Source organism: Pituophis catenifer, unplaced genomic scaffold (assembly GCF_029215685.1).
Source record: "Pituophis catenifer annectens isolate HBS135680 unplaced genomic scaffold, rPitCat1.0.hap2 SCAF_2, whole genome shotgun sequence".
Lineage (NCBI taxonomy): Eukaryota > Metazoa > Chordata > Lepidosauria > Squamata > Colubridae > Pituophis > Pituophis catenifer.
This window is the reverse complement of record NW_027256882.1, coordinates 170,701,383-170,773,471: the sequence shown is the minus strand read 5'-3', so window position 1 is coordinate 170,773,471 and position 72,089 is coordinate 170,701,383. Positions and strand designations below refer to the sequence as shown.

The 72,089-nt window shown below is 40.5% G+C and overlaps 2 protein-coding genes across 4 annotated transcripts in view; both read left to right on the top strand.

Annotated features, from left to right (window-relative positions):
• UBL5 (ubiquitin like 5) overlaps positions 1-2,422 on the top strand; it is a 6,332-nt gene extending 3,910 nt beyond the window's left edge. Inside the window, exons 4-5 of the mRNA XM_070938025.1 lie at positions 1,048-1,085; positions 2,194-2,422. Coding sequence (XP_070794126.1) covers positions 1,048-1,085; positions 2,194-2,237 — 82 coding nt within the window. The 3' untranslated portion in view covers positions 2,238-2,422. The remainder of the gene's footprint in view (positions 1-1,047; positions 1,086-2,193) is intronic.
• A 9,934-nt stretch (positions 2,423-12,356) lies between these two features.
• PIN1 (peptidylprolyl cis/trans isomerase, NIMA-interacting 1) lies at positions 12,357-60,331 on the top strand. 3 transcript variants are annotated; one of them, XM_070935023.1, is made up of 5 exons: positions 12,357-12,462; positions 26,703-26,903; positions 50,761-50,871; positions 51,285-51,368; positions 58,868-58,949. In XM_070935023.1, exons 1-4 carry the CDS (start codon positions 12,405-12,407, stop codon positions 51,329-51,331), a joined length of 417 nt encoding a protein of 138 aa, XP_070791124.1. In that variant the 5' UTR covers positions 12,357-12,404; the 3' UTR covers positions 51,332-51,368; positions 58,868-58,949. The 3 variants fall into 3 exon arrangements, with proteins under 3 accessions (XP_070791124.1, XP_070791122.1, XP_070791123.1); XM_070935021.1 differs by lacking the exon at positions 51,285-51,368 and having other exon boundaries at positions 58,868-60,331; XM_070935022.1 differs by lacking the exons at positions 12,357-12,462; positions 51,285-51,368 and adding an exon at positions 15,160-15,238 and having other exon boundaries at positions 58,868-60,331.
• The last annotated feature ends 11,758 nt before the right edge of the window (positions 60,332-72,089 follow it).

Below are 72,089 nucleotides of genomic sequence, written 5' to 3'. Positions count from 1 at the left end.
GGAACAGCTGCACTTAATTGGGGCTGTTCCAAAATGGTGTCCACTTCTGAGATGGAGCCATGTGGCTTCCACTGCGTAGAAAGGCCACACTGAAGCAACAGTTTCTAGAAGATCTACAGTAAAAGGCAAGTGACTGATCAGTGACGGGACGTGGGAAAAAGGATATGGGATCCAGCAGGATGGGAAGCAAGCCAAAGGCCTGTGGGGACTGATGGAGCAAGAAAGCAGGCCAAAGGTTAGGAGACCCAGAGAGACAAGAAACTGAGCATAGGGCACCTTGGGGTGGAGAAAGCCCAGGGCAGGCCACTTGTGAGCTGGGCCTGTTCTAGGTCTCCTGGGGCTTCCATTACCCTGCTCCACTTACTGACCACATCAGGAAAAGCATGGACAGAGTTGTTAAGCAACACAATAATGTGATGCATGGCTTAATGACTCCATTACAATTGAAGGTCAAGGACTATCTGTATCTCATAGTTTAGGAAGAAGCCACTGCAGTCTGTAATTGATGAAAATGGAATAAATTGTAACAAACTGAGATTCATGCTTGAAAGAGAAACCTTGAATTGTGACTAGCAGCAGATTGATAATCTGTATAAGTATTTAAGTTGATACAATTTAATGAATGAGTTCTTTTACTTTGGAATGGAACAAATTTGTGATGGTCCCCACAGTGCCAGCTCTTTAATGCTGATTGGCCCTTCATTTTATTGTTGTGATTGTTTATATGGGCAGTCTTCAATTTATGACCAGTCACTTACTGGTTGCTCAAAGTTATGATGAACTTAACTTATTTACATATGACCAAGATATGATGTTGTGGTGGTTCTCCCCCCTCCCCCATGATCACATGAATGAATTGCCATTATGAAAAAAGTCATAAAATCAGGTCTGTTTTATGATGATCACAACTTATGACCGTAGTAGGCAGGTTCCATTAGGGTCATAAGTCGAGGCCTGATTGTATTGATTGTGATAATTATTGACTTATTTTTACTGAACTGTGTAAAAGCTGCAACTATTATTTTTATATTTTTATATATATTATAGGTATACAATTTTCAAGGACCATGTGATGCTGGCAGACTGTATCCTTTAAAAGTTTGACAGTAAGGAAGAAAATGGTCAGGTGACTAGAGAAAGAAAATGTGACATTTTAAACTTTCTTTAAAAGTATCTCTCTCTTACTTGCGTGGCTTGTTATTTTTGGGGGAGGCATTTAAGTTTTAGTCAAATACTAACTCATTATCCTGCACATATTTAAAAACATGATCTTAATTGATTGTATCCCCTTTTAGATATTTCAGACATTTTAACATGCATATATGTAGTATCTATGTTTTCCAAATAATGTTTTGATGTTGAAATATTCCAACCTCAGAATGTCTTGTTCAATTGTCAAAACATTTCCATTTCAAGTCTATTGAAAGTGTTCTGCAAATTGACAGTTTTATCTTTGTTCTGAGGTTGAACCACTTTTGGGATATACAGAGCAGCCTATTTTAAGATTAGAATGTTTCAGTCTCAAAATTAAAGATACGCTGAACTGTTTTGAGCGCTAAATTTTGCAAATAAGGTTTTTTAAAAAACATGTGGAACAACTCTCTTCCAAACATAAACAACTTCTAAAATGTTCAAAATGATTAATTAAATTAATCAAATTAAATTAAATTAAATTAAGGCTTTCTTAACTTCTATCTTTCCCATTTCCCAAGCTTTTTCCATTCAGTATGTTTCCTTTATGAGCCCAGAATCCTCAGCAATATGAATCTTTCCAGTTCTGCCTTTAAGACAGAAATTGTTTGAAGTATTCCATATATCTTTTTTTGGGGTCATTTTTAGGAATTGTGTTATCTGTTGCTTGATCCCCACACTATTCTGTTTCTCTGTCAATTTGAGCTTTGAAAGAAATGGAAATTGTAGATCTTGATACTAATTGACAAGCGCACTACCATTCTTTGTCTCAAGAAAATAGAATTGGGCTTTAAATCTCTGCATAACTGGAAAAAAAGATATTTGGGGCATTATACAAATATATATGGTCATATTATAAATATATACTTTTGCATATATCTGAACAGCATTATTTCCAAAGGATGGTCACTTTGACGTGATATTTTCAAAGGCTAAGCCTATTTATAATTAGTACTTGTTAATATTTTCTTGTGAAAATTAACCTTAACTCCTTACTTTCAGATGAAATCCATGATGGCATGAACCTGGAATTGTATTATCAGTAGTGTTTTCGTCATGACAAGTGCTATCTTTGCTCTGTTTCCTTGTTCTGAATTTCTCAGTCTATAGATGGATTACTTTGTGGCTTGACATTAAGTCAGGAATATTTTGTCCTTGATGGCAATAAATCAGGAAATCTGTATTCAAACCTTATTTTATGTATTTGTATTAAATAAATGTAATTGACACATGTGCTCTGTGTTTCTTAAAAAAATATTAACCATGGTGTTAGCAAATGTGATTTTAGAAATACAGCTCTCAGGAGATAAGCAAGAAAGGTCGTCCCCCCCCCCATACAGTTTCACCTAGCTGAGAGCTAATCTTGAAAAATATTTGAACTTGCCAGAATTTGCCATCGCTTGCATTAAACATGACCTCCACATTTAGTGTCATTATGTTATTGAATATTGTTCATTCCATTATTATCCAAGGGTACAGAATTCTTGGACAGATTCAGCAAAGATGCAGTTGTTGTTGAGGCAATCTGTCTTCCAAGTATTCAATCATTTCCCCTTCAAATCAGTTAAGGGTATCCTCCTTAATCCTGATATGTGACAGATCGAACAACCTATGTAACTAATTGCCAGGCAAAAGAAGGCTGATTAAAAAATAAAATCAACTTTGTAACATGATTTCCTGGCTCAAGTATTAAGAAAAGTATGTTTCCCCCTTCTCTGGAAGTTAGGTGAATTTCACAAGAGATAATTAAAACCAGTTTTAAGAAAGAAGTGTAAACATGCCTTTTTATCTTTAGTAGTTACGGCAAAAACAGTATTGGAAGAATTATAAAATTCTCCTAATATCACAGCTGAAAACTGAACATAAACTTTTAGGCCAAAAAAAATGTTGGCCTGTCCCTAATTTAGAGGAGTTCTGCTATAGGTACTAAGCTGAATAAATCACACAATTTACTGTGTACAGTTATTATAAATGCCAGAAATAGTAATGAGAAGAAACTAAAAACCAATGCTAAATTTTGGTTATCCCTTTAAAAATAGCCCCCCCTTTTTTTATATATAATCCTCTCAGTCTCTACTCTTTCTTTACTCCTTCCAGGTTTTTGAAGATTCATTGAGTTAATTCTGAGGGTACCCTGTTTCTTTTCCCAGCTTCTATTCCCATTTTTGGGGTTCATTTTCCTAGATTTCTGCTGGTTTTCAAAGGAACAAAGGCTCTTTTAATATGGGGGGAAAGGGGGGGAGTGTTGGAGAGAATTTTTCTTTGCTATCAGTTCCAGGATATAAAACTATCTCTTGTGTAGATATATTTTGGGGAAATCTGAATTCTGGTGGCTGGCAGGAGGAATTGGTGAAAGTAGGCCAGCTGCTCACCAATAGCTTGTTTACATTTAATAGGAAAGAGAGGGCTGGCTGGTTCCTATACCCCCAGGGATAGCTGTGTCAATTTAAAGTCTGGCTTTAGGTCTGATACGGGAGAGAATCTGCTTTGATTTCTACTGTATGTGATGATTTTACTGAGGGAGAATTAGGAATGCAATTCTGTTCTCTTTGACTTTGAGGGCATTGGATTGTATCTTTCTGAGCCAGCTGTTGCATTGCATATATTGTATCCAGTGATTTGGCTGGTTGTTTCTAGAAATAAAGACTAGAGAAACCATAGCCCATTGGGTCATTTCAGTGAGACTTCCTTATCTAATAGAATAGTCATGGGCAGGCCAAAAAGCAATGAAAGTGGAATGAATTCCAACTTCCTGCCAGCTTCCCCATTGACTTTGCTTGTGGGATGTTGGCACGAGCATCAGAAATCGCAATTACACGACTGTGGCTGACTCTGGTAGCACAGTGATGATCCAGTGGCCACAACTTTGCCAATACAAATGATGTGAAGATCCTTGAAATTTCAATCCCACTTGGAACAACAGGTGGATTTTGGATGCATTTTTAAGTTATCCTACTTGATTGAGATACCTTAGTTCAAAAATTGTTGTCCTATGATGCATGGTTTTGCCCAGTTGAAGGTTATAGGAGAGTTTTAGTATAAATAGATGAAGATTTTTTGCTTTTTGGCAGGATTCATGGCTCAGTTGTATCCCATTTAACATTTAATGAAGCTGCTATGAGGTAATGTGAACTGAGTTGTCATCAAGATAGAGATGACAAAACTTTATCTCACTTTTCATCCTGTACATTGTATAGCAGCAGATATGCATACAGAGAAAAGGTAATGCATTAGAGAGGACTCTATAAGTGTAGAATGTCTCCCTGGGAAGATGTATATTGTATCTATATTGCATTTCCAGCATCTGGCTAAGTCATTCATTTCCTAGGCAGTATAAAATTTGATAATCTGAGACTTCAGGTGGAGTCATGACAGAACAGATAAAGACTGAAGAACTGACAAAGATTCTTTGGAGCTTCTCTGGATAAGGATATGATAGGACAGGGCTGTCAAACTGGTGGCCCATGGGCCAGATGTGTCACGTGCAGGCCATGCCCACCACAACTCTGCAAAGGCAAAAAACATTTCGATACGTCATGTGACATGATTGAGTTTGACACCCGTGGGATAGATCACCTACATGTGCTTTGGATGGTTGCTCCTTGTGAGGAGATTGCAGGATAGCAGTCTCCCATGGGACTAAAAGCCAGGAAATGAAGGAATCGGCCATCTTGCTCACAACTGTGGTAGAGCTTTTAAAGGACACTGAGTTCATTATCCTTACCTTCTAATCATTTTCAATTATTACATATTTACTATTTTAAGGCTAGTAGTTATATTCAAAGTGAAAAGTTTGGGAAACCACTGGTGACTTTACTTTCCCCCTTGAATATTTTTTTACTAATTTTTTTTTGTTTTACTATAAAATTAAAGAATTGGAAATAAACAGCAAAAGGTTAAATATGTTTGATCTAAGAAAGGTATAAACAAATTAAGGTCCATACAGCTTTGGAATTGGGCTTTTACTATAAGATTTTGAAAAATTAAATAAAACAGCATCTCATTGGAACCAGAATGTTTTTGCCTTTCTTAATTCAAAATAAGAACTTGAGCTTTATGAATGAAAAAATGGGATATTAGGACTAAAGATTCCAGGCAGAACAAGAAAAAAAGTATAAGCAACTGTGTTCTTCAATTAATCTGGAAATTTCCAAAATGACACCAAATCCTATAACATTTGATGTCATAGAAGATCACTTGACAGCCGTAACCAGGGGGGGCTTTCGCACAGGTACGCCTGGTGCGCCAGTTGCACCCTTTCCTAGACCGGGATGCCCTCGCCATGGTCACTCATGCCCTTGTTACTTCTCGGTTGGATTACTGTAATGCCCTCTACATGGGGCTGCCCTTGGGATGCACCTGAAGGCTTCAGCTAGTCCAGAATGCGGCCGCACAGGTTGTTATGGGAGCCTCTCGTTACTCCCGTGTAACACCTCTCCTGCGCGAGCTGCACTGGCTGCCGGTGGTCCTACGGGTTCGTTTCAAGGTGCTGGTGCTCACCTATAAAGCCCTACATGGCTTAGGCCCGGGGTACTTGCAGGACCATCTTCTGCCATCCTCCCATCGTCCTGTGTGCTCTCACAGAGCAGGCCTCCTCAGGGTGCCGTCAGTCAGGCAATGTCGGCTGGTGGCCCCCAGGGGGAGAGTGTTCTCTGGGAGCGCCGACCCTCTGGAACTGTTTGCCCACCGGGCTTAGGATAGCCCCCGACCTCTCCTTCCGCCGCGAACTGAAGACGTGGCTTTTTCATCAAATAGACTGACCCTTTGAGGGGGGGTTTTACATTGTAATAATTTTAATTAATTTTAATTGGATTTTAATTTATATTTAATTCATATTGTTGAATTTTTATCTTGTAAGCCGCCCTGAGTCCTTCGGGAGAAGGGCGGCATATAAATTGCAATTAAAAAAAATAATCACTTTTTTGAAAAATTGGGCCAGACATTTGTAGCTACAGTTTTCAGAAATGTCAGCAATATTGTCTGCTTCTGTGGCTAGACTTATGTCCAAAAGATGTTAAATCTGATGCCGAAATAATAGAACCAGTAATGGTGTGGATTATAAAATAGGTAAGTTAAAGTGGAATTACAAATGAGAAGCCAGGGAAATGATCCTGATAAGGACTTTATACTGGATATCCAGAAGCTGGTTAAAACTTTGAAAATCAAAGTGGACATACAAATGACAAATCAAGACAATGACTTGGATAATGACTTTTTATCTGATTAATAAAAAATATTTACTAAAGCCTTGAAGAAGACTCTGTGATGGGAACAAGGAAGAAAAATCGAAGAGACCAAATCCTATGACAACTTCTGAATGAATTAAAGAATAAGATTGTTAGAAATGAAAGGAAGGAATACAAAGTTAGTTTGCTAACATCAGGACTGAAAAGTTGATAATTCATGGATTTACATATAGCTAAGAGATGGATTATGGGAACACGAGATACTTGTTTGTAATCTTACAGGGGATAAAGAGTTATCAAAGTTGTTTTTACTTTTGATAAAAGATTGGAAGTCACTTTACAGATTTTTAAAATCTTTCTTTGCATTTTTATACTTTCATTTTTCTGAGTTTAATTTATATTTGCGTTTACTACTGTAACTACAATATTTAATAAATATAACTTAAAAAACATTTGACAACCTGGTTTTAATTTTAAATGCCTTCATTATATTGGGATAGTGATTTCATATATGATTGTATATGTTTTTTATTTCTTGTACTATCTTTTAATAACTTACATTATAACCATAAAACTAACTATTGGATTAAAAATTACCCAGTAATGTAGCACTTGTACAAAAAATAATTAATGAAACTGAAAAAAGTATCTTTACATCTGCCTAAACACAGGTATATTAGTTATTTAGCATATTTCCCATCTTTAAATGGGAGTTGCTTAGAAAAACTAAATTTTGGATTTATCAAAACATTCTAATATGTACTTAAGGAATATTCTTATTGATTACAGGTGAATGATATACTGCATGTATAGGTATGTGGTTATTGCTGGGACTGACAACTGTAATCATATATTATGTACAGTATACATGGGTGGTATATATATCATGGATACATATAATTATGGGTGGTTTAAAGTAACTTTAAAAAAATTGAAACAATGTGACACAATCACATTGGCAGTCAGAAAAATAAATTGTATAGCAGAACATGGTCTTTTCAATAAAATATCCTATAAATTAAAAGCAATTATTTATAAATTAATTATTTGAATCAATTTATATGGCTACTAATTTCAAAATAGTAACCTTGGGTGACTAATATAGGGTTACTGAACAATGGGATCTATACCTAATGACAACTAAAGAAAACGTAAATCAGCAGATGACATCAATCTCACAGATCAAGATAATCTTCCAACACCATAGCGATGTTTTAAAAGCTTTTATGAAATGCCAGCAGTGTTAGGGCCAAACTGGATCTTGGAAGGGCAGGATGTTCCTGAGGGAACACACTGTGGTAGAAAAGCCTTCTAGGCCCTGCTAAATGACATTTTTTTAAAGATGGAATCTATATTTCAAGTATTCAAGCAAGGAAAACATTTTGTGAGCCTCTCCTAGGAACAAACTACTTTAGCAGCCACAGTCCAGATCCATTTTTTTAGCCTATAGAACACTTCTCCCCATCTATCCTTAATAATCAGTACCAGTATACTTCTTATATTTTAGGGACAAAAGACAGAACAGTTTGCCCTTTAAATTCCACAAAAATAAAAAGACATAATTAAGCTTGGCAAGGGCTATGAATATTTTCTTTTCTGCATATTTCTATATTTTAACATGTATTTATTGGTGAGAATTATTGAACAGCAGTAAAGTAATTTAGAACTAGGATTCATCATAGTAATATATGGAGTTGTGCAGAAAAGTGAAATCCATTACATTTCTTAGTAAAGAGCTTGTTCAGAGTACAATGTTCCCTTCCTTAGCCTCCAGTTAAATTTCCAATCCTGTTTACACATTCCCATTAGCGGTTGTCACTTATTACTACCATCCTGAGATCTGCTGTCATTTACAAAATGTTATAATAAAAATATAAGAGAAATGTGTACCTATGGTGGCAAAAAAATCAGGAGTCTGTTGGTACCTTTTTTGACTAACAAATTTTAGATAGTAGGAAAATGTCAGGCCCACGCCAAGAATTGACATAGAACAATCCTGCCAAAGTTCAGGTCTTTATTTGCTTATGCTATATAGAGAGAATCTTGTCTACACTGCTCTAAACTCTAACTGAGAGATTCTAAGACTATCCCAAATCTCTTCCATTTTTTTTTCTGATCCAAGTCCAGGCTGTGTTGTCTCTTGTCTCGCCCCTGTCCTTGAAATGTGCTTCCTCTTCCCTGGGAAACTGCTGTTTCACTGTAGTCCATCATACCACTTCCCCTTTCAAAGCCACAATTGAGCACAGAACAGGTGCTACCAAACTTCTTACATTTTAATAGAATACCGTTCCACAGAATAAGCAAACTAAGCAAGTTTTTGCAAAGCAGTCAAATTTGCAGTCCTCTTGTGGATGCATCCTTTTTATTTTAAGGGCAGCTGTTTTGCAGTGCCCTCATGCTTACTAGTATGAAGATACTGAAATGGTGGATAGTTTCTGCCTTTTAGGATCAACCATCAACAGTAAAGGAACAAACATAAAAAATGCTACAGATGAATACTTGGTAGAGTAGCTGTGAAAGCCTTGGAAAAAAATATTCAAATACTGTGATGTATCTATACCTATAAAAACTAGAATGGTGCAAGCTATGGTATTTCCTGTGACACTGTATGGAAGCAAAATTTAGACTTTAAAGAAGCAGTAGAGGAAGAGCACTGACACCTTTGAACTTTGGTGTTGGAGAAGACTCCTAAGAATATGGGAGACAGACAAGAAAACTAATTACAGGTAGTCCTTGATTTACAACAGTTCATTCAGTGACTATTCAAAGTTACAGCATTGAAAAAAGAGACATGACCATTTTTCAGACTTACCATTGTTGTAGCATCCCCGTGGTTATGTGATTTGCATTCAGATGCTTGACAATTGATTCACATTTATGACAGTTGCAGTGGTCCCTGGCTCATGTGATCACCTTTTGCAACCTTCTGACAAGCAGAGTCAATGGGGAAATCAGATTCCTTAGCAACTGGGTTACTAATTTAACAATTGCAGTGATTCACTTAACAAATGTGGCAAGAAAAACCATAAAATTGGGGCAAAATGTACTTAACACATTTATCACTTAGCAACATAAATTTTGGGCTCAATTGTGCTCATAAGCACAATGTAATGGATCATCAAACAAATCAACTCAGAGATTCATCACTGTGATTACTGTGTTCTCCCTCAAGCACAAATGACTAGGCTCAGATTATCCTATTTTGGACACAATATGTGAAGACACAGCTCTTTAGAAAAGGCTGTAATGGTGGAAGAGGTGGAAGGAAAGAGGATGTCCAGCAACAGGATGAATGGACTCAGTTGTAGTGGCAATGAAAGCACCATTGGAAAATTTGACAGGGATAGATCATCATGAAATGTACTCACGTGATCGCTGGGAGTCAAAAATGACTTGATGGAACATAATAATCTTGTGTGAGATTATTGCCATTTTGTGAGAGCAGCCTTCTTTTGGCATCAAATGTACCTGGAATGCACTTTGGGCTCTAGAGTGGGAGTTACAAAAATGTAGACAGATTTCCAGGTGTATTAAAATTCTCCCTTCTTGCACTTCTGAAATATGATAAAGAAAACTGCTGCTTCTATTTTACCATAATGTGAAGATACAATGAATTAAGCAAAGGATTGAGCAAAGAAACATAACATGATCTTCCAAAGGCTATTGGGCAAGAATAGCTAGTTTGCAACATTTTTAACTTAATAACCTTATCAATTGCATATCATAAAACATGTTTTACTTGAGATTTTTGTATCAAGAATTTTATACTGCAACATTGCAGCCCTTGGGCTAATTACCTCATTCCCCTAGGCACCCAAGATTTTAGTTTGAGACCACTGAACTATGCTATACTGGATTTAGGCAAATGATGTTATTATCCAGCTGCTCAAGCAATTCTTCTAGCATACAGACACCCAGTTGCTGGTCATTCTTTGTGTTTCCCATTTTAGGTCTTTTGCACTCCCCCACTCAAACCAGTGTTTTTTGAGACAACCCTGTCCAAAGTGACCAAGCATCTTAAGCATGTGCAACAATATATTCACTTTTATGTGGTCCAAGCCCATGTGAGGGAGAGGTTGAGAGACTGCATTTGTTACAGTGGGAAACTAAGTCTCCAGGTGCTTTTCACAAGTGAGAATAGGGAGTTTCAGCTTCAAGCACCTCCATGTACAAGTGGTCCTTCATTTACAATCACAATTGAGCCCAAAATTTCTGTTGCTAAAAGACATTTGTTATGTAAGCTTTGCCCCATTTTATGATCTTCCTTGCCAAAGTGAATCACAGCACTTGTTAAATTAGTTACATGGTTATTAAATGAATCTGGATTCCCAACATTGGCTTTGCTTGTCAGAAGATTGAAAAAGGTGATCACATGGACCCAGGACTCTATCATAAGTATGAGTCAGTTGTCAAGCATCTGAATTTTGATGATATGACACTGAGGATGTTGTAATGGTTGTAAGTGTGAAAAATGGTCATAAGTCACTTTTTTTCCAATGATGTTGTAACTTGTCATTAAATGAAGTGTTGTAAATTGAGCACTATCTGTAATTTCATGGTAGAAGGGCTGAAAATGATCTTTGCTAGAGACCCAAACTGTAAATGGGTCGCTAACATTAAAAATTTACCCAAGAAATTTGGGTAATTTACCCAAGAAATTTCTTTCATTGTGGCAGAGCCACAATGAAAGAAAATAGCCTATAAATGTAGTAATAAAAAACCTGGCATGACTATTATGCAGTTTACAGAAGACCCATATGCCAAGACTGGAAATAGTCAGGAGGCTCAAATAAGACTATCCTCTTACAGCACTTAAGTTTAGCACGGTTAGTTTGCAGACTGAATTTCAAAATAGGCCGTCACTAATCTAGGAATTGGAGAAGTGAGCAATTTATCTGTCTGCATCTCTAGCTGCTATTGACTCAGTGGTTACTCGATTTCGTTATAGGCAAATTCTCCTCGAGCTCAGTTTCCAGCTAAAGACCGGAGATTTTTGAGGATGCAATTCAAAATGGGTTGGGAGTCACCAATTTAGAGAATGCTGTCCAATTTGCAGATATTATAAAGATTTTCTATCTTTGCGCCTCAGGCTTCAACAGAGCCTAACTTTTTAAAGCCGATCTGCCTTCGCCCAGATTCATCCTCCTTTTGAGTTCCACTGCAGCCTCCACTACCACCATCTCTCCTCTATGGAGATTCTCAGTCATCCAGGTCAGGGGTCGCCAAACTTTCGGACCTCAGGGACCACTAAATTCATAATTTTAAATTCTGTGGATCACCAATATGAATTTTATTTTAAAAAAACAAATACACTGTTTTCCCCAAAATAAGACATCCCCTGATAATAGGCCCTATCGGGCTTTTGAGCGCATGGCAATAAGGCCAAGCGCTTATTTCAGGGTTCAAAAAAATATAAGACAGGGTCTTATTTTCAGGGAAACACAGTAGCATTTAGTGCAATATAAAAAAATGCAAATAATTTTTCTGTGGACCACCAAAATTTTCTCACGGTCTACCAGTGGTCCGCAGACCACTGTTGGTGACCGCTGATCCAGATCATGGTTATCCCAAAGGTGCTTTTTCAAAAGGCAACTGGACTTTCTGTTTTTTCTTTGAAGACGTTTTTGCTTCTCATCCAAGAAGTTTCCTGAGCTGAAGAAGCTTTTTGAATGAGAAGCGAAACGTCTTCAAAGAAAAACCAGAAAGTCCAGTTGCCTCTTGGAAAAAAAAGCACCTTCGGGTTTCAATGAGGCTTAGATAGTAGCCAGGCTAGATAGGCCTACTCCGAGCGGGATTCCATCGACTTCTTTCTTTTTTTTTTTTCCTTCTAATTCTTTTTCACAAAACCCGCCAATAGGAACGAGGCTTTCCCGCCAGAGCGGCCAATGGCGGGGAGAAGCGCTGGTTGTCGCGAGAAAGGCCGGGCGCGTGGTGCTTTATAGAGCGCGCGCGGTGGTAGTGGCGGCGTTGCCAGGAGAAGTGGGCGTGGCCGGTTCTGCCCTTGCTTGTGCTGTGAGAGGAGGAAAGATGGCGGAGGAGGAGAAGCTCCCCGCGGGCTGGGAGAAGCGCATGAGCCGCAGCTCCGGTACCGCCGCGGAGGGAAGGGTTGAGGGCTGGTTCTGGGGGTGCCCCGCGGGGGCGGGGGAGGAAGCTTGTGTGTCTGAGGCGACGATAGAAGGCCTTGACACACCGGTGGGGGGGGGAGTAGTAGTGGTGGTGGTGGGGCGGATCAATGAGGCCTTTTTTGCCTGAGGGTGTGGCGGCCTTTTCCCCCCCCTTTTGGAAAAGAAGAGTTCCCATGAAAAGACGGGGAGAAAAATCTCCGGTCTCGAACGGAGGCATTTGAATTTGAATGGAAGGGTTTTCTGAGGGGGGTGTTCAATATAAAGGCGTTACGTGTTAGGGCGGGCTGCATGCTGCTACGGCTCCTCCGAAAAGCAGTGCAGGCTTTTGAAAAACGGGCATCATGTATATCGCGTTTTTTCCCCTCCTTTCCCCATTCTTTTTTGTTCAATCCGTTTATCTCCGTATTCTTTTTGCCCTCCCCTTTTGCCCCATCCCCGCCTCCTTCCCCCCCCCCCCTTTCTCCCCATAGCTTTTCCTTTCTTTGACGGTGTCTTGAAACAATAAAACAATAAAACTTCCAATTAATTTTACCATCGTTTTTTTTTCTTATTCGTTTCAATGAAATAAGCTCCCATCCCTACCTGCCCTTAAGGGATTTTTGTCACCGTTTCTATTCGGAATCTTGTGTTTTCAGGACTTAAAACTCCAGAATTATGTAAGTGAATGTAATTTGGCACCCTCCCGGTTACATTTTCGAACCCGATATTGTGAATTCAAAATAGAGTTGTGTGCGTTTTCGGGGGCGGGAGAGGGGAGGAGCTGTTCTGTAAAATCATGGTAGGAACTCTGATGAATCAGAGGAAGGATTCCTCCACTGCAGTAATCAGAATATTAGGATTTTTTTTTGGGGGGGGGAGAGGCCATTCGGAAGCATTTAGGAAACAAATCAACAGAACTTGAAGCTGCTCATTGTACCTCTTTTCCACTACTCCCACTCCAAATACGCAAACAGTATCCAGCATGAATTCTGAACATGGACGCTCTCGTTTATTTAAAAAAAAGAAAAACATAATATCTTCACTGTGAAATTGCTTAATCCCCTCTTAAACTCTTGGATTTAGAACTGTGAATTCCCTAAATTATGCATTTTGTGAAGCATTTGCTTGTGGCAATTTGTTGTGTGACCTCAAATTCTAATTTTCTAAAAAAACAGAAAATGCCCCTGTTAATTTTCTCCATATTCATCATTTTGCAAAAATTTAGAGTTACTCCTATCATCAGTGTTCCTACAGCTGTTGCACAATGATTTAACTTCTTTTGAGCTCTCCATTATCCTATTTTTTGGATATCTAGGTTTAATTTATTTCTCACCAAACTGGTTGTCTTATCTTACTGGAAGATAGGATTTTGTAAATGTGTTGAATCTCATTTGCCATTATCATGCCTGCTCTAAGGTATACAATGGGAAATGATTTCACTAAGTTAAATAATTTGTCTTCTACAAATTATTTTATTGGTTACCTTGTTCTCTAGCATTTTTAAAACAGGCAACTGTCCTTTGGGAGACTAATGATGTATAGTAGCCATTTATTGCTACCCTCAACTTCTTACTTAAACCATTTTTGATTAATAAGATTTATTCTCTTCTCACATACTTTATAGAAGCCTTTGGGTAAATTTTTCATGCATTTGTATGAAAGTATAGTAATTGGCCACTCTATACATGTTTTCTAACACTAATTGAATTTTAAAAGGTTTTTAAGGCAATATGTTCCCTAATAGAAGTTACATTGATTCTTGCTCAGCAAAGTGCTGTTTTGGGGTATTTAATTCAGCCTTTGATTTTAATTTCAATCAATTTATCTTAAACAGTTTCTGGATCTATTATATATTTTTATAAAAGGAAAAAAGTGTAATTATATTTTGAATAATGGCTGATTATAGCAACTACATTGCATTATGACATTCCTTCCCCAATTTTTATCCAAGGTGGAGGCAGGGTTCCTACCCATATTTTATCTTGGTAACCACTCTGCAAGAAGGTAGGTTAGGTTGAGAAGTAATCATCCATTTGAGATTTTATAACGTATAGATTGGAAGCTGGGTTTCCCCCAAAATACTGTAGTTTGATAATGAACTACAGTATGCCATCTAAACTCCGCCCTGAGTCCTATTTGGAGAAGGACGGTATAGAAATTTAATTAATAAATAAATAAATAATAAACTCATCGTTTTTTAAAATTTTTTAGTATGTCTGTTAAACCCAAATGTAATTATGTTATATCTGTTTGATATAATTCTCCTTTTAGAAAATAAGGCTTTGCTGACACTGCATTTTCTGCAGTCATGGCAAATGCACTCAGCTGCTCTGTATTTTTGCTTAGTATTCTTTTTAATCTTGTAATCTAATTGTGTAGCTATTCTGATTCTTCTCCCTCCACTTCTGATGGGTCTAGAGATGTTGAAGTTTGCTTGCTGATTATTAATAAGCCAAACTTGGAAAAATGCATGTTTTGTAACAATTTGCTCAAAATTATTTTAATATTTGCAGAATTAAAAAAAACATTGAGAAAGCAAATAATAAAACCTCTCCCCATACAGCATTAGAAAGGGTTAAATATGTGTAGTCCCAGGAAAGAATAGAAAGAGGAAGGACTACAAATCAAATCAGGAAGTACAGAGGCATTTAGCCAAGCTACTTGCTCTTGACGGGCTATATTCTCAGAGCATTAGACAGACTCATATTGTCCACGGAAGGAAATTGTGCTAAGAAATGGAGGACGAAAAAGAAAAAGGTAGGATGTATTGAAGATTTGTAGAGCAAAAAAAACGAAGGGGTTATCCATCCATCCATCCCCCTCCCCCCCCATGAATAATGACTGATCATGCCAATCAGGCTTGTAGAATGTGTATCAGTTGGAAAGAAAAACAGGAAACTCAGAGGGTTGTTATATTTGATGAGCAAAATTCTGAATATGAACACTCCATTTTGCAGCATTTTGCTGAAGGTCCTACTTATTAGGCTTTCCAAATTGCTTTGCTTTTTCATCTATTTTATTAAAAAATCAAATTTGCTTTTGTTAGCATTGGGTTCTTTTTGCTCCTCTTAATTTTAGACTTCCCTGTTTTAAAGGAAGCCTTTTTTGTCTCATGACTGTTCATTAACCACAGTGACAGCCTCAAATCTATTTGCAACTCTTGTAGCTGACTTTGCATTCATTATATTGTAAGTAACATTTTTTTTCTTTCAGAGAACTGGAAGTATCGTGCAGTAAGTCTACTTTGACTTATGTTTAAACTAACGTACCTATTTTGAGATGGCCGTTTTTGAAGTTAAATATGATCACATTGGGCTTCCCCTGCAGATATCACTTTATTATTAAATTTCTTATGCTGCCCATCTCACTGCTAGAGCGACTCCGAGTGTCATAGTATTTTTAAATTTGATAGTAATATAATTTACAATGAGCATCAGGTCATGACACCACTTTAGCTAGAATTATAAATAGCTGTTCTATAATCAGAATGCAGCATTTAGAAATGTCATTTATTTGGGACCATTTATATCTATAATGTGGGAGGAAGATTGTACCCAGGTTTATAGGATTTTTCTAACTGGTTCATTTCCCCCCAACCTATAATAGGTTATGGGAATATTGTACAGGTCTGGGAACATGGTACATAGGCTGGTATTTTTATTTTAAATTTGCTTTTAAATTTGTGCTCTGTACATCTTTGAAGCATACATATACAGGTGCACTACATTCTGTGTCCTTCCCTGTTTATGTATACATTTGATATCTGAATATAATCATATCCCAGGAACACTTCCTATTTTGCAAGGTTTCTCACATATTCATATATCTACCAAGTTTTCTTCTTTGGGCCAGAATATTTCTGGCACTCTAGTGTGAAAACATACATATCATATAAGTCAGGATTGCAAAATATATGACATCTCTTCTGTGACCTGCAGAATGCATAGACTTTTTTTTTTAAAAGCTTCCCTTTTCCAGTTTTGGAAAGGGGTTAAAGTGGTGACCTTAAAGCTCTTCACACATCCAAAAAGCAATTTGCATCCATCTAGTTTAGAACATAAAACTTGACAAGACCTGCAAACTGCCTGCAGCCTGCAAACCAATAGAAATGCATTTCTGGTTTTGGCCGAACCAAACTTCCTATTTTATTTGATCGTCATATATGCAATTATGCTAGTGTATTTTCCTAAGAAATCAGGTGGAACTGGTTTGAGGCTTTTTTTTTTTTTTTAGTAGCCAGCTGATTCCATAACAACTGAAATACAGTTTAATCTTAACACCTTCATAGCAATAGCACTTGGACTTATGTCTGCCCCACAGTGCTTTTCAGCACAGTGCTTTATGGCACTCCTGAGCTCATTTTACATTTTACAATGTCAGCATATTACACCCAACAATCTGGGTCCTCATTTTACAAACCTTGGAAGGATGGAAGGCTGAGTCAACCTTGAGGCCTGTCAGGATTGAACCCCAATATTGCATTCTAATAACTGTACTACCAGGGCATCCAGATGAGGCTATCTTATTCACACATTGCGGGTTTTTTAGTTTTTCATTGACTCGGGATAGGAAAGACTAAGCTTCAATTATGTAACTTAGATTTTCAGATTGTTACAATATCTCCCTGTTATTAGGGCCCTACAAGATGTTCTACAGTTTGCAATAGTCAGTCTTTGCATTAGATAAAGTAAGCCATACTGTAATCAAACACCACTCGCACACTGGGCAGTGTTTTTGATTATTCAGTTTGATATTGCTGATAAATTTTTGACACTGTTCTTAGAATTTTTTCTAGATCTCAGCTGAAAAATAGCAGATTGCTGACTAATTCCTTAAGGAATTGTGCCTAGACACACTTTCACGCTTTGTCATGACCAGATAATCATAAATAGCCATGGCTCTGAAAAATGTCACATATTCCATTGTTTCTTCAGGTGAACATGATTTCCAAAGAGTCAGGTATTGAGTGTATTGGGTACACTATCTAACCTTTTCTGACTGATGATTAGTGCATACCCTATCTTGTTGAAAACATGGCGTAGTCCTCACACCTTTGGTAGCTTGTTTTTCCTTTTAGCTTTTAAAAATATTTTTAAAAGCTAAATAATGCACACTGAGCCTTCTTAGGTTTGTAGTACTAATGGTTTAGCTTTTGTTTTCTTGAGTTCCATATCTTTGCCAGAACTATGCAGGCACATTTGTATATTTTGATTTCTTGTCTTTGGACTTCCTTCAGCTTTCACAATGAAGTTCTCTTATAAATGTCCTTAAATATGTACGTGTGGTAGCATAAGAACTTGCCCAAAATGTATTAATTTCTTCCTATATTAGATTTTTTAAAAATTATATAGGAAGAAAACAAAGCTAATAAATTCATCAGTACCTGGTTGGAGCTCACTGCAGCTTCTGAAAATCATGGGTATGCTGTGCTGCCTTCAAAAATATTATGATGTATAGGTATTAGGATAAAATTGCATTAGAACAAGGCAAAATAATTGAGAAGTTGTTTTTGATGTTCTTCTCAAGGTTTAAGGAAAAAGAAAATAAGAATGTACTCCCTTATAAAGTATTCAGAATGAGTTCCATATTTAAGTTCATTTTCTTTTTGTTTTTTTTGAATTAACAGTTGGAAAATAGTGATACCTAAAGAAATAATGATGGTGCTAAATTGTGCCAGATCTCTTCCCCATAACTTTTGAGATCTATCAGTATTTATTCACCTTGTGATTTTATGATACAGTCAAGGTTCTTATAACTTAGTTAAAACTAGAGTGATCCTGAGATTTGACTTAGAATCTTTTAGGGAGATAATAAGATAAAAAAAATTTGGAGCAAAATGTGATTCTTCATTCTACATTATATGTGTGCTCCATCATTCCATGATTTTAATTGGAGATTTGGAGAGGGTATTGATCATTAAAATAGTAGTACAGGCTCTTTGCCACCACTGGCCATAGGTAATTGAACAAACAGCCTGTGGCGTTAAGATATGTTGAGTTTTTTTTTTTAATGCAAATTATAAAAGATTGCCTTTGCCTGTAGGTAAGGGTATTGCTTTTTCAAAATTATCTGAAATAAGGAATTTCAAATTTATAAATTGTAAATGTTGTCTTTCTGTAAACTCTGTCTTCTATTTCAGGCAGATTGACAATGGAAAAATGTGCATCCGGCAAATGTATTTGTAACATTACCTTGCTCTTAAATTTTTTACATATCCAAAAATACTTTTACTTTGTTGATCTTTTTAAACATATTTTAGTTTGCATTCTCCATTTACATTAGGAAGAAACTTTGACCAAGTAATCATAATATTGCACTTTACTGTTACTATATTTTTCATGGTAATTGTTGAGGTGAATCCTTGCTGTTACTTGCAGTCAGTTCTGTGTCCCTTCCTGCAGTTAGACTAGGTTCAGGCCTGTAAACCACATTTTTTTTGCTTCCATTGCTTAATTACTTTTGCTTGTGTTAGAGTTAAGAGGGTTGAAGTTGGTCACACGTCTAACTCTGTGTACATCTGCCTCCCATATATTTTTAACAAGTGACTGTTATTACCATAACTTGCTTTGCACATAAGGACACTTGTGCTATTTTTTTAAAAAATAAGGGTTACTTTTTTTCAGTTAAGATTTAATACAGTTTTGCATATAAATTCACAAACATTTACTAGTTCACAAAATTTTAAAGGTGCTTTCCATTAAAATGGACATCAGTTTATGACACACTGTAAATTTGAAGATAAAACTTTATTAGAATTGGGTATGAGTGTGGACTGACTGCAAAAGTGAATGATAATAGAAATATCTACACCAAGAAAGTTTAGTTATATAAAGAAAATGAACAAGTGCGTGAATGGATTGTATGAACAGGGAAGGCTGAAAAAGTCATAGTTGGATGAAGTTGATGAGCGCCTCAAAAACTGGGCAGCGGCCCTTAGATTAAGTAAGAAACACATATAAACTACCACTTTAATCAGTTTCATTGGGGGTGTTTGTAGGAAGCACACACACACATATATAGCATCTATACTGAAGTTTTCAAAGTCAAGTTAGAAAAGAAGGACATGTTATTTGCATGACATTTTAATTTATTTTTTTTTTAAAAAAATGAAATGGAATTTTGCAACCAGGTTCAAATGTCAGGGCACTCACTACTCACTAAATTTTACATTAGACAGTTGATCAGCCTCATTTGGAGTAAGCAGTTTTGCTCTGTAAAGTTCTGTACAAGTAATCCTCAACTTATGACTATTCATTTAACATTGGTTCAAAGTTACATCTGTCTCGGGAACAGTGACTTATGATATGTCTTTGAAATTAAAATGGTCACATACACACCCCACAAGAATTTAATCTCAATTTGAGTGCTTGGCAACTGGCTTCTGTTTATGACAGTGGCGTTGGCTTGCGGTTGCTTGATTTGATTTTTGACCTTCCCAGCAAGCTTCTGACAAAGTCAATTGGGGAAGCCAAATTCACTTTAACAACCATATGACTCACTTAAAGGCTATGTAATTCACTTAACAACATTGCTGATTTGTTTAATGATCGTGGTAAAAATGGTTGTAAAAATGGATCTGGTCATGTGATGAGTCACTTAATGGCTACTGTTTGGGGACTGAAATTCTGGTCCCATTTATAAATTGAGAATTATCTGTAGTTGACTACAGTGTTTTTAAAAAGCAAGTAATGGTTTTTGCAGTGTCATACAATCCAGCCTCATTCCTGTTAACGTTTTTGATTTTGGAATGAATTTAAGGCCAAAAATATAATTCAGATCTAAAATAGTTATTTCCTAACAGTACTTTCTGGAAGATGAGCTATGACCATATAATAATCTGATCTGCCTTCTCACTGCTTAGCAGTCTTTTTCAGCATAATTTATGAGCAAAGTAGTTGAAAAGTACTTTTTTAAAGTTTTTCACATGATAGAAAAATAGTGTAAAATTATAATGGCTGAAAATCAATTGCTTTTCTGGATTTTTCTTTCGGTATTTAAAAGGCTCACCTAGACTTATTTATTTTTGACAGGTAGATTGAAGTGAAGACATTTTAAATATAATATGCTTATTTTTAGATTTTCATTCTAAACCAGACTGTTTTTCAGGTCATTTAATAAAATTGAAAAACAATTTTATCATTTTCTGTAAATGGTGTAAATTATAATGATTAAATGTATGAGAAAAAGAATATTAAGTTATTAAGATTTATCTAGCCTGACGGTTTGGTCCAATTTCTTTAAAGAGTATGTCTTACAGAGAAAAACCATTTTCTTCTTATCCCATTAGTGACTCAGGAGGTGTAATTGCAAAGTTTAACATTGCCTATAATCTTATTGAATCTTTTGGCGCCAAAATTAATCATGTAAAATTGCATATTATGTGTGTGATGTGCATATTGTATGGAAAATTATTCATATAGCATGTGAGCTTACCAAATCTCAATGATAAAAATTTGATTGTTGTTGCTTACATATCATGTCTTTGTGGGGTAATAATTTTCCAGTGAAACAAATCCATAATATTGTGACCCACTCCCTTCTTTGGCGGGGTGGGGGGGTGCGGGAAGATCCCTTGCAGGGTCGAGCTGAGGATTTTGTGCAATTCCTGCATGATAAAGTCGCTCAGATTTGGGAAGGCTTGGACTTCGACTGGGTGAGTCCAGGGGAGGAGGTGAGGTTAGGTCTTAAGAATATTATCTGGGAAGAGTTTGATCCTGTGGCTCCCAAGGACGTGGACAGGATTCTGGGTAGGATTAGTGCTGCCACATGTTTATTGGACCTGTGTCCCTCCTGGTTGGTACTGGCCCTCCCGGGAGGTTACACAAGGCTGGCTCCAGGGGACTATAAATGCTTCTTTGAGTGAGGGTACCTTTCCCGCCACCTTGAAAGAGGCGGCGGTGAGGCCCCTCCTCAAGAACCCATCCCTGGACCTGGCTATATTAGCTAACTACCGTCCGGTCTCCAACCTTTGCTTTGTGGCGAAGGTTGTTGAGAGAATGGTGGCACAACAACTTCCCCGGTACCTGGATGAAGCTATCTATCTGGACCCGTACCAGTCGGGCTTCAGGCAGGGGTACAGCATGGAAACGGCATTGGTCGCATTGGTGGATGATCTCTGGAGGGCTCGGGACAGGGGTTGTTCCTCTGTCCTGGTCCTATTAGATCTCTCAGCGGCTTTTGATACCATCGACCATGGTATCATGCTGCAGCGGTTGAGGGGATTAGGAATAGGAGGCACCGTGCTACGGTTGTTCTCCTTCCTCTCCGACTGTTCGCAGTTTGTGTTGGCAGGGGGGCAGAGGTCGACCTCGAGGTGCCTCGCGTGGGGGGTGCCGCAAGGGTCAGTCCTCTTGCCCCTTCTGTTCAACATTTATGTGAAGCCACTGGGTGAGATCATCGGTGGTTTTGGGGTGAGAATCCATCAGTACACTGATGACACTCAGTTGTACATCTCCACCCCAGACCACCCCAGTGATGCCCTTGATGTGATGTATCGCTGCCTGTAGGCCGTGCGGGTCTGGATGGGGAGAAATAGGCTCAGACTCAACCCTTCCAAGACCAAGTGGCTGTGGCTTCCAGCGTCCCGATATAGTCAGCTGGTGCCATCGTTGACTATTGGGGGTGAATCTTTACCCCCCACAGAGAGGGCTCACAATCTGGGTGTCCTCCTGGATGCACAGCTGTCTTTAGAAGAACATATGACGGCCGTGGCCAGGGGGGCTTTTTATCAGGTTCGCCTGATCCGCCAGTTGCGGCCCTTTTTGGACCGGGATGCCTTACACACGGTCACTCATGCCCTTGTCACCTCCCGTCTGGACTACTGTAATGCTCTCTACATGGGGCTCCCCTTGAAGAGCACTCGGAAGCTCCAACTGGCCCAGAATGCGGCCGTGCGGGTGGTTATGGGCGTGACTCGTCACGCCTACGTGACACACCGCGAGCTGCACTGGCTCCCAGTGGTCTTCCGGGTGTGATTCAAGGTGTTGGTTACCACCTTTAAAGCGCTCCATGGCTTAGGACCCGGGTATCTTCGAGACCGACTTCTGCCACCAGTAGCCTCCCACCGGCCAATTCGCTCTCACAGAGAGGGACTCCTCAGGGTGCCATCGGCCAAGTTATGTCGGCTGGCGACACCCAGGGGAAGGGCCTTCTCTGTGGGAGCTCCTGCCCTGTGGAACGAACTGCCCCCGGAAATACGCAAGATCTCGGACCTCCGTGTGTTTCGCTGTGCCCTTAAGACTCTGCTGTTCCGCCAGGCAGGGCTATCTATGTAAATGATTTTAAATTGGGTGTTTTAAACTTTGGGTTTTAAATTCGGGCCGAAATTGTTTAATACTTTTAACTATTTTAAAACTGTTGTTTGTATCTTGTGTTTTTAATTGGCTGTACACTATCCCGAGTCCTTTGGGAGAAGGGCGGTATATAAATTAAATTATAAATAAATTAAATAAATAAATATTTTTTTTGGGATAAGCAATATTATGCACAGTGAGGAAAGGAGTAAAAAATAGTAAGCCAAAGATGATATTAAGCTATAGAAATAGAATAAATAAGAAAATAAAGATAAATGCAGAAAATATAGCTAAAACAATTTATACCAATACCATTTACTATACTTTTTCATACCATTCTATCCTTGCAAAGCATGGTTGCTTCCACTGTGCCACATAAGTGCTCTATATATTACATTTTGATCTTATCTTATCTCTTATCTTTTCCAGGATTTAATCTACTCCCTCCAATTGCAACTTTTTGGACTTCCTTTTTCTCTTGACTAATTCACTGTTCCAGTATTTTTTTTCTCATTAATTCTTTCAATATGACTCAAGTTATCTGAATGTACTTTTCTTTGCTCACCTTTTTGTATTCAGTTTATAATTGTTCCCATCTCTTCTTGCTTTACTGCTCATGCTTCTTTGGTAGGCCACTCCATCTGCATTTTATGTTTTTCATACTGAATTCTCATTTCCTTGTAAAAATATGCAGAAGCATATTCTTATGTACAGCCACTTATGCTTCTTTCAGCATCGGGGTGGATAAAAATCAATTATTTTTTTAAAAAAATCAAAATCAGATTTTTTTGATTTAAATCGGATTTTTTTTTTATTTTTATCGAATTTATTTTAATAAAAAACTTTTGGGGTAAAAATCTATCGTAAGATAGTTTTCTATTTAAGATACATAAATAATTTAGTTTATTCAGCATGAAATGGAGCTTAGTTATGTAGCATGAGGCTGTATATTCTGCAACACTGGGACTATCGGTGAGTCAACAGTGGGTCAAAGGAGTAGCAGAGATGACAGTTGCTCTTTAAAAATTATGATTTAAATTGAGTTGATTTAAATCAAGCCTTTTTATTAGTGATTTAAATCATGATTTAAATTGTGATTTAAATCAGCTCGATTTAAATCAAATCCACCCTGTTCAGCATTCACTTACATTAGGCAACACACTACTCGGTACTTTTGTACCAGCTTGCTTGTATCTTATATTGTCTTCATTCATTTCCCCATCTTTAGTAAACATTCAAACAAGCTTATATAAATTCATTTATTTAATTTGCTTTTGCCCTTCATGTATAACTTGCCATTGTTGGCTCCATTTTCCCTATCCAACACAACAACCTTGGCCTTGGCCTTCGTTACATTATTTGTCATATTTGTCATATTTGCCATACAGCCTAACGTTTAGTGTAAATCATTTAGGTTCTTAGCCAGAAGTTTAGCATCATCTGCATACAAGATACATGTATATTCATGTTCCTGATCAACATATCTATACTAAGAATTTGTTTTTATTTATTAAATTTGTGTCCTGCTCCTGCCCATCTCTCCACGAAGCGCCTCTGGGCATCTTATAATGTCATAAAAAAAAAAACAATAACAGAATTAAAACATTAAAATAACAGATGTTAAAAGCTAAACCATTACAATTAGGATTGAAATGGATAAAAAGGACCAGTACGTGCACGGGGTTGAATTGGACCAGGAAGAAAGTCAACAACCAGTGCAGTTCATGCAACCGTGGTGTAACATGGGCCACCCTAGGGGCCCCTAAGATTGTTCATGGCGGCTGTAACTTCTAAATGCTCTTCAAGGGTAACCCCATGTAGAGCACACTGGAGTAGTCTAAGTGCAAAATGACCAGGGCGTGAGTTACTAAGCATAAGGCTTCTCAATCTAGGAAAGGGTGCAACTGGTGCACAATCCAAAGTTGTACAAAAGCTCTCTTACTCACAATGTCAATCTGCTCTTTAGAGCAGGAGTTGTGAGTCTAGGAGGATCCCCAAATTGTGCAGAGGATCTGTTTCAGGAAGTGCAATCCCATCCAGAACTAAAGACGTTAAGCTCCTGGATCCTAAGTCTCCATGTACCTAAAGCCATTCGGTTTATCAGGGTTCTGTTGAAGCATGTTGTAATACATCCAGCCCCCCCCCCCCCCCCCCGTCTCCAGGCACCACAAGAGGGCAGCAAAAGCAACACTTTTTTTGTCTCTTCAAGATGTATTCTAAACACATTAAAGCAGTCAAAGGAACATCATACATGTGGTTTATACGTTAGGCATTGAACTGTTTGTTAAACATTCCATTTATTATCGTGCATATTTTCTATCCATTTTTCACTGTCTTTAGCGACCGATGTTTAATTGCATATTCACACAAAACATAGTTTAAGCTTTCTGTCAGGCACTTTCTCTTAATCAACAAACATACAAGAAACTTATTTCTCATTCATTTTTCATGACATGGTAAAAAGAACCACATACACCCTCTGGCTAATATAAAGTTGCTTACTTCACACATTTTGCTCAGTATCGCCTTTCATAACCTTCCTATCAGAATTTGGCTGAACATCTTCCTAAACACATTTAATCTCCCGTTGTTTTTGCATTCACCTTTGCTTCCTTTTTGCTTGCTGTGTTTCCACAGCCACTCTATAAGTAATCCACATTCTTATTTTAATTTTTTTGCTGTCAACATCTGCAGTCTTTATCATTTTAAACATTCCCATAGCATGTATAACTTTTTATTATCAGTTTTCTTAAGAATCTATATTAATAGCATTTGTTTCAATTGGACTTTTCCACATGTCCCATAAGATCCCTACTTCTGTTAAATGTTTTTCTTGCATTTTTAAATATGTATTCCAGTTGCATTATTTGGCTTATTCCTGTCATTCCTCTACAAACCTTCGAAATACTCCTTCCAGCATTGCCTTGTGCCAGTTTAATTCCAATTCATTTTGTCAATTTTAATTACATTAACTCTGCTGGAAGCTCCTTGTTTAGCCCTCTTCTAAAGCCCATTTTTCCTATCAAAATCACACTGCATTTTCCTTTCCTCTTTTCCTCTTAGCTATTCCCTGCTCTTTTTAATTATATTCTGTATAAGGGTTTTTCTCTTGTATAATTTTTTGCAGCAATAATTCCCTTATATGCATTTTTACCACATTTTATGAACCACCTTTTTTCATAACATTAATGTAAATGCATATACATTTATGACATTCTGTAAAGTAAATCTTTACATTATGTTCCAAGCAGCTTCTACATGCTCTTTCCTTATATCCATTTCCCATGCATTCTCCTGGAAAATCAATGTGTCTAATGCTTTTTTAAGTTGAACATTTTTGCTTTCACTCTAATTTTTTTTTACTTTTCCCCAAAAGTTTCATTTTGATATCACCAAAAGCAGTTTATGAAAACTTACCTGGGATATGTTGTTTTTTCATACAGTTTACACATTACACAAAATAGCATAGTACTGGGCAGTGGTGGGATTCAAATTTTTTTATTACCGGTTGTATGGGTGTAGCTTGGTGATTGTGGTGTGGCTTGGTGGGCGTGGGTGTGGCAGGGGAAGGATAGTGTAAAATCTCCATTCCCACCCCACTCTGGGGCCAGGCAGAGGTGGTATTTGCTGGTTCTCTGAACTATTCAAAATTTCCGCTACCGGTTCTCCAGAACCTGCTGAATAGCACCCCTGGTACTGGGGCTGAACATGGTACTAGTTGAGGGTGTGTTTCTTGGATGACTTGGTGGCACAAATTTGAGAAGTAATACATCAACCTGCTGACATGGAAGAGAGTGAGAGTGGAAAATGCTGGAAAAAGAAGTTGAAACCAAAATATGGGAAGGGAAGCTCATGGGAAATTTAAGAAAGAACAAAGCTCTTAATTATCTGCTTTGCCTTAGAACTAACATCATTCTATTTCTTTGCAGGGCGTGTTTATTATTTCAACCATATCACAAATGCCAGCCAGTGGGAACGCCCCACTGGCAACAGCAAGAATGGTCAAGGGGAGCCAACAAAAGTGCGATGCTCACATCTCTTGGTGAAGCACAATCAATCCAGGAGACCCTCATCATGGAGGGAAGATAAAATCACGCGAAGCAAGGAGGAGGCCCTGGAACTAATTAATGGCAAGTAAAAGCAAAAGAAAGTGAGAGCATAACTTCTATAATCCTTTCTGCATCTGGCCATCTAGTACTTCATGCAATTCTGTCCTTTAATATTTTTGTGGAGCCTAATAGGCTATAGGGTGATAGCAGGTGGTAGAAGGGTCTTCCTGTTCGTTCTTCACCCCTATTGTTTTTAGTTTTATATGTTTCTGTGGGAGGCTTCCAGAATTCTACAAATTGTATATGCCCAATACCATACTGATTCTGGTATGAGAGCTGATTCCTGGGTATCTTATATTCCAATATGTTGGTTATGTTACATAGGCCTTAGAATAGTGAAGTACATTTTGAAATGGGGAAGATCGATGAAAGGCTTATGCATCGGAGACAAATTCCTTGTGTGTCCAATCACACTTGGCCTATAAAAAGTGTTCTGTTCTATTCCTATTCCTATTCCAATCCAATATACTATTCTATTCTGTTCTGTTCCAATATTCTGTTCCATTCTTCTATTTCATTCCATTCCAATATTTTGTTCCGTTCCGTTCCATTCCATTCCAATATTCTATATTCTATTCTATTCTATCCCCATCCCATTGCAATGTTCTGTTCCATTCCATTCCAATATTCTATTCCATTCCAATATTTTCTGTTCCGTTCCATTCCATTCCAATCAGAGGTAGGTTTCAGCAGGTTCTGACCAGTTCTGAAGAACCGGTAGCGGAAATTTTGAGTAGTTCGGAGAACTGGTAGTAAAAATTCTGACTGGCCCCGCCCCTATCTATTCTCTGCCTCCCAAGTCCCAGCTGATTGGGAGGAAATGGGGATTTTGCAGTAACCTTCCTCTGGAGTGGGGTGGGAATGAAGATTTTACAGTATCCTTCCCCTGCCATGCCCACCAAGCCACACCCACAGAACCGGTAGTAAAAAAATGTGAAACCCACCACTGATTCCAATATTCTGTTCTGTTCTGTTCCGTTCCGTTCCAATCCAATATTTTCCAATGCCATCCCATCCCATCCCATCCCATCCCATCCCAATCCAATCCAATATTCTGTTCTATTCCGTTCCAATATTTTCTGTTCTGTTCCGTTCCATTCCATTCCAATATTCTGTTCTGTTCCGTTCCAATCCAATATTTTCTGTTATGTTCCCTTCCCTTCCTTTCCCTTCTCTTCCCATATTCTGTTCTGATCCAATCCAGTCCAGTCCAATCCAATCCAATCTTTTCTGTTTCATTCCTGTTCTGTTCCATTCCATTCCATTCCATTCCATTCAGGGTGGATTTGATTTAAATCGAGTTGATTTAAATTACAATTTAAATCATGATTTAAATCACTAGTAAAAAGGCTTGATTTAAATCAACTCGATTTAAATCATAATTTTTAAAGAGCAACTGTCATCTCTGCTACTCCTTTGACTCACTGTTGACTCACCGATAGTCCCAGTGTTGCAGAATATACAGCCTCATGCTACATAACTAAGCTCCATTTCATGCTGAATAAACTAAATTATTTATATATCTTAAATAGAAATCTATCTTACGATAGATTTTTACCCCAAAAGTTTTTTATTAAAATAAATTCGATAAAAATCAAAAAAATCCGAGTTAAATAAAAAAAACCCGATTTAAATCAAAAAAATCTGATTTTCTTGATTTTTTAAAAAAATCATTGATTTTTATCCACCCCGATGCTGAAAGAAGCATAAGTGGCTGTACATAAGAATATGTTTCTGCATATTTTTACAAGGAAATGAGAATTCAGTATGAAAAACATAAAATGCAGATGGAGTGGCCTACCAAAGAAGCATGAGCAGTAAAGCAAGAAGAGATTTTTTTTAAAAATCATTGATTTTTATCCACCCTGATTCCATTCCAATATTCTGTTCTGTTCCAATATTCTATTCTGTTCCGTTCCATTCCAATGTCCCGTTCTGTGCTGGTCTGTTCTGTTCTGTTCTGTTACATTCCATTCCTATATTCTATATTCTATTCCATTCCATTCCACTCCACTCCACTCCACTATTTAGTCCTACTCATAGCCCTGGTCCTTGTCCTGTCCCTATTCTTTCTTTCGCTATCCCTCTTCCTCTCCCTCTCCCTGTTTCTGTTCTGTTCCGTTCCATTCCAGTATTCTGCTCTGTTCTGTTCTATTCTACTTTCTAACAAAATCTAGGTTTTTAAGACCTATTGCACCCATATACAAGATGAGGTAATAAAACTTTCTCCTGAACAGTACCACTTCATACTGGTAATGGAGAAATACATACAGAATACAATTTTGCTTCTGTTGGTGGTTTTTTTCCCATTAGTATGATATATTATTCTTTGCCAAGCTCCAGTGAGCCCCTAAATTGGCAGGATGGGGGGTGGGTGGGTGGAACTCATGGTTTACATGTAGTAGTTAGCCCCTCTCCCATTTGTTAAAGCCTCTGGAATCCTTTCTCTCCCCAATTGCATGTCACGGTTTATTGGAAATACCTGACTTTCAAAAGTATGCCTCGACTATCAAAAGTATGCTTCTAAAGAGATGCTCCAACTGTCTGATAGGATTACAGCACCCATTATATAAAAACAACCCTCGGTTGAAAGAGCTTGATACTTTGGCCCTGTCCTTGTTGGTACTGGCATTGCTAGCACTACTGCAGGAATAAAAATCTTCCATGAGATGCCACTTGTGTTTTCAATTATTATGCTATCTCAGCAATGAGGCAGAATAGAAGTTCTCTGCATAAGAAAAGGGGGAGTCATAAATATCTGGTTATCTTTTGATAGTTTTCCATTTCCTTTAAATGATTCCTGGTGAACAGAATCCAAAGAGTCATCCTCCTTCAGGAGAACCAAATCAAGTCCATAGGATGTCTACAACTATTTTTATTGAGATTATATTTACTTACATATTTATATAACCAATTAATATAGCTGCCCATTTCACAAGTGACTCAGGGCTGCCTACAGATTAACTATAATTACAGAAACTTGCAGTCTGATTGTGTTGTTCCTCTTCCTTCTTCTTATAGTAGTTCAGTGAATTAGGGAGATGTCTACCTGAGCCATCTCTGAATGTTATCCGGATGTCCTGGACTTAAAAAATGTTTTAGCGTATCTCCATCAACTCATCTTCCTAACTATAAGAATGGTGGAGGAAGAAGTTATTTTTTAAATGTTTTTCTGTCACAAAAGGACCTCTTCCCTCTTGTTTTACTACATGGAAATGGTAGCTGAAGAGCCATTTGTCCATTCTTATTTTTGTTTATTATTTATTTATTTATTAATTTAATTTATATACCGCCCTATATACCAGAAGGACTCAGGGCGGTGTACAGCCAAAATAAAACACACAGATATAAAATTTAAAAAACAATTTAAGAAATATTAAATAATTTGGCCCATATCTAATTAAAATAAAACTACCCGTTTTGGACATTTAAAAGTTAAAAGTTAACGATTAAAAATTTAAAAATTAGGCCAGCCCGGCTTGTTGGAATAAAAGCGTCTTGAGGGCCCGGCAGAAGGCGCGTAAGTCCTGAATCCTCTGCATCTCAGGGGGCAATTCGTTCCAGAGGGCAGGAGCCCCCACAGAGAAGGCTCTCCCCCTGGGGGTTGCCAGCCGACATTGTTTGGCCGACGGCACCCGGAGGAGCCCTTCTCTGTGGGAGCGAATTGGCCGGTGGGAAGCTATTGGTAGCAGAAGGCGTTCTGGTAAATACCCAGGTCCTAAGCCATGGAGTGCTCTGAAGGTGGTAACCAATACCTTGAATTGCACCTGGAGGACCACCGGAAGCCAGTGCAGCTCGCGCAGGAGAGGTGTTACATGGGAGGCCATGACGCTCCCATAATCACCCGTGCGGCCGCACTCTGGACCAGTTGGAGCCTCCGGGTGCTCTTCAAGGGGAGCTCCATGTAGAGAGCATTACAGTAGTCCAGGCGGGAAGTGACGAGGGCATGAGTGACCGTGGGTAGGGAGTCCCGATCCAGAAATGGACGCAACTGCGGATCAGGCGAACCTGATAAAAAGCCCCCCTGGCCACGGTCGTCACATGTTCTTCTAAGGACAGCTGTGCATCCAGGAGGACACCTAAGTTGCAAGCCCTCTCTGTGGGGGCCAACGACTCGCTCCCAATATTCAGAGATGTCACCAACTGACTATATCGGGACCCCGGGAGCCACAGCCACTCAGTCTTGGACGGGTTAAGCTTGAGCCTGTTTCTCCCCATCCAGATCTGCACGGCCTCCAGACACTGGGACATCATGTCAAGGGCATCATTGGAGTGGTCCGGGGTAGAGATGTACAGCTGAGTGTCATCAGTGTACTGGTGGAACTGCACCCCAAAACCACGGATGATCTCACCCAGCGGCTTCACATAAATGTTGAACAGAAGGGGCGAGAGGACCGACCCTTGCTGCACCCCACACACAAGGCGCCTCGAGGTCGACCTCTGGCCCCCTGTCAACAGAAATTGCAACCGGTCAGAGAGAAAGGAGGAGAACCACCGCAACACGGTGCCTCCCACCCCTAACTCCTCTAACCGGCGCAGCATGATACCATGGTCGATGGTATCAAAAGCCGTTGAGAGATCTAATAGGACCAGGACAGAGGAAAAACCCCTGTCCCAAGCCCTCCAGAGATCATCAACCAATGCGACCAATGCCGTTTCCGTGCTGTATCCAGGTCTGAAACCCGACTGGAACGGATCAAGATAGATGGCTTCATCCAGGTACTGGGGGAACTGTCGCGCCACCACATTCTCAACAAACTTCGCCATGAAACGGAGATTGGAGACTGGACGATAATTTGCTAAAATAGCTGGGTCCAGGGAGGGCTTCTTGAGGAGGGTGCTCACCACTGCCTCTTTCAAGGCGGCGGGAAAGCAATTCTCACTCAAAGAAGCGTTGATAATCCTCTGGAGCCAGCCTCGTGTAACCTCCCAGGAAGCCAGCACCAGCCAGGAGGGACACGGGTCCAATAAACATGTGGCCGCGCTAAGTCTACCCAGAATCCTGTCCACGTCTTCGGGAGTCACCGGGTCAAACTCCTCCTAGATAACACTCTCAAGACCTTCCTCCATCACCCTGTCTGAACCTACCCCATCAGAGTCCAAACCTTCCTGAATTTGAGCGATTTTGTCATGCAGATACTGTACAAAATCCTCAGCCCTACCCTCCAAGGGGTCTTCCCGCACTCCCAGATGGAGCAGGGAGGGGGTCACCCTAAACAGGGTGGCCAGGTGGTTATCTGCAGACGCGATAAGAGCGGAAAAGTAGTCAGACTTTGCCGCTCTTATCGCCACTAGGTAGGTCTTAATATGAGACCTCACCAGTGTTTGGTCAGATTCGGACCGGCTGGCCCTCCAACCGCGCTCTAGGCGTCTTTTCTGACGCTTCATTTCCCTCAGCTCCTTGGAAAATCAGGGAGCCACCTGGGATCGGCACCGGATCAGAGGCCGCAAAGGCACGACGCGGTCCAAAGCTCCAGCGGCCGCCCTATCCCAGGCGGCCACCAGGTCTTCAGCCGGGTCATGAGCCAGAACCTCAAGGAATGGCCCAAGCTCCGTCTGTAACCTATCTGGGTCCATCAGGCGCCTGGGGCGGAACCACCTAGTCGGTTCCCCCTCCCTGCGGCGAGGTGTAGCGGTTTGAAGGTCAAGTCGAAGGAGAGAATGATCTGACCATGACAAGGGCTCGATCACAATATCCCTTATATCAAAACCATTCAGCCACTGGCCAGAGACAAAAACCAAGTCCAGAGTGTGTCGCCCCATGTGAGTGGGGCCATGAACTTACTGGGTCAGGTCCATGGCCGTCATGGAAGCCATGAACTCCCGAGCCGCCTCAGACATTTCACCGATAGATGGCAGGTTGAAATCCCCCATGACCATAAGCCTGGGGGTATCAACTGCCACCCCGGCTATCACGTTGAGCAGCTCAGGCAAGTCCGCCGCCACGTGGCAGGGAGCCAGGTACGCGATCAGCAAGCCCATCTGCCCCCCACGTCCCCACTTCACAAGGAGAGACTCACATCCGGCTATCTGAGGCACAGTGGCCTCCCTCGGACCAAGACCTTCCTTTATAACAACCGCCACCCCCCTCCCCTCCCCTGAGATCTCGGCTGATGGAATGCACGGAAACCTGGTGGGAACCCACCCCCTCCAGGCCCAACCAGGTCTCCGTAATACCCGCCAGGTCCGCTCCCCCCTCCTGAACGAGATCACAAATGAGGGGGGCTTTATTTACCACGGACCTGGCATTGCACAACATCAACTGAAGGCCCGGGCCCTGAGGATCTGCGCAACCCAGGGAACAAGAAGAGCATTGGGGGCCAGAGCACACAATCGCTCGAAGATAGCGAGTGCGCACTCCCCTAACATGATATGGCCCTCTGCTCCCGCCATATCTGCCCCTCCCACACACAGCACCGATGGAACAGCCCTCACTGATACGGAGAGTAGCCCCCTCCTTGACCCCAGACCCCGCACCCCCGGTCATATAGCCTCCTGTCGGACTAGGCCCAACCCCTTGTGGGTTACCCCCCAAACCCACACCCCGCTCCCTCCCCGGTGCCCCTAAAAACCTAATTAAAAAAGAATACAAAGCCTTTTTTTTAAAAAAAACCCAACACCCTCCTACCAAAAACCCCTCAAATTCCTCTTTGCTGCGTGCCACCTCTCGGGGTTCCAAAACCCGTCATCGAGGTAGGCCCTTGATAGAATGGAGGGCCAGACCTGCGAGAGGGGGGAATCTCACAGTTCGAGGAGTTTCGCCGGTGAGTACATCCAGTAACTGGGTATAGCCCATGGCTGGGGGTCCATCACAGCGATCTAAGGTCCCGTGGAGAAAATGCCAGTCTCAGGTGCAAGTCATTAAACTCTTTGAGCTCCACTGCCCTCTCTCGGCAGTGGGAGGAGTCTTAAGCCATTTTGGGCCCAGATGTAAACACCAACCACCCTCTCACGGTGGCTGAGTAGGGGGAAAGGAACAGCAGCCTTGGTCCGGCTCCTTCAATATTTGCTCCTCAAGATGCATTTCTACATACTACAAGGAGGCACAGATGGAATAAACCAGTTATTAGGTTCAGGAACAAGGGCAGTCTATGGCAACCACGCAGTAGGCGAATCCGGAGAGACCCAGATGAAACAGAAATAGGAAGACTATTTTCTGGCAGACAGGAAACAAACCTGGATGGCAAGTGATCACAATAAGGCCTAACACCAAGCCAAAAAAGGGGGCAGACAAGATGAAATGCAGGGGGGGGGGCAAAGGTAGACACCACAGCTATCTTCCGGTCCCCCTGAGCCACCCTCAGCTCTTCCGTGGTCAACAACGCCTCCGGCTCAGCCCCCCAATCCCTGTAAGGAGGGGGGTCTCTGGGACGGCCTAGGGCTGACCCCTCATAAAGTGGGTCAGCGTCCTACGGTCACCCAGGGAGTTCCAGCTGGAGTAGCTGCCAAGAAAGTCCCCTACTCTCTCACTCGCGGCCTTCTGGTTTCCGCCGCTCCCTCTGCCGCCATCTTACAGCCGCCATTTCGGACGCCACTGTCGCCGCCGCTGCCATCGACCTCTTCAGCACTGACTCTGTCCACCACTGGCCTCCACAGGCAACTCCTGCCGCCATCAGGGTCCAGCGAAGTCCCGCTGAGGGTGCCACATGGCCACGGCCGCTGCATTGCCACTGCCGCCGCTCTGGCAGCCGCCGACGGACGTAGAGTCTGGCGCAGCAAAGCCTCAGGCCAATCCGACCATTCTGCATTGCCACCGACGCCACCCCTTCCTGGCCGAGACATTCTGGAGAGCCAAAATGCTCTCAAAAGACTGCAAGACATTACTATCATCGAGCACGGGCCATAGGTAGTCAGTCTGGCCCTGGGGGCCCCCTAAAAGTCAGGACATTACCCCAGTAAAAACGCAGCTCTGCAGAGAGCCGCCATCTTGGGCATGCACAGAGGATTATTTTGAATCATTTTTACCATGGAAGTGCCAGCTAACAAATCACTTTACATCCATTTACCTTTTCCCATGGAAATCAGATCACTGTTATATGGAAAAATGTGGGGAAGCGCCAAAAATGATAACAAATGCTTTCTGAATGTTCTCCTTTCTCTAGCATTGAGTTAATTTTGATATATATACTGGTGAGACTTGAGAAAAAGAGTATTTGTCATCTGCGCTGTAGTATGACCTGTGCTTAAAGTTTTTGTTAAGGTGAATGATAATAGCTGGCTAGTTCAATCTTCCTGGACATAGTGTGCCTCAGATATGTTGCAGTAGAGCATAACTAGAAGTTGGGAATCTTCTTTAATGTATTCCTGGACTCATAAGATCCCTAAACTGAAGCACGTTGACTTTAGTGTAGAGTTGCTATATAATTTGGATTTTCTTGAATTTCATGAGTATAAAAGCAGTACAGGGTGGACATTTTTGTCAATATTTTCTTGAAACTGAGCAAACTTGATAACTTGAGGTCACTAGCGCAGGAGCTACAAAGTCCTTAATGTGCAAACCAAAGTCCCAGAACTGCATTTTCAAGTTGAAATTCTGAGACCAGCTTTTTTCTGCACGTTATCTTTTTTCAGATAGAATACCAAGTAAATGAAAAGCTGTTGCTGCAGCAGCAATAAATGGCCTCCATCATCTGATAAGGTTATAGAGAGAGACATTTTAATCTTGTTTTATATGAGATCCAGATGTAATTCTTATATTAAGTATTGTTTAAAATGTATTAAAGTATCAGTTGATAGCCCCTGAGACAAAAGTCCCATCTGATAATTTTTCTGTTAGAACAATCTTCTGTGTCATTTAAGGACAGGAGGAAAGATGTGATTAAAGGTTGTTTCATCCAACTTTTCTGCTGCAGGGTTGATAAAACCATGTATGCATTTGTCACTTTTATTATCTTTTTTTTAAATAATTCCCCAAAGTGTGAAATACTATGGTCGGAAGGGAAGGAAATCCATTTTCTGCCAGAACCTCCATCTGCCCTTGAAATACTCCATTTGCTGCAAAGGTCATAGAAGTTTGCATATAATTATTTAAAAGTGATGTGTACTTTGACTTGATAAAGAAAGATGGATACTGTTGACTTAGTGAGAACAGCCTGTTATTATCTTCTAAAAATGAGCAAGTAAAATTATAAACAAAAACAACAACAGAATCTCACAAAATGTATTTGCATCAATGCCCACCTCAGTTGCAATCAAACAGCTGAGCTTCATTGAATTTCTGTGAAGAGAGGTATCATATCTAATGAGCATAATTATAGCTCAGAATTGTTTAAATAGATCCGTTGGGAGCCATCAGTTTGACAGGTGTATCGTCATTGCCTGTCATGTATTTGTTTAGTAGATTTTAACTCTGCTATTACTGTGTATTCGTTAAATACCATTGTGAGGTAAGGGAATTGACAGAAGCTTTGTGAATGTGTTAAATTGTTTAAAGGGATTGTCCAGATTCATTTATGAGTTTACTTGCCTGATTTGCTAGATTTGGGAGGACTGTTTGGGGTTATTCACAGCTACAGTTACCGTATTTTTTGGAGTATAAGACGCACCTTTCCCCCCCAAAACGAGGTGAAAATTTAGGTGCGTCTTATACACCGAATGTAGCCCCGCCCACCCACTGGCCCCCACCCTTTGGCCTCTGCCTTGCAACAGTTACCTCCTTGCAAGCAAGCAGCAAGAAAAAACAGCTCCTTTCAGCATCAGCACAGTCTAATTAGCACAAGTTGATTGGATCGGCCTCCCAACTCTCAGTTGATTTGCTCTCAGCTGTTTTGCGCAGGGCTCTGCTGCTTGTTGCAAAGAGGTAAATTGCTGGAGCAGATTTTTTTTTTCTTTGTGCTAATCAAGCTATGCTGAAAACGAAAATGAAAATAAAGCAGGCTGTTTGCTGTTTGCTCCAACGAGGCAAAATTGCTCAGAGGCAGAGGGAGATTTCTTTTTCTTCTTTTCCTCACCAAAAAAGGTAGGTGCGTCTTATACTCCGAAAAATATGGTACATGATTTAGATAAGTTTGAGCAGTTGATTTAAAAGCTGTGAAAGACCTCTGTTGGTATTTACCATTGGGCACAACCAGTTAGAAAACATTGACCTGTTATCTGATTTGTATAGAAACAAAATGAATCACAGTGTTGAGCTCCTGAAAGATCCCTTTTGAAGAGTTTTTGAGAGATTTTTGAATACCACGAACAGCTAGAGCAGTGATGGCGATCCAAGTGCCCAAACCGGAACGCGCTCATGTGTGTATGTGTGCTGGAGTGCTGAAAACCTGAAGACCAGCTGGCCAGCGTGCATGCACATGCTGGAAGCCCAAAGACCGCATGCGCGCACCGGAAACCAGAAGAGCAGCTGGCAACGGTACGCATGCCACAGAAAGTGCTTGCGTGCCACTTATGGCACACATGCCATAGGTTCGCCATCACAGAACTAGACTATCTCATGATTTTATATGATATAAGGCATGCTTCTCTTCTTACATGCAGTCCTTATGACCAGTTGTTTAACAAACGCTTATAGGTACAACTGCCTCCGAAAGGATGCTTTATGACCCTAAAGCATGTCTGGCCATCGTAAAAGGTCACCGTACTGCTACGCTGAATACACATGACCACATCTCAGGTGCTTGAAAACCTGTTCGCACCAGTTCCTAAGTGCCCTGTGATCATGTGATCTCTCCTGTCAGCTGCCCCAGAAAGTCAGTGGAGAAACCAGCAGGGAAGGGTTGCAAGCTGCTGCCACCTGCCAAGACGACTCCCTCCTGTCTCTAAGGGCTGGCTGAAGGCGCTGCTGGCTGAAGGCAGCTGGCATTCTTTCACAGGGTGCAGAAATGAAGCTTAAATCATGAAGATCTAGGCTCCTTTTCTGCACCCCACCAGAGGAGTTTCCTTCCCTGTACAGGGGAGAGCTCACATTCTTCTGTGGGGTACAGAAACAAAGCTTAAATCTTCATGATTTAAACTGCTTTTCTGCGCCCACCAGAGAAGTTTCCTTTCATTCACAAAGCAAAACTCCTCCTCCTGTGGGAGGAGAAATGTTCTCCCTACCACCACATCTGGGAAGCCTATAGAGAATGGTACTTAACTTGTAGAATTGCACAAGCTGACCTCTGTAGGAAGGCTGTACCTTGCATCGGCTGGGTATGAGAGGTAAGTGGAGCAATTTATATGCACGGTTGGGCTCTGTAGCCAGCTGAGACCTCTCAACCTGCAGCAGTTTTGCACAAGGTGGTTGGCCCTGTAGCTGGCTGAGGCATTCAGGGTCTGGTAGGGAGCAGCACAAGGCCTCCAGAACCTCCCCAATCCCCTGAGGCACCCCCCAACCCATTTAATGACCATCACAATCACACAAATGATTTTGACACCAATTATAGTAGTAAACTGAGGACTGTCCTTCATTTAACAGATACATTGATCCATTTATATCGCTAGTTTTGTCAAACAGGTACAAAATGTTTAGAAACAAAGCTACAGTAGTGGCCAAAATTGTGGAAACCTTTTGGGAAAAGTGTATTTTTGAGGTTTGATGGCTAATAACGCCACTTTTTTTGGAGTAGTACCATAAAATTATATATCAGTGGAAAGATAATTTAATCAAGAATGTAATGCAACAAAGTTTGTTCAATTATCTGTATTCTATGAAAACTTAAAGCCAAATATCCAGAAAAAGGAAGCACAACTTGCTTAGGTTGATACCAGGTAGCTTTCCTTTATCTGATTGTAGTCAATGAGCACGATTATTTAGAAAGCCAACCAGGTGTCATCTTGTTTTGGTAATGAGCCAATCAGATCACAGTAGGATTCAGTTATGATGTCATGTATAGAAGCTGAGACGAGGACATTAGTGTGTTATGTGATCGCTATCAAGTTGGTTGGGTTTTTTTGTGTTCTTTCATTTAGTGAGCTTGTAAAACATAATAAAATTAAAATAACGGTGCAAAGAATTGACTGGTCACCCAGAAAGCAATGTAAAATAGTATTATTAAATGAACAAGCTACAGTTATAAAGAAATTAGAAGAAAAATTGGTGGAAACTTAACCAAAGGTGGCATTTCTAAGTTAGAAGAATTAAGAGACTGTGCCTACATGACAGAAGAAAATCATCTGGTCGTATACAAGATGAAATGGTGCAATGCAATGTGAAGATGAGTGCAAGGACTGTTTGGCGCAGACTATAGGAATTTGGCCTAAAATCTAGAATTCCACGAAAAAAGCCACTTTTATTTCTCAAGCAAAAGTTGGAAAGCATTACATTCTTGATTAAATTATCTTTCCATTGATATATAATTTTATGGTACTACTCCCCCCAAAAGTTATGCTATTAGCCATCAAACCTCAAAAATATAAACCAAAAAAATATAATTTTCCCAAAAGGTTTTCACAATTTTGGCCACTACTGTATGTGCGTCACGAAGGTTTTTCATAAAGCAGCTAGATTTAAGTCTGAAAGCTTTTCTATGGAGCTAGAACATTTAAAAGACAGCAGGCCTGAACTTGCAAATATTGCTATTTTTTGTTCTCTACTCCATCAGTTTTTATTATTATTTTTTTTTTTTGTTAGAGGGAAAGAAATGAAATCAAGTGGTTTAATACTGAATTATGAATTTGTCTCATTCTCCCTCTTCCCCAAATTATTACTTATTCCCCTTTTCCTTGAGTTATATAGCCTGAGGATAGTTTAATGTTAGATAAATTCAATTTGGATCCAGGCAGAAGTCCAAGGTATCCCAAAACCTGCATGCAGCAGGAAATAAGGTGTTGAAGACAATGTTCTCCAGCGCACTGCTTGGAGAATCCAAAAGCAAGGGTTATTCAACAGTCTAGCAGTCAGCCCTGAGTGTATGTGTCTAAATTTCTTGGACGCCCCCTTTGCTCGTCAGAGGCTCAGTTTTTATTCACTCAGTCAGCTAATCAGACTTGTTTTACTCATCTCTGGTGTCTAGACCTTGAATAAATTCTTCGCTTTTGGATTCTTCTATTCTGACCTTGGACTTGATTTTGAGTTGGATTTCGATTTGGCACTTTCGAATTGGTTTGGAAATAAAGGGAGTTTTCCCTTTATATTGCTTCTCTTTGGCGACTGCTGGGTGAGTCTTCTGGCCTACACCCTGTCTGGCCATATATATTTACAAATAGATAAGAAGCCCTGCCTTGCCAGGGAACTTCTAGTTTAATTTTCCCGTTGTGATTGTTGGGGCGGCTATTGAGTCCCTGCCCTGCTCTCAGCGGCATACTCGTATCCCTTTGGAGCCCTTTTTGTCGCTTTAGAGTCCCTGCCCTGCTCTCAGTGGCACACTCTTCCTACTCACTCGTTTCCCTGGGGTTTCAGAGGCCGCCATTATGTCGGAGCACGCTTTCCGCTTTTTTTTGTCCATTTTCTGCCCGGCAACAGCTTGCGCAGGCGCAGTAAGCCTCCTGATTGGTTTTTGCCCGGGAAAAGGCTGAGCAAGCGCAGACTGCATTCCTATTGCAGTTCTGCCCGGCAACAGCACCGCAGCTGCGCAGAGAGCTTCCCTGCGCTGTTTCTTGCCCTTACAGGTCTGCAATTGCAGCTGGGGCTTCTGTAATTAATCACCAGCACTTAAGAGATAGCTGAAAGGGAATAGTCAGCGTGTGTTAAGGGCCAGTAGTCGGTGGCAATGATTAAGCAGCCACTCTGGCGCCCTCTGCTGTTGGAAGGCTGTCTGCAAGTTACAGTCCTTCTGGTGTTTCCTATATTGGAGTAATCAATGCAGCCCACCTTTATATACGATTGCTGCTTGCCTAGCTGGTGTTTTTTCTTTTTTCTTCTGGCACAGCTCTGAGACAGACTGCGCAAGGAAAGAAGTGGGGGAGCCGCTACCCCCAAGCAACCTTCTGGAAATAAGAATAAATTAATGACATAATTTAAAAAAAAGGGAAAAATATTAATAATAATATAAAATAAATAAAATAAAATAATAAGCAAAGGGAATATGGAAAACATCAATTCCATAGGACATGTATTTTTTCTCATTTGTGCCAAGCACCTGCTTACCTTTTTTTCTACTCATGTCTTCAGCACTTCTCAGCATGGATGACTGTGAGCTTTCTTCCGACTTGGAGCACAGCCCTGGACCTTCTGAGGCTCCATCTTCCCCGGGCCCTGCAAAGAAAAAGCCAAAAAAGCAGGATACGCACGAGTCTGCCACAGCTCTGGCTGTTTCAACGAGGAGCCGCACAGCCTTATCGGCTGCCGCCAAGGATGCCGACAGACGTCATAAGGCGCTCGAGCGACAATTTGATCGGGCTCAGCGACAGGCTCAGTCAACGGCCTCGCCTGCAATCATTTCAGCTGCCGGCCCTGTAGGGGTTTCTGCCCCCCCCTTCAGGGATCATACCTTCTGGGTGCCAAGGTCACTCTCTTGTGACTGGTTCTTCTCCAATGCCCGCAGTGGTGAATTCTCCCGCTGCCCTCTCGCACGGCATAGCAGTTCCGGTGGATTTGTCTCGTACACGGCCTCCTGCTCAGTGCCCTCCTCCGGAGGCTACTTAAACACCCACGGCCGCGGGGCTCTGCCCGCGGGGTCCTTCACATGTCATGTTAGCATGTAACATAGAGAATCTCATTTCTCAAACTATATCCAGGACTTTGGCTGCTAGCGCACACCAACCTAATTTGTACAGACCGGTTTCAATGGCTGCACCCCCTCCGCCGCTGCCGCCACCTTCACCGCCGCCGCCGCCTCCTCTGGCTCCTCAAGTCTTTCACTATGATGATCAGGCAGACTGCTGCTCGTCTCAGTTGGACTCTGCTCAAGCTGAGGATTCCTCTTTGGAGGATGAGGAGGCCCAAAGGGACATGGAGTTTTTCCGATGATGATGACCTCCTTCCCAACAGGCTGGTGTTTACTGGTCTATTCCGACCGTCTCTATTTAAATCCTTATTGCACAAGGCAACGTCATCTACTCATTTGGCCACCTCAGAGGGTCTCTCCGATCCGCCAACAACGTTGGAACCGCACGATACTCTGTTTAACATTCCTAAAACGGAACAAACCTACATTCCATGTCCTGAACTTTTCACGGAAGTTGTGCAACGTTCCTGGAACCTGCCGTCCTACTTGCCGGCACCTACCAATCTTGACTGTAAGTTATACTGTTCAGCCCCGTCTCTCCAGGACCTCTTGGCATTACCAACAGTGGATACGCCTGTAGCGAACTTGACTTTGTCTGCCACGCTCCTGTCTCACGACATTGCCAACGGCCTTCGGACAGAGGACCGGGAGGCAGAACTCCAGTCCGCAAGACACACAACGCGGTGGCCTCGGCGGTCAAGGCGGCGACCTCATGATGCCTTTTGGACTTTCATCCGCACCCAGGACCTTTACAAAGCTCCTGTCGGCCGTAGCTGCACATCTTCGGCAGATGCCAATCAGAGTACTTTGTTATTTGGACGATGTGCTCATCTTGTCGTCCACACAGACCCAAGCTGCACGGGATCTGGCCACTGCCTTCAGCACCACGGCTTCTCCTTGAACCTGACAAAGAGCCACTTGTGCCCCACTACCAGGATCTTACACCTGGGCTCCGTTATAGAATCCAGCAAGGGGCTGTCCCCGGACCGGTGCCGTAACATCCAGACATTGATTCGTCAAATTCTCTCGCTCCAGTCCGTCCCTCTCTTGCTCCTGTCTCGTCTTCTCGGGAAGATGATTTCATGCATCTCCATTGTCCCGTGGGCGGATTTTCATGGTCGCCAGCTTCAATGGTTCATGCTCCCGTACCAGCGTTCCCGCCGCAGCAATTCCACGGCTCGGGTATCCCTCCCGACAGAGGTTCGCGGGTCTCTTCGCTGGTGGACTTCGTCGGCTCTAACAAAGGGCTGCACCTTCTTGGAACCGCATCGTCTCACGATAACGACCGATGCCAGCCTGACCGGCTGGGGCGCTCACATGCATTCCCAAGTTGCTCAGGGCAGTTGGTCGCCAGCGGATCGCCAGAACGAGATCAACTGGCTGGAACTTCGTGCGGTTCGCCTCACTCTCCTCCAGTTCCAGTCATCGGTGGAGGGTCACCATGTGCTGGTCCGGATGGACAACGTGACAACGATGGCACACGTGAGCCATGAAGGGGGCACCCACTCAAAACCGCTGATGGAAGAGGCATCCCGGTTGCTGACTTGGGCGGAGTGCCACCTCCTCTCCCTCCGGGCACAACACATCTCCGGGACGGCGAACATCACCGCAGACTGGTTGAGCAGAACGCAGATAGACAACTCAGAATGGCGCCTTCACCCGGACATCTTCCGCGAGCTGTCCCACCGCTTCGGGGCCCCCGTCATCGACCTGTTCGCTTGTCGGGACAACGCCCAGCTCCCTCGGTTCTTCGCTCGCCACCCTTGTCCGCAAGCGGAGGGGATCGACGCACTCGCAATTCCCTGGCCTTGGGCTGCTATACGCCTTTCCCCCGATTCCGCTTATTCCACGACTTGTCCGCAAGATCCTGTGCGAGAAGGCAGAAGTCCTGCTTATCGCTCCACACTGGCCACGGAGGGCCTGGTACGCGGACCTACTGAATCTCAGTCACCCCTCCATGGCGAATTCCGGACGACAGGATTTCTCTCAGCCAGGGGGTCATACTGCACCCAGAGCCCCAATGGCTGCAGTTGACTGCCTGGCGTTTGAGAGGATCCTTCTGAGATGGGACAACATCTCAGGGAAGGCTATCTCTACCATCCAGGCATCACGACGTCCCTCCACGTGTCGCATCTGCAACGCAACCTGGACTTCATTCTGCATTTGGTGCTCCCAGGCCCATACGGACCCTACCTCCACATCTGTCGCTGAGGTGATAGATTTTCTCCAAGACGGACTGGACAAGGGGCTTGCCCCGAACACGCTCCGTCGACAAATGGCAGCCTTGTCTACAGTCCTCTCGACCAGGAACGACTTACCTCTCTCGCATGACACGAGGATCCGGGGGTTTCTCAGGGGTGCAGTGAACCTAAGACCTCCAGTCGTTCACCGCTACCCGACCTGGGACCTGTCCCTGGTCCTTCACGTGCTTACACAGCCCCCCTTCGAACCCTTAGGCTCCGTCAGCCTGCGGTTTCTCACCTTAAAGACTGCCTTTTTGGTCGTGATCAACTTGGCCCGCCGTGTTTCCGAGCTGGCCGCCCTATCCGTACGGGAGGACCTCTGCACTTTCTACCCTAACCGGGTGGTCCTTCAGCTTGATCTGTCGTTCCTGCCTAAAGTCAATTCCCTCTACCACCGTCAGCAGGAATTGGTTTTCCCGGACTTCTGCCCGGACCTGAGATATCTGCGAGAGGCCCAATGGCACACATTAGATGTCCGTAGAGCCTTACGCAGGTATATTCGGAGGACTCGGCATTTCTGTAAGTCGGAGGCGCTGTTCATCTCTTTTCTGCCCGCGACGATGGGACAAAAGGTCTTCTCGTCCACCATCGGGAGATGGCTGAAAGCCTGCATTTCCAAGGCGTACATGCTTCAGGACAAGCCAGTTCCTGGCAGGATCTTACCTCATTCCACACAAAGTGCATCCACCACAGCTGCTTGGGCGACTCAGGTCAACATCGCTGACATCTGCAAGGCAGCAACCTGGACGTCGCTGAATACTTTCATCCACCACTATAGAGTTGATACGTACGCCTCGGCTGACGCCTCGTTCGAGTTCTGCAAGCTGTGTGTTCTGCTCCGGTCACGCATGCGCAGCCTTCCGCCCTCCCTATGTAAAACTTGCTTGGGCATGTCCCTCGCTTTTGGATTCTCCAAGCAGCGCACTGGAGAATGGACATTGCTTACCTGAACGTCCCTTCTAGGTGCGCTGCTGGAGAATCCAACCCGCCCGGTAAGGCTGCTGAATCTGGAACTACACATGTCTCCTTGAACTGTTTCTTCGTGAACAAAAACTGAGCCTCTGACGAGCAAAGGGGGCGTGTCCAAGAAATTTAAAGACACATACACTCATGGCTGACTGCTAGACTGTTGAATAGCCCTCGCTTTTGGATTCTCCAGCAGTGCGCCTAGAAGGGACGTTCAGGTAAGCAACGTCCATTCTCAGCATCTCAGTAGTTCTGTTATTTCAGAAATGGATATTAATGACCTTAGAATATTACTAAATTAGCCCTGAAACCTCTAGCAGAGAAATTAATTATCACAAGCAAAGGAGTCTTTAATGTTCTTTATAGCTGGGACAAAGAGGGAGGAAGTAATCTCTCTAATGGATGAACTCCAGCCAAGTTAGTCAGAGAACAAGGCAGCAGGAAAGTGACTCCCAAAAAAGTTTTTTTCCATGGACGCTTTCTTTTCTGTCCTTCCATTTGAGGTTTTTGCTGGCTCTCAAGATGATAGTAATAAAGGAAAAGACTGCGGATCTTAAAATTTAAGATGCTAAAGAATAGGCTTTAAAAGGAATTATTCCTTCTCATGAATAAGATTGGGCTGGATGTGTGATCTGGCAGGGTTCCGATATCCTTTAGTTTATGTAGATCAGACTAAGAGTCCGTGTGTGATCAATCAGAGCCATTCAAGATCTCAAGAATATAAGAGAAGAGGAGACAATAGTTCAGCCATTGTTGCTCCCTAGCTATTGGTATTTGTGCTATGATGGTTTAAAGGGAGATAAATACTTGGCAAAACTTGATCATCAGTAACCTAATTCCTCTTGAATATGTTCCACCTCCCATTACAGATAAAATTTCCTTAAACTTGAGCTCAATTCCTGATGACTTCAATGATACATCCCATTTTTTAAAATAGAAAAATGGAAATAGTTTGCTATTATGTTCTCAAGTGTTTCCTGATAATCTCTGTCAAAGTAAATTTACGGCTCTCACATCTGATAGCAATGAATTCTACAATGTTATTACGCATTACTTCCGTTGGTCCTGAATTTCATTTTAATAAATAGTTAAAATATTGCATGTGAAAACACCCCCCTTCTTTCTGCCCACATTTTCTGTACTTCTAAGATGTTTTCCTCATATTTCTTTTTTCCAAACTAAAAAATCTTTAATATTTACAACTTTCCTTCTTAGGAAAGCTCTAGTCCACAAATGCTCTAGTCCTCAAATGATTCTGATTGCTTTGTTTTGCTCTCCTCCAGCTCTAGAACATCTTTTTTCAGGCGAAGCTGACAAATTTATTTATTTGATTTATATTTTCTATCTCTTTAACTGCCCATCTCTCTCAAAATGCAAAGGATCTATGAATTCTAAAAGTCAAGAAACACAGTGAAAAAGTGGGGCCAAGATTAAATATATAGAAGATAAAACTAATGACCACAGGTAGAATATGGAACCCCTATAAACGATAGTCCTATGTCCTCCTGGAGTGGCCTGCTCCTTGTCTCTCACCATATCTCATCTTGCCTATCACTATCATAATATTTTGGCCTACCTCTGTCCCCCAACAGCAGCCCCATCCCCATACTGTCATTTCTTCAGGTTCTTGGCTTAATGAATAACAGAATATAAATATCTCAGGCCCTTAGTTCCAAAGACGAGGAACCAGCTACTATACAGTTCAGTTTTCAGAACAGAACAGAACAGAACAGAACAGAACAACAGAGTTGGAAGGGATCTTGGAGGTCTTCTAGTCCAATGCCTGGGAGGATCAGCTGAGCAGCCCAAGACACATTACCTCAGAGTTGGTCAGGGCATCCGGTAACAACCCCTCACTCTACTATGATACACCTGCACACACTAACATAAAAAGGCACCTCTCCTCTGCAGCTTCTACCGGCAGTCAGGGGGTCTTTTCCTTTATACAAGGTCAATTCCTCTTCCAACTCTCATCAAAAGGAGGAATTCCCAGACATGCACTCACACCAACATAGAGGGCCAGCCCTCCCTTGCGACTCTCATCCCATCCAACCTCCCACCAAATCCACCTCTGGTTCTTAGCCAGAGAAAGGAGGAAAAAGGGAGGATTTTTTTAAAAAAAAAAAAAAGGAATGGGCACTCAGTTTAACAGTGGCAAACTCACAGTTCAGCTCTTTCTTTCTTTCTTTTATTAGATTTATATACCGCCCTACTCCCGCAGTACTCAGGGCGGTGAACAGGCACAAAAATAAAATACATAAATACAAAAATTTAAAAGCAAAAATAAAACCAGATTAAACAATTTAGCCCGAGACAAATTTAAAACATCCCAATAATTTGAAAACAGATTTAAAATTTTCAATTTAAAAGAAAAGGGGGAAAAGGTTAGGCCAGGCCAGCTTGCTGGAATAGGAAGGTCTTAAGAGCGCGGCGGAAAGTGCGCAGATCCGGGATCCTCCGTATCTCTGGGGGGAGCTTGTTCCAGATAGTGGGTGCCCCCACAGAGAAGGCCCTCCCCCTAGGGGCCACCAGTTGACACTGTTTGGCTGACGGTACCCAGAGAAGCCCCTCTCTATGAGAGCATACCGGGCAGTAGGAGGCTATTTGTGGTAGTAGGCGGTCCCGTAAGTAGCCAGGTCCTAAGCCATGGAGTACTCTAAAGGTGGTAACCAAAACCTTGAAGCGCACCCGGAAGACCTCCGGGAGCCAGTGCAGCTTGCGCAGGAGAGGTGTTACATGGGAGCACCATGTCGCTCCCATAACCACCCACTCTCAGGCACTTTGCCATTCGATGGAATGTACAGAGACATCACAGCTTTTGAATATCTTTTAATGGTTGCTCTATCCAGTGCTAGTCTACAATGTATTTCTTGACTGCGGATTCCTTCACTACCGATGGATTGATTCTAAAAGGCAGAAGCTACCCACTTCTTATCTTCATTGTCAATTGTTAAGGCTGGTTATTCTAGCTTCTCAATTTCAGCTCTGATACCCTGTCAGTAGATCTTCAGAAGCCCTGGCTTTCAGCTCCTGCTTCTGAATTCTAGGTCAGTCTAATAAAGCTTCTCTCATCAGCGATTTAACCATTAATGAGTGGACCATCTGGCATGTATCACTTGAGAGCTGGCTGGGTCTAGAAGGGATATTGCTTGTCCAGAGATATGCCCAGCTAGATTTCAGATGTAGCATCAGCCAAGATCCCGGGATGGAGGGTGTGATGATTGTTATCTGGGAATTTCTTACCGGCTTCGAAGTTGCTGAACTACAGGTTGGCAGATCCTGTTCATTAAGTTGAATTCTAGAGATCAGTTGGGATTGCTGCTGTTATATCAGCCTCCCTACTACACAGCAGCTCCTGTGCTTCTTAACTTAATTTCTGGGCTGGCAGTGGAATTTACAGTTTTGGGGGACTTCAGTCTGTCTTCTTTAGGATTGGAATCTGAGGTGGCTCATGAGTTCAGGCATAACCATGATTGATCATGGGCCTACCCCAGATTGTCCGGAGACCAACATGATGGGACAGTGGCCATACACGGGATCTTGTATACTTATTGGAGCATCAAATATGTAATCTGTATTTATATAAATACTCATAGGAAAAAAGAGTCCATCCAAGAATAGAAAATCTTAAGTAGTTCTCATTTTTTGCAGTAGAGGGGTCGAGTTGCAGCTCATTTTATTTAGCTGAATTGATAGTTACCCACTACCTCCCATCCCTTCCAAAACAACAGTTCTTGGACAGTTCAAATGCCAAAGTGCCATTTGCTTTCTATCCAGGTGCTGTTGATCTGCATACACACGTCTCACTGCAGGAGAGAAATCAGAAATGTATTTCTGGAGTGCTCAGTTGGAAAATCCTGCTTGAATGCTTAGCTAGTCTTTGTAGAAAATAGTTCATTTGATCTTGGTTTTCAGTATACTTCCATAAATTTGTTCAGTGTACATCTGTAGGTAACATCTGCTCAATTGTTTTGCAAGTAACACAATAATGCTTAAGCAGTGCCATTAAAGAAGTACTGGACCCTCTCATACAGTTCCTCCTGAATGGGCTGCCATGTAAGCAGGTTTTTGTTGTTATAAATAGATAAGATTAGAGCAGCCTCTCCAGGTGTACCCAGACCACATTAAGTCATACGGGCTGTGAATTCTGAAAGTTGTATTCCCAATACTTCTGAAGGACAGAAGGAGAATTGCCCAGTTTCTAGCAAATGTAACTCATAATATATCAAAGAACAGCATCTGCAGATAGTTGTAAAGTAGAGTTGAGCTGAGCTGAGCTGAGCTGAGCATTGACTCTGTTCCTTAATTGTGATGCATACAAAGTAAGCATCAGCATTTCTATTGAGCCTCTCTTGAGTCTCCATTTATATTTTCTCTTAGCTTCAAACGACCACCATTGTCCTGATGTAACAGTAGCAAAGAGAGGTTACACATTTCTTCATTGGGATCTGGGTGTTCTTTGAAATGCTGTTAGTGACCACTGGGGAAACAGAATGTATCAGAATATAACAACTGAAACGGATTACGTATTAGATTATTAGCATGCAGAAGATCTAGATTTAAATCCCAGTGCAGCCTCAAGACTCAATGAGTACCCTTTGGCTGCTTGCAGACATTCAACAGCCTAACCAAGTTTGCAAACTTAGCATGAAGATAAAATTATAAAACACACTTAAGCACTTTGAACAGGATACAGATAATGGAATACGTTTGCACGTGTTTTACAAGTAACGTAATGGCCATATGGAAATAAGCAATTTTTAAATAACCAAAGGAACATACTGTATGGCATATATGGAGTCTTAAAAAAACCAAAGAATTAGTAATAGCTGCTCCGCAATTAACCTATCATTTTTGAAAAGACATTTTTGAAAAGCAGTTTGCTTTTATTTATATGGGAGGCAAGATGCCAGTACACACAAGTGTGTTCATCAGGGAGTGAGGCAAGGGAATGATCAAAGAAAAAGTTCTTATGAAATCAAGGCAAATTACATTGCTATAAAGGTAAGTTGAGAACAGTTTAAAGCATAACTGGAAGAACTTAGATTTAATATTTATAAAACCTAATTAGCTGTAACACAAAACAACAGGTAGATTCCCTCCCCCTCAATTTATCATTATGCAAGTAAGATTTTCCAGGTCTTAAATTGCACAGGGAGCCAACTTAATTATACAAAAGACTCCCTGTTCAGTCCCCCAAACAGGCAAAACTGAAGGACTGAAGATTGGTGGGGAGGCAATCAAATCTGTTCACTTTCACATTGTTTAACAGTGACTGTATTTGGGAAAAGAGAATGCCCAACAGAGCTTCTCTTGATTATAACTTCTCCCTAGAATTAGTGAATGGGGGCTCACTTATTTTGGCAGTCTTCCGTTGCACAATAAATGGTAATACTGTTTGCTACAAGTACTATAAGAAGACAATTCCTGCGTATAGAAAACTACTGGAAAGTAATTAGACATACATGGGTAACTTTCATATATGGTGCTTTTCAGTTTTTTTAAAAAATACAGTTATCCTACAAAAACCAAACCAGATAGGATGAAAGTGAAATAGGAGAAGATTGAACTGCATTAGAGAGGGCTTGTTTTTAGGAAAAACAACAACATAAGCAGAAGTAGGTTTTGGATAGTGTATTTTAAGAATAAATAACTTGCAGTTGCAGGCAGTTTAGGATAATATATATACAGTATAGCAACAGAAAGAGAATGATTTAGAAGGGAGATTGGTATCCACAGTGAAATTTATCCAGATTCAGCCTCAAACTTCAAATATAAGATGCTTTCCCTTCCCCTCAACCTTTCAAATTCCCATATACAAAAAACAAGTATTCTAGAAAATAAGCAATGTTAAGTCTGTGTTTTATGATACATAGCTTTCTATATGGAAATACTGTTTTTTGTAGAAAAAAATAATAAGGTTTTGTGGATCTTTCCTTCCTAAAAAATGAAAAGGAACTCCTGCAATTATCTAGATGTAGGATTAACAGTAACATGTAAGTAATCCTAGCTTTGTAACTAGAAATATTCTCTTTCCATAGCAGACCTCTGATTCTCAACTCTTTTACTCCCTGTTCTCCATAGGCTACATCCAGAAGATTAAATCTGGGGAGGAAGATTTTGAATCCTTAGCATCACAGTTCAGTGACTGCAGCTCAGCCAAGGCAGGGGGAGATCTGGGTACTTTTGGAAGAGGTGAGTTAATCGATGTTATGTGGCTGCAGTTCTGCTTTCTGAGCAGGTTGGGGATAATCCATCAAGATTATAAAAGGAAGGACACTGAATTTTCCTCCTTATGAAATAATTGTTTTTTTTTGTGAAGCATATTCTAAGAAGGAGCAAAATGAGTAAATCAGTGCTTTTGAATATAGAACAACCCTCAAGACAATCAGAACCTATAGCAGTGGCCATATTATCAGGGCAATTCTTGAAATGAAAACCAAGCATTGAAAGTTGTCTGGGCTGCTGTAGGCTGTTCTCTTTTATGCTTCAAGGAAGCTTAATTTTGGGATCATTCTTTTGAAGAAGTTCTGGATACTATGAAAGTAGCTCTGTGTTCAGCTTGCACAGATTATGTACCTAATAATAACATACCTTTTACTAATTAGATCATGCGTTAAGGAAGATATACCCTTATTACACTATATATTGTTGACGGGAACCAACTTTTTACTACTTTTCTTGCACAAAATGTGAGTACCCATGAAAGTACATAGAGCAACACACGTAGAGAGGGGACAGAGAGTATCAGAATGTCCATAAGTCTGGGATGGGCAACTTTTGAGGAGTCAGAAGCCACAACTCAGCCCCTCAACCTTCAGGGGGCCTTCCAGTATGAAACCTCTATCACTAAAAGAGTTATGGCTGAGCTTTTTGGTCTGATTATTTTTTGGGAGGAAGAGATTTTCTAGATAGGAATAGGAGATTTCTAAGGGGTGAACTGAGAGCCAGTTAAGGCATAAGGCTCGACACTGGGAGACTGAGTTCTAGTCTCCCCTTAGGCAAATAGCAGTGGTGGGTTCCTCCCGATTTGGCCCGGTTCTCCCGAGCCGGTAGTGGTAACGATATGACATCACCGAACCGGTTCTGCTCCCCCGCTCCCCCCCGCTTCCCCCCACCCCCCGCGTTATTCTTACCTTTTATTTGGCCCCACCCAATTCTCAGTCTATTGCTGCCTCCTGAGTCCCAGCTGATGGCTAGAGGGAAAAAAAACTGTTTAAACTCTTGTCGCGGGGCTTCAAAGGGCCGCCCTACAGGTGATCAGTGTTAAAAGAAAACAAATGAGTAGACCAGTGTCTGCAAAAATACATGAGTAGATCAGTGCCTGCAAAAATAAATGGGTAGACCAGTGCCTGAAAAAAATAAATGGGTAGATTGGTACAGCTCTGCAAGCAGTTAAAAGCCTGGTAGACCAGTACCTCTGCTAAATCCTAAATAATTGACACATGACCATCAAACCACACCCACGAAATAAGCCATGCCCACAGAACCGGTGGTAAAAAAATTTAGAACCCACCCCTGGCACATAGCCACATATCTTTGGGCTCACTTTCAGCTGGAGGAACCAGGCAATGGCAAACCACTTTTAAAAAAAACCTTGCCAAGAAAACTGCAGGGATAGGTTAAGGCAGTTTCTGAGAATCGTACATAATTGAATAGGAAAAAAAAGATGAGCTATTTAAAATTCTACCTAGGCCAAAAAATTAGCTGAAATGTGGTCGTTGTGCTGCTTAGAGTTGTCGAAGAGAATTCAAGATCCTAAGAGGAGACAAATGTCTTGGTTTTATGCTGATGATAACAGCATTCCCTAATTTTGGCCAAATTAACAATTCCACAATTAAACGCAACTATGATCTAGCTCCCTTTGGAAATACTGCTTTTTATGACAACTGTCACAAGATAGAGTGCCCCTTATCAAGTGACATCTACTTATGGGTGACTTATTGCAAATTCTGCCAACTCTGAAACTTGTGTATTCTGTGAATACACAAGCATATTCTGTGAATATGCTATATTTTTGACTATTTGATGTTACTGAATATGTTATGTGTCTTGTTAAAAAATTATTTGAGAAACTGAGTCTATCATGCATCTTGGAATCTGCTTTGGGTCAAAATAATTGAAATGTTCTAAACCATAATAGGTGAGGATGCTGCATTGTTTGCATGCATCCTGCATATGATAAACCTTTCTGCCTGCTCTGTCAGCCCAGCTGAATCATTGGTTCCCTCTAGTTCCTACTGTACATTTATATTAATGGATGCTTTCTTGTTAAGCAATTTACCACCTGAAGGTTGTTTCCTTCACATTAGTTTAGTTTTCTTAGCCTTGGGCACAGCATAATGCACCTTGAAATGCTATGGATAATCTGTCTTTGCCCTCAAGTATGCTACCCAGGACAATTGCATCCATTTCTGGGCCAATGTCTTTAAAATCCTGAAATCAGATATCCTCTAGGCTTGAAAAAAAAGTTTATAGAAAAAAAAGTAAAAGATTTAATCTATCAATCAGTCTCCTAAGCGTGGGATATATCTGCTTGTTTTGAAAATAAAAGATGCTAATAGAAAAGCCTAGCAATGTTTCTGTCTCTCCTGGCTTTCATGAGACAGTATTTCTTTTTGTTTGAAAATTAAAAGATGCTGAAGCTCAATGATAACGAACAAGAGTAGCTGCTAGTAGGTGTTGGGAAAGGCCTTTTCGTGCCTGAGATCTGGAAAGTTCTAGAAAAGAGATACACATGAAGCAGATTCATATATTGAGATGTTAACTTGTTTCCCAAGAACACTGGAATTCTACTAACTACTGCTAATTAATTCTAACATACTTATTTTGTATCATCTATTTTGCTTGTTTTCTTCATTTGAGAAAGGAAAAAACCCTGTATCTCACGTGCTGAAGTTCTCCCATTTCGCCAAACTTGATCCAGCCTTAAACTTCACTAGCTGCTGCTTTATGATTCTTGTTTTAAAAGCTAGAAACCTCCTTTTCTTTGAAACTGGAAATTTCAAGAAGTTGAGTATAGAACATGATGTTACCAGTTTGTAGGCAATAGGATGGGATGGGATGATAATATGGCCTAGAAATATCTTCCAATATAAGTAAATAGGAGAACTATGTGTGGGCTGTAATGGCCAGTGCAGAATCAAGAAGCTATTGAGAGGGAATAATTCAGTCTTTGATAGGGCATCTTTATCATTAGACTCAAGTTTGCATCTTGAATATTTGCTATGAAAATAATTTATTTAGAAGAGATTGAGAATCAAACAATACAGGTTTTCATTTAGAACAAGAGGCAGCAATTGTTTGAACTGGGACTCTGAATTGTAAGAGCTTGCATTGGGCTTACTCACAAAATATCTGGTATGAGACAGTGTTCCACTTAATGATAGATAATCCTTTTGTGCAACTTCCTTGAACCTGAATTCAAATATATATGCTGTTAGGAGAGTATACTCTAATGAGCACAATGCAGATAATATAAAGACTGTTTAAACATTTTAAAATTGTAATGAAAATATTTAACTACATGTTAATTATACATGAAGCTACAATAAAATATACTAGTTGTTTTGTAGTCTGCTAGTTTAGTTGACCTGAGTCCCTGACTCTGGTGAGTCAGAAATTGCAGAGAGAAAAATATGTGCCTTATAGTTTCTCTCTGCAGTTGGCATCTCTCCATGCAGAGTAAGTTCTGTCCAGATCTGCTACCAACGTAATCATCTTGTTGAAATGAGCTACTTGAAAATAATGGCATAATTTAGCATTTGAGTTTAACTAATTTTAATTAATTACAATGAAGTCATAGTCTTATATTTTTAAAACAAGCAGATATATCCCAACTCAGGAAACTGACTTGATAGATGAAACTTTAAACAATCCACCAAAGCATATCCATTTTTTCCATGTAAGTTCTGTAAAAGCTTTAGCATCTCAATACATGTATACCGGTAGTGTTCAGTAACCTTCATCACATATGAATATTCCACACAGTTCAACATGTTATGGGATTTTGGTATAGTGGAGGTTATGGTGGGTTGCAGAGGACCTGAAGAAGGCCTTATTGGTATTAACGAGCAATTTCGTGGCAGGGTTTGATTTTTGTCTTGATGAGCTTCCAATAATATATTTGTTTGTATTCCAAGGATGGGAAATATTTGGAACATACATGGTCTTCAAGTAGTCCCAAAATAGAGGTTCCAAATAGGATCCATCAGTAGTAGCAGAGTAAATTTAGAGAAAAATATTTAATATTCTCTCAAGGATCTTTTAAAAAAGAAATTTTAAAGAAATAAATCCATAAATTCATATCAATATATATAACATGAATGTGCAAGACAGGTGAAATAATTAGCATAGCTACTGTTTATCATCCAAGACCTTAGTTCCTTCTTAAAATAATAGACTTTGCCCTTGATAGTTAGTGTTTATGTGTAACTGGAAGAAAAAAAAATGAAGTTGCTAACTTTGGTTAGAAACTTTTATTTTCTTTTCCTGGGAATAAGTTCTTGGTTTGCATGAAGATACTATTTTTTAAATTGTCGTTTATCTTCACAAATTCTGCCTTATTGTTCAGAGGCAGTAATTCCTCCCCAAGTCAAATATTTCCCAGAAGAAAAGATGATTGCTAATATTGGCATTTTGGATTGCAAAGTAATGAAAAAGCTATTAATCATAGGCTGCCAGTGACTGGTAGTTGGGTCTCATTTAGAAACTGTCATTTCAGCTGTGGTCTTGGGTGACTTACTGAAGGAGAGAGTTTAGACGAGACAGACTCAACGATGCAGTAGCAATGCTGCTGGAATTTTGTTGTCCACTAGATGGGACTAGGAGCACAAGTAGTTCTTCCGTGATAACCACTTTCGGTCTTCTTGTACTCAATGGATGGGATTACTAGCTGTAATTTGCTACAATTACAAATCCTGGATATGTTTAGAAGTAAAAAAAAAAAACATTCTCATTTAGTCTTTTAAAAAATCAAGAGCAATTGATATTTCCTCTGTTTTAATAAATTCTGGATGAAGAAACTGAGAGGATTTTTTTTTTTTGATTCAGAAATTAAGAACTTTTGGGTTGAGAATAAATCCAAATCAACATTTATTTGAAGGTTATAAATTATCATGTGCTGCACAGCTGCATGGAGAAAACCAATTATTTAAGGCAAAGTAGCATATCTTATTACAGTTGTTAATTAGTATCCACAGTTCTGGAAATATGTGCATTTTTAAAAATTGAATACTTAATTACAAATAGTTATAAACTCAGTTATGAAATGAGAAACAATTTAAGTAATTTATTTGAATGACTTAATTACTCTCTTGCTTTTTTGTGGTGGTGATTCAATTTAATACATCCTGCATTTTTAAACCAGTCTTGCTATTTTTTTTTTCCAAAAAAGGAAATCCTATAGCAGTGAATTACATTGTTGTGGTCAACTATTCATATCGTGGTTGTGCAAGAATGAGCAAAACTAGGATTGCAATGGTAGCATGTAGAGCATTGAACTGACGCACATATGCATGCATTTGCATATGCACAAACTTTGGGGTCTTTGTTAAAAAAAGATGTCCCATTTTTGGATATCTTCCATTTTAAAGCTCAGTTCAAAAGAGAAATATTTTACGTGTGATATTTTCCCCCAATAAAATTCTATTGCCAGCAGGATTATAACTTTAAATCTTTTCCTTTTCCCATTTTATGAGCTAAAACTTTGGGGGAAATAGCAGGCTGAAGCCATTATGACTAGTCCTGGAAGAAGTTTTGCTTAGCGCAAAACTAAGGATTGCTTAGCGCATTGTAAGCCGTCCTGAGTCTCCGGAGAAGGGCGGCATATAAATCAAATTAAAAAAAAAAAAAAGTTTAGAGTCATAATTATAAAAGTTGCAGATGGATTGAAAGCCACAAGTGAATAATAAATTCCACTAATCTCTCAGACACGCAAACCACCAGGAATGTATCCAGCATAAAAAGAACATATAATAGCAGCAGCAACAACAACAACAACAACAACAACAACAACAACGCAAGGATTCATCTGGAATACTGCCTTTAAGCTTTCTGGATTTATCTTCTATAGCAGTGGCAATACTGCACATAACAATTCTAATTCAAGAGTCCTACACGAGGTTTATCCAGTTTCCTTTCTACTTGGGTCAATTTTGGCATCTTAGCAAGTCCTAATTTTTAGTGCTACGTTCAGTCACCAGGGCTCCCTTCTTTTTCTTTCTGTCCTTGGCACTGATACTCAAGACTTGAAGGGAAATAGATGCCAGTTAAAAGATCCAATATTTTGATTAGGGAGAAGTAAATCTTTGAACCTCTGTAAATTGGATACTGATCCAATTTGTTTTTTGATGGGTCACACAGCAGTTTTGTAACTGTCTTTCTCCCAGCTGTTGTTTTCCCCTATGGATTTCAAAACATTCTCTGGGCTGTCATGAGCTGACTGATTCTGCTATAGTCAGATGGGAGAGAAAGGAAGTCTGGGGCCACATCTGGCCTCACCAAACAAGTATAACTGGTTCCAGCAATGTAAGCCATTTTCAAGATAGCTGTTAGTTCTTTGGTCAGACTGGCAATAAGCCTGTCCTGCTCTCATTTGTTACTCAGTCTGGGGCCAAATCAGATTACCCAGCATTAAGAGACTTCTTTCCTGTCCCTCCCCTGAATTTCTTGAATCACTAGTTAAGAACTAGATTAGGGTAAATTTAAAAATACAGTATATCTACTCAGCAGGGAATGTTCCCTACCAATTGTCATTGTAGCTTAATATTTAGGATCAATTTTACGATTGGAATATAGAAATACTTTGCTAGGATAAGTAGCCAGTCCCTAGTTCTCGTGAAGATAAAGGGAAGGAGGAGGAAAGCATATTCGGACTTGCAAAATTCTGTCCTATAATAATGTACAATAAAGTAATATTGATCTACTTGGCATTGGTTTCCTAATCTGGTCTACCTTAAGTAAGTTTTGAAGAGACCCTACAGTAACATCTCTGCTGCTAGAAATTAGACACAGCACAGCAAGAAGATTAGGCTAGAATCCTTTCTCTGTTGTACTTTATTTTTGTAGATTGTCTGATATAGAGGAAAAAGCATTGGAGAGTGGAACTCCCCTATATGTATATTGAAGTGATGCATGCCACCCTGCTGCTTGGTTCTACACATGCAGACCCATCCTGATTCTGAATCATGAGGGTAAATTGAGCAGCAAAGAAAGATAAGATACAATAAGGGTGATTCAGGTTTCTACAGTCAAAACATGCACATACTCTAGGTATTAACATTGGCTCAATCACATTTGAGCTTGATGGGGCTTGTGGGTTGTGATGTATTTTCTCTGCTCCTCTGCATTTCAAATGGTGGACAATCTCCAGGGAACGTGTCGATGGAGAATGTGTCAGGGAAGGGACAGCCTGCCATTTTAATCCAAGAAGCTCCAAATATTAGAAAATGTATGCACAAAGCTGGGTCCTTAATTAACATTTATCACTGTAAAAGTGGTCACTAGCTGAAAGAAAAATGCATATATTTATCCAGCACTGAAATAATTAATATTTGGGTGATATTTTTCAGTAAGATCATCTAATATGTCTTCAAATATTTAGACTGGCCATAAACGCGTAGAAGTCCAGTCTACGAATATGGAATCCTATATTACAGATTTTTGTGTGCTCATAGCTACTACAGATAGTTCCCGACTTACAACCATTTGTTTAGTAAACATTCAAAGTTACAGCAACACTGAAAAAAGTGACTTATGACTATTTTCACACTTAGGACCATTACTACATCCCCATGGTTACATGATCAAAATTTGGATACTTGGCAGCTGGCAGTATCATGGGATCATATGATCATCTTTTTCGAGCTTCTGACAAGCAAAGTCAATGGGAAAGCCAGATTCACTTAACAATGGTATTACTAATTTAGCAGATGTAGTGATTCACTTAACAACTGTGACAAGAGGTCGTAAAATGGAGCAAAATTCACTTAACTACCTTGCTTAGATTCAATTGGGTGTAAATCAAGGACTACTTTTATAGGATTGCCTCTGGCTTTTTTCTGTTTAGCTAGAACCAATGGGGGAAACATTTGCTACTTCTAGATGTTCATGTTTGGAATTAATTCTAGATACTCTTGATATGGCTGTCAGTTTTCCACTTTTCACTTGAAATTTGTTTTCTGTCTGACAGGTCAAATGCAGAAACCTTTTGAAGATGCCTCCTTTGCGCTGAGGACTGGTGAGATGAGTGGACCGGTATTCACAGATTCAGGGATCCATATAATTCTGCGTACAGAATGAGTGTTTTGGCACCATGCACATGGAAAAGAAAGGGTGATGGGGGAAAAAGGAACAAGAGAACCTTTATTCCAACCATTGGTACGCTCTCTATCCCAGAACAAACTTCATATCTAGCTTATTGTTTATTTTTGTTTATATATGTATATATAAAATATATAAACATAAACAATAAGTGTGTGCATATGCAACACACATCAATGTATCTGTTTCATATTTCAGTACCTTATTTGACATGTTGAAGAAATGTTTTCCCCCGCCTATATTGATGCATGTTAGCTGGGGCAGAAAACAATTGAAACAATGAGACAGTAGCATCTTGCATAGACACAATGACAGTGTTTTTAACAACAATAAAAAATGGAAATCCCAAGCTGCTTGAGTTTAATATTGATGGTTTCTTCCATTCAGGAGACATGTCTACACTTACAGGGTCATGCTTCAATGCTTTCCCTCTATATCCAACTTATAGAGTTATTTATTATAGGGCCGTACTGATGGTGGCAAAGTTTAGCTCTCAGTGTCTAAGTAGAATAAAAATCTCCTTTGCCACGATATATCCTGGTTTAAGTTCACAAGTAAAAACACCCCATTTCTTATCTCTCTCACCCACAATTCAGTGTCATTCATTTCTTAATTTGGCCAATCATTGATAAATTGTTTTTGGATGTAAACTAGAACACTCCTGTCGCCTCACTTTATTGCTGTAGATTTAGGAGTACAGATTCCTTATGATAACGTGCAAATTCCACTGGACTTCACTTCCAACTTTCATCAAGGGCTGGGTTTCAGAAGTTGCAAAGGGACTTGATATTGTCTGGATAGGAATTCTCTGTGCTCACCTAAGCCTACACCGGACTCTGCTGTCAGAAATATAAGTATAAATTCACCATATGCTGATTACCATAATGCATTCACATTGAATTAAATCTTGCTGATGACTTTTTTAGGCAGACAGATATTTATCTTCTACGTTATTCCAGTACAGTCCCTCCCCAATTTATTTAGCCCTCTAAAATTTCATTAGATATATTACATCTTAATCATTCTTGTGTGTTGTTCTTGATGCTGAAATACTATCCCGAGAAAAGGCCATTTAGTTATTGGCTTCCAAGTTTTTTGGTTTGTGTTTTCTATTTTCTTTTGTTCAGAAGCTGGTCATGATCCATTTGTGGTTTAAGTCACTCTTTCGGTTTTTCTGCATTGCTTTTTCTCTATAAAATCAATACGATTTCCACCAAGTTCCCTGCTTTTGATCTGATGCAAACAAGCTTTGTGTATATATATGTACAGAGAGTGTTCCAGTTCTCTTATGTAAGAAAATAAAAATAAATCCCTGCCAACTATCAACATCAAAGTTTGATCTTGTGATATTTCTTGTTATTTTTAATGTCGTTGTGCAGATTTTATTTTAATGCATTTTCTGATCAGTCAAATGGAACATAGGATTCAGGTTTTTTTAGTGCTAACCCATAACTTGCCAAATCAACAGATCAAGGACATGCCCCTCCATAAACTGGCTTTCAAATTCCTTGATAAATCATGTGCTTTGAGCACTGCTGGATAGATGGAGGAAAAGAAACCTGATTAGTCCCCATTCATCCCTCTCAGTTTGATAAGACATGTTGTTCTGGTGATGAGAAAAGTATTGGAAAAGAGAAGTAAAGATTAAGGATAAGTATTGACCTATGTAATATCTCATCCTAAAGTTTTATATAGGCATAGCTAGAGGTGCCTTTCAAGAAATGTTTTGAACAGGTTTCAAATAATTGTTGGAAAATACTGGAAATATCTATCACACTTTTTAGATCTTTCTACCCCAAATTCTGACCCACTGAAGGATTTTTTTTTAGAAGATACATTTTTGAAAATTGTCATCCAATTACTTTTAAACGAAAATAATTTTTGCTTATGTTCCATGATTTTAGACCAGGTCTTATTTTAATGCTTCTATTATACGATTGGCTCTTGATTTCCATAGAAACTTTTTTTCCATTTAGAAGAAGAGGTCCATTATTACCGATGTGCTTTTTTCTGCATGTTATCTTCTACATTATAATATTACTTCATTTCAAAATGAATTCAGAAGACCAAAGTCTGCCTAGTTGCCATGGTGGAATTTATTGTATAGCAGAAAAGAAACACTTTTTTGATGCTGGGAGTTACATTTAAAAAAACAAAAGAAAAAGAAAAAAAAACCCTTTAATAAGCTGAAATACTGGAAATGGTATATTGATGTCGTCAAAGGAGGCATGGTTATATTTTAATTTTATCCCTTTTTATGTTTGCAATCTGATTTTTTTAAAAAAATAAAAAATCATTAGCTATGCTAAGCTTCCAGTTGGCTTACATATGTAAGTAGCGCTGCTAGTAAATACCCAGTAGTATTAACAAATAAAATTTCTAAAAAAAAAAATCCTGTTAATTTAAAATCTTTCTCAATCTTCCTTCCTTCCTTCCTTCCTTCCTTCCTTCCTTCCTTCCTTCCTTCCTTCCTTCCTTCCTTCCTTCCGATACTTACTGTGCTTTCTGGAAGAACAGTGGACCTATGCAAATTACCCCAATTCTTGTAGAGTCAATTTTTGTGAATATTGATATGAGAATCAAATTCCTCAAGAGGAGACATGTTTAAGAAGAACTTCCTCCTGAAAATCTGCAGTGAGAGCAAAAGAAGTCTTTACCCTACCATATCCTCTGCTGAGAAATAGAGCTGGGATTATCTACCACAGGCAAGGTCTTGTTCTATGTACAAGACTTAATAGTTGAGGCTCTTGAGACATTTGTACTGGGTCAATACTAACCATGTTTTACAGGCTCAATTAAGCCTATGTGTCTTTTGCCTAAGGGCACACAGTGAATTTGTCAAAAGGTAAAGCCATGCCTTTTCCCTACGTCAAAATGACCATTGTGTTTAACGACACGTACAAGGTACTTGGAAAACAAATAAATGTAGTGTTACGGCACTGGATGGTTGCTCAAAATATGGGATATTTCCATTATCATTTTCACCTCTGCTTTCATCAGTCAAACTCATTGGGAAAATGAGATAGTTGCATTGGATGAAAGTTTGTCTCCATGGCAACACATTGATTTCTTTATTTTTAATATAAATCTCCAGAATGCAGGGTGACAAGCAAGTGAAGCATGGGGGAAGGGAAGAAAGTGAAAAGAAACATTATCCCCAATTGAGCGTAATGTGGTGAGAACAATATTAAAGGAGAGAAGAAGGAAAATTAAGTCAAGATTTTCATTAAACAATGGCAGATTTAAAGATGAATAATTTTTTAAAAGCGAGTTATGAATGTATCTTCATTCCTAGAAGGGGTGATCTTTGGAAATTTGATGGAGGTTGTGATCCAGTGGGATAAAATTGTTTTCAAAGTTAAGTGGCTTCGTTTCTTTTACTTCCATGCAAGCAATCCCCACTGAATGCCAAGTAAAAATTCAAACAGTATGCTTTTTTAAAGTAGCTCTGAACGAGGAGAAAGAGTTCTTGGAAGTTTCTAGGACTTTTCTCAGCTGCTCTGCTGTTTTTGCTACTTTAGGAATTCAATCCTAGTTTCTAAGATTAGAGTCCTTCAATAAGGGAGAAATATTTGTGATTGCTGTACCACAGCTCTGCAATTTACTGAATAAAATGATCAGGCCGTCCTTCCTCCATCTGACACCCCATAAATGCACTGAGATTCCAAGAATTTCTAGCCACAATGGGTGTTAAAATTCCTGCTAAGTTCAGGGATGGGAGCCTGGCAGAATCTCCCCTGTTGTGGCAGAATATGGAAGCAAATGTGTACTCCTTCAGCAGACTTGCATCTTCTAGTTCGTGAGCTGCAGCAAGTAAGAGTAAACAGTAATAGGCTAGGAAGATCAATGGTTTGAATTGGTATAAAGCATTTTTCAGTTGAACCTTATTCTGTTTCTTAATGATCAAAAGTTAACCTTCAATGCTGAATGTTCATAATTTGCCATCAAGTTTGAATTTTAGAAATACACATTAAAAAGTAAAATCTGGCTTCTTCAGGCTAAGAACTAAGGACCATTAGTTCCCAAATTGATCCCCTTCACCTGTTTTGAAGCTTTTTCAGTGAGATTACATTGCCAAAAGGTCTTAACATCTCTAGATAAAGAGGGAAGGAAATGAGAGCAAGCCATATACTGTACCTTAGGAGAGGGGGAATTTATTGCAGGGTATCTTCAATTACGAAGTCGACATAACAAAATGCCTTCATTTCCTGTTAGGAAGGGAGATAAATGTCTTCTTGGTGTCTCTCCTTTCTCAACAAAAACATAGCCAATAATAATGGATATTGACTTTTAGTTCTGCAACCTTTAGAAGACCTCAGGTTCTCCAATTCTGTTTTGAATAAATGAAAATTATTAGCACTTTCATAAAAGCCCCCCTAGATGGCATGCATGGACCCCTAAAATTAAATAAAAATAATTCCACTTTAGGTAAATAGTTAAAATACCCCAGAAGTGCTAAAATGTAGTGCTCTTACACAAGAAAACTTCGATGCAAGTGCTAATAGCTCATAAATTTCCCAATCTCTTCAGATTTTCATTAAAAAAAAAAAGTAATAGAATTTTTCAGGGAAGAGAAATGGACCGCTAATGTTACATCAAAGATCAAGAGCTCATGGTTTAGACAAACCTGAGTTTGGGATTATCTTGTTTCCTCATCTATTTTAAGGATATTCCATTTCTATGCAAAAAAAGAGGTCCATGAAAAGATTCATAAATGTTTGTTATAGATTCATAGATTTTTTCCCCTAATAAATGTATAAATATATGCATATTGGGTATATTTATTTTTAGTATGACACCAGTGTTTCCCTGAAAGTTCAACCTACTCAGTAAGTCCTAGCTTGATTTTTACATTTGCGCCCAATATAAGCCCTACCCCCAAAATAAGCCCTAATTAAGACCCCTGCCCACTCCAGGGTACATAGGTAAAAATTAAGGTGGGGATGGAGTGTGTGAAGCTGCCCTACTACTTATCTTCGGACAGTTGCAGCCAGGCCTCGCACACCTCGGCCCATTTCTTCTGCAATCGGCAAGGCTTTCCTGAAGGCCTCTGTAGCCGATAACACAGCTCCGGATCAATCTGGAGCTCTGTTAGCGGCAAGAGAGGCCTTCAGGAAAGCCTTACTGGCCTTGCCGGAGCAAGAAGTTCCTGAAGGCCTCTGATAGCGAAAAAGAGGCCGGGGGCAAAGCGCAAGTGAGGTGAGTCAGTGGACGACATCCCTCCCCCGAAAATAAGACCTGGTGCCTATTTTGGTAGCAAAAAAATATAACACAGGGTCTTATTTATGGGGAAACAGAGTATATATTTGCATAGAGAATATCAAAGGTCTTGTTCTTAATATGTCCAGGTTAAAATGAAAGAATGACTGGTGTGATGAGGCTAGTACTGAACCAGCCCAGTGTTCCTCAAAATGTATTCCACAATAAGTCCCAGAATCCTAGATGGACTATTTGACTCTGATCAATAAGACAGCTTCCAGTGTTTCTTCATAAGGAGTCTTGCTGCAATTGTTTTCTGTCAATCGTTAAACACAGTGGAGGAATTGGTTGCTTTCTCTCCAATTGAGGGTTCTCTGGCTGCCGGGCTTTAGCTTTCAATAAATTTTCTTTGCATAGGCATGCATTCAAAATAGTTTTAGCCTTTGATCAGGATAAAACTGGCCTCTCGGTGCAGACATAATGAGGGCTCAGTGACAGATAATTTTCTAATTACAGAAAATATGGTCTGTCTCATTGCTTAAAATGGTTTTGCTCTAGGAATTGAAGATAAAGGTACTTAAATATTGCACAGTAATAGGTCAGGATATTGCACAGATTAATACCATGTGCACAGAACTGTAAGTCAGGATACAGGTTACACATTAAAATTGCACATATTATTTTGTCTCTGCCAAATTCCTTGGAAGAACAATCAAACATTTTTTTGTGTGTGCCCACCTTCAAGACATGTTCACTCCTGGTGAATTTCTGCGGTTTTCTTGGCAAGATTTTGGAAGTGGTTTGCCATGGCCTCCCTCCTGGGGCTAAGAGAGAGAAACTGGACTGAAGTCCACTAGCTGGCTTTGTGCCTAAGGCAGGACTAGAACTCACAGTCTCCCAAGTTTCTAACCTGGTGCTTCAATCACTGCACCAACCTGCAGGTTACATATGAAAATTGCACAGATTATTTGCATCTCTGCTAAACTACCTGGAAAAGCAATCAAACATAGCTAGAAATTACGCTCCTTGCTTAAACAGTTGTCTCTAAATGCCATCTTTAATGAATGGAAAGAACAGTCATAAAGGAATTGCACTGCAATACACTGTAATGTTGCAAGCATGGGCAAAGGTGGAAAGAAATCCCCAAACTTATTGTGCTTTGAAATAATGCACATCTAGACCCCAATCTCCACCGCCCCCCAGGAGGTCTTCCGTTGAGTCTTCTGTAATTGGCTGTCCCCTGCCATGCCTCCCTCCAATCTGACTCAGCTGGAGGTGGAGCTAGCTGATCCTGCTGCGTTCTTTCTTTCTACTGGAAATCTGTAGAGATTCTCAGTCATCTAGGTCGTGTGTCCCAAAGGTGCTTTTTCAGGAGGCAACTGGACTTTCTTGTTTTTCTTCTGAAGACATTTCGCTTCTCATCCAAGAAGCTTCTTCAGCTCTGACAGGATAGTGGGGAATGGAAGGATTTATATTCCTTGCAGACAGCTGGTAATCTACATTGTTTTAGAGCAGGGGTTGGCAACTTTAAACACTCAAAAGAGCCATTTGGACCCATTTCCCACAGAAAAGAAAACACCAGGAGCCACAAAAGTCCTAACCGGAAGCCCCCCATTCAATTCTGGAGCTGACCGGAAGTCCAGTTTCCCCACCACAGAGTCTCCAAGCATGGTGTCCTTTTTCCTCTACCTGTCCTAACTGAAAGCCCTTTCAATTGTAGAGCCAACTGGAAAACCCGCCCCTTGCCATAGAGTCTCCTCCTGGTGTGCCGTGCTTCCCCCCCTCCCGGAAGGTCCTCTCAAAATTGTGGCACTAACCAACCACAAGGAACCACAACAGAGGGATGAAAGAGCCACATGCGATTCCAGAGCCGCGGGTTGCTGACCCCTGTTTTAGAGGGTCGTTGAGGCTCTTGGAGGTTAATCTGTGTCCTGAAGGTCACCTGAGTAGTGTTCCTGGTTCCTGTAGTCTGTAATCTTTTTCTGGAAATCCCACACTATTCAAAGGGTTTTCATCCCAAATTGTCTTCCTTTCTACTGGAAGGAACAATCTCACAGGGTTGCCAGCTTTTAAAAGAAGTTGCCTATAATGTCTCTGCATAAGGCTTAGGAGACATGCTCATGACAGTATGAGCAGTGGGATGCCTTGCCGCAGATTAATTTTTAATGCTCTGTTTATGCCTGAGATGAAAGAACTCCCCAATCTCATCCATTCTTGATGCTCTCACACAGATTCTTAATTTGTCATAGGGGCAGCTGCCCTCCCGGTCCTTTTAAAGCTGCCAGGGTATGCCTGCCTTCCCTCTGCTCTAAATCTGTGCCAGCCCACAGCACTTACTTCAGCCGCTACTGTCTTTCCTCACTCCCTGGATGACCTTGAATCAAGAGCATCTTGGCAGAGGAGAAAGCCTTTCACTGCAATTTGGGGTTTAAAATGGGAAAGGATAAGGCTCTGGTGGGGAGGAGAAAGACTACGAAATATTGCTGGGAGGAAAGAAACCAAACTAAGAAATAGAATATATGTAATCACTTCCAGGGGTGGGCTTCAAAAATTTTAGCAAGGGGTTCTCTGCCCAGTTGCTGGGTGGACGTGGCCATTGTGGGCGTGGCCTAGTCAGCCTCCTGCACTACAGCAGAGGGGGGCGTTTTTGCTCTCCCCGGGCTCCGGAGGCTTTCCTGGAGCCTCCGGGAGGGCGAAAACAGCCTTTCCATGGTCAAGAGGCCTTCTGGAGGCTGGAAATGGGCCCATTTCTGGCATTCCCAAACTTCCAGTAGGCCTGTTTATCGCCCTCCCTGAGCCTCCATGCACACCCTGCACTTACCTGCATCCAAAACAGACGGTGTGAGGATTACTGGGAGGGTCGGGGTAGGCAGGGCCAGCCTGGAGTGGGATTTGGGGGTTCTCCGAACTTCACAGAATCTTAGCTAGAGGTTTTTCCAAACCCCTGTGAACCCCCAGCAGCCCGCCCCCGATCAGCTCCCCCCCAAATTAAGGTATTTAGTTTCATTAAAGATAACCACAGAATTGTAAAATGGCCCATCCTAAACAGAACTGAATCTCCAAAATGAGCAATTCTATTCTTCCTTACTAAGAATAATCCACTGTACCTAAAAAGATATTATTCCTCATCAGGGAAAGGCAGCAGGGAAAATATTTATCCTACCAGAAATCTGATAAATCGAGACTTGAGAATATCTTCCTTTTCCCTTTTAATGAAGCTTTTGCAAGGACAGTTGGACTAATTTCTCTAATAAACTTACCATCTCACTGTAGCATGGCAAGGTCTTCTTTCCTTGGAATAATCATCAATTCCTAGTTTCTGTAAACTGTTTCATGATAACTAAACTAGTTTTGGGTCGGCCTAGGTCATGTATTTTAATATCAATTACATTATTATTTGGCAGAAGGATGTAAATCCCATTTCAATAGTAATAAATCCTTCTTAGGATCATGAATGTTATTAACTACATTTTTTATGTGAGCTGTATTTTTATAACTGTAATTCCAAAGGTGAATTCCTCGGATGCAATCACCTGTATGCAGGCAAAATGAGATAATTTTTTAGCAGTGGAATGAAGTAATATAAAACTAAAAATTGAAAACTTGATGATATACTTCTATTACTTCTAGATCAGAAACATATTGTTGATGTTCTTTTCCCTTTCTTTTAAAAAATGTATTATTGGGCATATATTATATATTAAATCTGGATTCAGAATTCTCTCTGCTGGGTACAATTTTTAGGTTGTTAGGACAATCAACTGAGGAAACATATTTTTAGGATGCAGAATATTCCGCTGTCATCTTACATGAAATCTGCCACGGTGGCAAGGTAAGTGTCAGGGTTCCAAATAATATATCCATTGCAAGCAAAAACTCCGAGGTAGGTAGATTCCTCAATGAATAGCTTTATTGGAACTATCAAATTGGCACATATTGTTGTGATCCGCCAGCAGCCTGCGGAGCTGGCAACGGAGTTGGATAGTGATGAGGCTGAAGAAGAACATGGGCCAGTCCTGGAGGCTGGGGAAGGCCCGGATGAGGGCTCTGCGTCGGAGGCAGAGATGGGGCCAGGGCCATTGGCGAGTGATGTGTGGACTTCAGAGCCTCCAGAGGCTGACAGTAGAGAGGCAGAGGAACAGGAGGAGCCTTTTGCTAGTGCACGTATGAGAAGAGCTGCCAGAAGGCAGGAGCAGATAAAGCAGAGAGGACGACTCGGGAGTAAGTCCAAGAGATGATTGGCCCCTCCCGTAAGGCTTAAAAGACCAGCAACGGCTCTTGGCCTCTTTGCCGGAAAACAACGTTGAGAGAATTGGTTCTTTTTTTCACTGTATTCATTTCTTGTCGGCATCATCTGCTTCTGAACTTTTGCCTAGAAAAGCCTTTGGCAGTTTGTCTAATTATCCCAAGGTCAGATGATAAACTGTGGAATGGTGTTTTGAAGAATTTGCTTTAATTTAGTTTGGACTACGCTGAGAATGAGTTAATTCTCAGCTGTTCTAATAAAGTCTGTTTGTTTCTGAACTGTTTGTATTTAATACTAACTACTTTAGTATTTAATACTAAATACTAACTACCTGGGTCACAACACATATCTGTTGAAAAGCAATTCTGAAGGGCCCCTTGGTTTTCCACCTAATTAAAAGTAACAGTCCCCCCCCACAGTCCAAAACAATCAGTCACATGGCCCAATCAATGCCACTGCAGTGGTGGGATTCAATTTTTTTTTACTACCGGTTCTGTGGGCGTGGTTTGGTGGGCGTGGTGTGGTGTGGCTTGGCATGGCAGGGGAAGGATACTGCAAAATGTCCATTTCCACCCCACTCCAGGGGAAGGATACTGTAAAATCTCCATTTCCACCCCACCCCACTCCAGGGGAAGGGAAGGATATTGTAAAATCTCAATTCCCTCCCCACCCCACTAACCTGCTTTTGTTGCAGGGCAACAAAAGAAGACCCAGCTGATGAGCTGGGACTCGATCAGCTGGGATTTGGGAGGCAGTGAATAGATAGGGGTGGGGCCAGTCAGAGGTGGTATTTGCCGGTTCTCCGAACTACTCAAAAGTTCTGCTACCGGTTCTCTAGAACCGGTCAGAACCTGCTGAATACCACCTCTGGTCCACTGGCCTGGTGACATCACTCCTCTTTCCTCCAGTCAAGTATGAGAATGTCCTTGGTTCCCAGGGGAAAGTATTTTATTTTGACTATACATCCCCAGCTATCTCTAAACCCCTCTCCCTATCCCTCGCTCCTGTGTGGCAACACCAAAGCTCCAAGATGGCTTCAGCCAGGTCAGTTTCAGGGTTGACAGGAAGTGACAAATCACTTTTGGTGAAAAGACCAACAAATGTAAATTTGGCCATCCTCTAAAACACAAAGTTGGTTTCTTGAGCCCACAATTTTCTGATCCATTTTACAGAAGGCCATTTGATACAGAGACAAGGAACTTGGAATTTCCTTGAGGGGATTAGAACCCCAAATGTCACCCTATTACAAAACAAAGGCTGTACAATACACTGCATTAAAACAAATTAAGACATCACATACATTGGCATATCTTTGCTTTTAAAAAGACAATACAATAGTTCATCTTCTGGGGCAACTAATTTCACTTCCTAAATTGCTTTTTTCTTTCTTTGAGTGACTTTTAAAAGATCAATTTTAAAAAAATAAGCAGAGTGTTTGGAAGGAATCAAGAGGTCCTTAACTGCAGACTGGGGTCCACAGGCACTATATTGAGCAGCAAATACTTGCTTCTCATCCATGTTTCTTCACTTTATAATAGGAAGAAGAAATGGTGAGGAATGGAAGGAAGAGTCATTACCAAAACAATGATCAGATAAAGAAACCTGAGTCTGGGGAAGAACTGTAATCTGAGAAAGCCTCTCAGACAAGACCACCCTGGCTCTCGGGAAGATGGAAGGAGGGAGAAAGGAAGAACATTCAGACTTGCAAGATTCTATTAACATAACTTTATAATAAGAGTAATATTAACCTGAATGATTTTGGTTTCCTAATCTGATCTGCCTTGAAAGACTGACTTAACTCTCATGTATGTCAACCCTTACAGTAACGGTTCTCATATTTGTGGTCCCACAAGTCCCTAAAATGGTCAATTGACCTATGTGAATCTTCTCATGAATAAAATTCTTTCACTGGGATTAGGACAAGAATGTTTGCTCTCTCTCCCTCCCTCCCTATAAACCCTATAAAAATTATATATGAGGCCAAGCTCTTGCTTTTTTTTAAGGGCTTGTGATCAATATGACCACATGATTAATTTTTCAGGATATGACATTTGGGAGGGGGCATCTTAGATTAAAAAAAAAAAAGAAAGAAGTCAAGCATGTAGAGAAGAGAAGGTTGTGGATACGATATGTTCAGGAAATATTATTACTGCTGTCAACAAATAGAATTGAAAGTCCTACTTGAGCATAGGGCTTCCTTGGTGCTCTCTGAGCTTGGTGGTTTTCTTGTAGACGTTTCATTATGTAACTAGTGCACTGATGATGTAGTTTGGTAATGAAATCCCTGCAAGAAAATCACCAAGCTCAAGAGTGCTCCAAGGATCCCACAGTTAACCCTGAGCTACAAATATTCTCTTCTATAGGACTGAGATTTCTGGACTGAGAATACCTAGATTATAGTTCTGGAAAGTAGATCAGGCAAGAAGATAGTTCTGTATTCAACAAGCATCTTCTCAAGACCATGGTAGACAATCCTTTTTTCAAATAAACTAGCAACATTGATACTAGCAAGATTAGATTAAATTTATTTTCCCTTTGCCTTGTTTCCATAATAGTCAAGAAGCCATCTCTTCTTTCTCCTATAGCCCAGAGGACCCAACTGGGTCAATCAAATTTTCAGTTTCAGTTCATTTGGTGACAATGAATCGGTGGCATTTCCATGCACTTGGGTTAAAAAAAAATCAAGATGGCAATTTTGATTGCATGATCATGGCTGTGTCTTTCCTGATTACTGCCCCATCTTGGCTCTGACAAAAATCCCTGAATGATATTTACATTTGCATCAATAAAATAGAAATCATTGAGGGAAATCAGTCACAAAACAGCACTACACAAAAATCTGGAAAATACATGCAGAGGAATAAGGCACATCCTGCTACACTTCTGAATTTATTGGGACTTTACAGTTGAATTAATAACCCTTACGTTGGGCCAGGATATGGAACAAACAAAACAAAGACTATTGAAATGCTGTCATAGGGCATAATAACATAATCTTGGAAACCTGCCTAAATATTCCTCTACAAAGAATTGTTTTGAATGTCTTTCTTGCACTTTCTCTTTTCAGAATCGAGTTTTCATTTACTTAATGGTACTTGCACTTCTTCCTTATACTCTATTCCTTTACACTGAATTATATGTTTATATTCTTTTTTGAGGGCTATTATCCAGAACTGAGAAGCATTTTATCCAGACCATTTTGAATTAATCTTCAGAGGCAGACCAAATATAAAAAAAAAATCTGTTGAGATGAGAATAGACACGCCTTATAAATGAGATGGTCAAGCTTTTTTAAAAGAAATATATGCTGCTTCTGATGGAATAATATACGGCACCACTGTGTCCCATCAGATTAATGTTAATAGCACGTCCCCTAGGTATGATTTAAGATTTGGGACAGGAGGAATTGATCTTCTTCTTAAACATAGTCTGAGTCCGTGAAAACCTTAGACTTCCCCATCGGAAACCTCACATTGATCAATGGCTATTTGGATGCCATGAAACTAAAATTTAAATGATATTATCAAACATTTCCTATATTTAGAGTTTTGGGAATCAAGATAGTTCCATGACCCATCTGAGTCAATAACTAATTTAGGAAACTGATCTAAGTGAATATTGTTTCCCTGAGATTGAAACTGATAGT

Excerpts from the sequence above, each read along its gene's own strand:
- PIN1 (XM_070935021.1), top strand. The coding sequence starts at position 12,405 with ATGGCGGAGGAGGAGAAGCTCCCCGCGGGCTGGGAGAAGCGCATGAGC. Across the intron at positions 12,463-26,702 it reads GCGCATGAGCCGCAGCTCCG|GGCGTGTTTATTATTTCAAC; the intron begins GTACCGCCGCGG and ends ATTTCTTTGCAG. Across the intron at positions 26,904-50,760 it reads GGCCCTGGAACTAATTAATG|GCTACATCCAGAAGATTAAA; the intron begins GCAAGTAAAAGC and ends TGTTCTCCATAG.